This window comes from Tursiops truncatus, chromosome 9 (genome assembly GCF_011762595.2).
Source record: "Tursiops truncatus isolate mTurTru1 chromosome 9, mTurTru1.mat.Y, whole genome shotgun sequence".
Lineage (NCBI taxonomy): Eukaryota > Metazoa > Chordata > Mammalia > Artiodactyla > Delphinidae > Tursiops > Tursiops truncatus.
In genome coordinates, this window is record NC_047042.1 from 11,630,396 (window position 1) to 11,702,484 (window position 72,089).

General features: G+C 41.9%; 1 protein-coding gene and 1 long non-coding RNA gene across 2 annotated transcripts; both read left to right on the forward strand.

The window, feature by feature from the left end:
* The first annotated feature begins 17,255 nt into the window (after window positions 1–17,255).
* Window positions 17,256–37,237, forward strand: INHBA (inhibin subunit beta A). Its single transcript, XM_033862874.2, has 3 exons — window positions 17,256–17,413; window positions 22,121–22,651; window positions 31,779–37,237. Exons 2-3 carry the CDS (start codon window positions 22,264–22,266, stop codon window positions 32,666–32,668), a joined length of 1,278 nt encoding a protein of 425 aa, XP_033718765.1. The 5' UTR covers window positions 17,256–17,413; window positions 22,121–22,263; the 3' UTR covers window positions 32,669–37,237.
* Window positions 37,238–52,388: 15,151 nt separating this feature from the next.
* Window positions 52,389–61,836, forward strand: LOC141279454 (uncharacterized). The gene is made up of 3 exons (XR_012333706.1): window positions 52,389–52,445; window positions 61,154–61,190; window positions 61,780–61,836. It is a non-coding gene; the product is annotated as an uncharacterized lncRNA (long non-coding RNA).
* Window positions 61,837–72,089: the final 10,253 nt, after the last annotated feature.

Sequence of the window (72,089 nt, forward strand, 5' to 3'; positions counted from 1 at the left end):
AACTGCACTCATAAATTATTAGAGCGGAGGCCCCAAATTCTAGAAGGAGAATCAGGATGTTCTCAGCAGTTAGAGGAGCAGGGTAGAGGTGGATGTCTGTTGGGAAATGGATCCAAAAATTCATAGCCAGGATATTATGAGCAAAAGAAAGCCCACCAGGATCTAAGAGCACAGGTAGAGAGAAGGGGACCCAGCAACTGACGCTCATGCAGGTGAGTCAGCCTGGCTTAACCAGCAGCAGTTTGGACAAAAAGAGTCTTCCAGATCATTTACACCATCTATTTATTGGGGTTTTGAGAACGGCAGTGATGAAAATAAGAATGCATTTCAATAAAAAAAAATTTTAGAGTGGTTGCTTTGGGATCCAAAACTATTTACTCTCAGGGTAATCTGAGGTTCTGTCAACTCCTTTCTTTCTCATATTTTAACCTCATCTTACTCAAGATTCTTTCTAGATTTGGGGATAATTACTCCACAGGCAGTTACATTATGTCTTCAGGAAAAATGAGTTGATGTGGAACTTGTTGTGTGTGCCTACCTATTATTGCTATAGGTTTAGGTGTATATATCTTGTAGAACAACACAAAGAAACAGTCTGAAGACACTATACATATTTTGAGTGCAGATTACAAATGTAGTCTATAGATTCACATCATATAGAGTGATTAAGCTGTATTTGCTTATACAGTATTATACCAGTATACTGGTATTATACCAGTATACTTTTCAATACCAGTATTGAAAAGAGTCAGAAGAGTTTTCAAGGGAGATACACACACACACACACACACACACACACACACACACACACACACAGAGTTTAGGTTGGTTTGTGGCTTCAAGTAATAGAACACTTGCTTAATAGTGACTTAACCAAATAGAGACTTGTATTTTTTCAGTTAACACTTCTCGAGACAGACAGTCCGAGCTCTGTTTTTTTACCTTTTAGTCTGCCATTCTCCGCATGATGGCTCATTGCCTCAATGTCGAAAGATGGCTGCTGTGGCTCAAACCATCTCTTCTGTGTTTGAGGCATGAGGTAAAGGAAATTGCTGGTGCCATCTATCCTTTTATCAGGAAAGGACAGGTTTTATTGACCAGAACCAAATCACATGGACATTGCTAGCTGCAAAGAAAGCTGGGAAAGTGTGTATATTATTTTTCAGACTTAATGTAGGAGGTGGCGAAGGGAGAATGGGGTTAAGAAGGGACTTGGAATAAACCAGCCGACTATGACTGCCACACCTTGCTACAATAAAGGTCCCACACAGGGAAGCTATTGAGTTCCAAAGGCAAGTTCTTATTTAAACAAAACTTTGTCTGGCATGCCGTAACAGCCCTGAAAAAGAGGAGAAACTTAGAGTTTCACAGACTGAATTTAGAAACAGTCTGAGAGCTGATGACTATGAATGTGAAAACCAGCTTTTAAAGTCTAATTTGCTTACTTATTTGCCTTCTTATTTTCCTATACCTATACCTATCTCTTCATAAAAGAAGTTCATTTGCCCTAATTCTCTGCCCTGCAACCAACTTCTCTGAAGGCTGTTCTAGGAAGATTCCTGAACTTGGAATCGGAAGGCTTGCTTACTACTTCCTGATCTTTTACTTAATAGCTAGGGTAATTCACTGAAGCCTCCCAAAGCCTGGTTTATTTATTTGTGGAGTGAGGATGTTGCTAGGACCCCACTCACTTCCTGGCAGTGGTGGGGGGGAGGGGACGGATTGGTGTCAAACACGCCCTAGATCCTCTGTGTTGTGCACGCTTTGGAAAAATTCTAAGCTTTAATCACATTCAATGCATTATTTTTTATTTATTACTGTGATCTCAAGATTTTCAAGGATATATCATACAACATGGGGAATATAGCCAGTATTTTACAATAACTCTATATGGGGTATAACCTTTAAGACTGAATTACTATATTGTACACCTATGACTTATATAATATTACAGTAGATAGACTATACTTCAATAAAAAATAAAATAAAAATTCTTTTAACAAATTCTATTAAAAGATACTATCTCATTTTGTTGAATTTTGCCTTTCTTTGATGATTAATTGGATTAAACAGTTTTTCATAAGTAAAGAAAAAAAAAGATTTGTTATAGAGAAAATCTTACTTATCCTTTAGTTTTCCGGCTTCAGGTAACTTTTTAGGAAGGTCTGACCTTTCTGTCTAGGAAAACACTGACTTTGTGAACACACAGTAATCTGTTCCGGGTACTCACCTCAACTGTAATCAAATAATCAGCTCTTGTTGTGTGAGAAGGGAGTTTGCCTGCGTTATTTGAAGCTCCGTTCCCTGCACCCACTACACTGGTTAGTGGGTATCAATAGGGATTTGATGAATTTTAATGTCAAGGATACTGTCCTGTTGAGGAGTTACTTAGACAATTCCTAAAAGGTGAAAGAGTGAATTTCTCTTACCCTATATCACCTGCCAGTGGGGTCGTTCCTTTGGAAAGGGAAGGCTTTTCAGGTCATGCCCAAGGTAAATGGTCTTTGACTCAGACATCTCGCAAGGCTGACCCTATTCAGCTGTAAGAGGAAGAACTCCTGTTGGAGAAGTAAGCACAGGAACTGCTAGATAATAGATCCTAATTGACATTTTAGTGCCCCCTTAAAACATGAGTTGCCTGTGTGCTGCATTTATTCACACACAAGCACATGGGCACTCATGCCCCTCTACATGGGCTCACGTGCGTGAACATGTACCATTGCACCGGGCACCTCTGAAGAGCCTTCCCTGGGCAGAAGGGTGACTTGAGAAAACCAGCTCATTCTCCTGTAGACCCCTTTGTTACTAGCAGCGAAGTCAGCCACCATGTAACCACAGAGTCAGGAAGTCTCTGGATCCATCCCTCTGGATTCCCAGTCTTCTGTTTCAGCATAATGCCCACAATTTAGAAAAAATAATAAGTGGAAAAAAAATTTTTTTTTTCTCATAACAAATGGATGCAAACCAAACTCAGCTCATACCTAGAATCCAGGATCATGTTCTTCGACTTGGTTACCTGGAAACAAGACATTTGAAGCAGGGTCCTCCCAGCATGACTGCCTAACCACCAACACAGTTCGGGTACATGTACAAGACAAGAAACACAGAATATGGAAACATTCAAGGGAGACAGTAGGAAAAGTTTCTTTTGACTGTGCAGCCAGTCGAGCAATGGAATAAATTACTTGGGAAAACATTTGTGGCTCCCTAAACAGTGGCGTTCAGGAGAAAAGGGAGGTGGAACACACACCCCACTGTCACTATTAAGCAGCATTTATTGAGTGTGGACAGGGTACAAGGTAGCTTTTCAAACGTGGAGGCACCCCCAGTTCCTGTGGTAAGTCTGGAGAAGAGCTGCATTTCGGGCAGCTCTGGGCTGCGGTGGAGCTCATGACTCATGGAGACCCTGCTGGCCGAATGTGCAGCTCCGTGGCAAGCTGACAAACTCTGAGATGCCTCTTGCTCAGAAAACCGTGTCTCAGGCTGGCTATGAACGCAGAAACATCAATTACTGTCGTGATCACTAGTGGCAACTCTAACAATTAGTACGCTTAGAAGTCTATGTGTCATTGGACTTGTTACCATGTTTTAAAACATTACTAATCCGACAAATCTTTGTCTTTATTTGATAGAGAAAATTGTGATTGGGAATAGCACCCAAGTCGTGACATCTACTGCCTCATTTAGAATAGAAACAGGCTGGTTAACAGAAAATGGCATGAATACAGGGAACCTGCTTTTCCTTAGAACCACTTCACTGATGGAAAATAGAGACATAGTTGAATTGATTCATTGTTTCACTGAAAAAAAACATGCTCCTGATTCACTTTTTGGTTACCTTCAATACCAACAGACAACCAAACCGAGAATTTGGGGACCTGTTTCATTAACTCTGATTTCACTGGAACCTGATTGGCCAACCTGTGCATTGATCCATGAAATAAAGAAGCACTTTTCATTGTACAGAAGAAAGGAAAACATTTATTTCTCCCCAACATTTGATTCCTGGCTAGTCAACTTAGCATCCCCACTTTCACTGCATAGGTAGGGCTTTCCAACAGGGTTAAAACATTGCTCTTTTCCCTTCTTTCCTCTACTTTTCTGTCCCTTTCACCTTTTTGCATCAATCTTGGGACTGTCACTTCCAGAGAACAAAGGGACAGATACTGACACATTGAATTCTGGAAATATCACCCCCTTGGTAAAGCTCTCCTGCTTAGAAGTGGAAGTACCTCTTCAAGGGTGTCTTGGGAATCACAGGTTTTCATATATGCCATTGGTACAGAATATCACAGAATCAGTCCTCTTAAGAAGGACACTTGCCAGATTCTAGGAATCACTACAAACCTTCCTTCCAGGGTACTTCACCACATCATAGAAGTCAGAGAACAGAGCCGAGGAATCCACACACTCTGTCTAATTGCAAACATCAAATGTGATAGCTCTCTTTGCAATGGAAGAGGAAAAGGAAAAAAGAAAATACCAACATAAGAACTATGCAGTTGAAAAAAAGAAAAGTGCCCATGATATATAACATTCAATGGAAAAGTATTCTTCCTACAACTATTTATTAATAGAAGAACATTTTAGAAATCTGGCATTTTAAAGCAGTCTAAGAAAAAGTAACCTGGAAAGAGAAGGCGATGTGATAAAAGGCAATAGAATAACTTACAAAGAAATAAAGGATGAAAAAATAGCTATGAGAGATAAAAAAGACTTGTAAAGAAAATAAGATTGCAATAGCAGAATTAAAATCTGTACTAGAGACTATACAGAACACGATCCATATTAAATAACCTTTAACACAGATGTGAGTGACACACTACAGAAGCTCTTCCAGAAAGAAGAAACATACCAAGAGATGAACACTGAGGGAAGAAAGATATGTGGCTCATAAGATGAAAAGCCAAGCTAAGAATTAAAGATGTCTCTGGAGAGGAAACCAGACGAATTATAAGAAAACTTTCTTGAGCTAAAAGAAACACCAGAGTATGCAGGTTGAAAGCTCTAAACAGGCTTCAGGAAATATTAATAAAAGAATCATCTATCATTGCATCACGATGAGTTTTTGAGATACAAAGATAAAGAAAAACAAAATAAAACAGAGCTTATAAGCATCCATGAAAATAAAGAAGAGAGGAAAAATCTAACTTTGAGAACAGCAAAAAATCAAGTGGGCTTCGAACCTCTCCAGTAGCAAATAGAAAGCTATGAAGAGAGAACATCAGTAGAGTGTTAAGATTAAGAGATTAATGCCAGAGAATCTGATTCAATCAAGTTTTTATTCACACATGACAACCCAGAAAGACATTCTCTGATATGTGCTATGGTATGACTTATAGGTACAATTATACGTACATAATTATGGTGCATAGGTACAATTATGGTGCAATTATGAATGAAGGCTGGTGATGAGTATCTGTAAAACATATTGTTTTTAAAGTGATTGAAATAGCTTTTTAAGACATTTACTTAAATTCCCACAAAACCCTGGGAAACAAGCATTTGATGCGATTTACGGCCTCTATATTTAGAGAAACTAGGATCTAGCTAGATTAGGTAATGCCAATTAGAATCTCACTAATACCAGTGTCATCAGGATTCCTATTTTCTGCTTCTTGATGCAGAGGGTACTAGTAATCAGAGTTGCATTACCTCTTTCTATTTTTGATTTAATTTTAGGAAGTTTCTGTAATAAAAACAAGAGAAAAAAGAAAATTGGCTTGAAAGGTTGACCATGCTTAAAATATGTTCCTCTTCTCTTTCCCAGGTTTAGGTTAGTGCCTATGTTTCATTAGATGCTTTCTTTAGATTCCGCTAACAATCTTGTCAACTACAAGAAGGAAACTCCTTCAACAATGATGGGTTCTTATTTTTAGGTCCTAAGTATGTGCCAGGCACTGTTCTGGGCACTAGGGCTTAAGAAACAGAGAACTAAACCAAACAAAACCACATGTTCATGTCTCTGACCGTCAAGAGTTAGAGGAGAGGCTTTTTGGAGAAACAGACCTGCCTAGACTACAGCCAAGGCACCCTTTCCAGTCTGGTAATTAACATGCCAGCTGTGATCATTAACATAGTTCAACTATGTGAATTGATATAATTAGTGTTTGTCTGGTTATATACGCATGGATACAGTTTGGTTCAACATTGGTATGGGTTAGTTCTTCCTATCCTTCCCTTTTTCGCACGTGAAAGATAGAAAGCCAGGTCTTTTGTACATCTTTGCTCTGGGTATTTCTGCAGGGCAGACACTTCCTAAATTTGGAAAAGGCAGTGATGAGTATCCAGAATAGGAAGGGAAGAGAGGACATGCAGAGTAAGAGAGGTGGGTGGAGGCCGGTGTTCACATCGTAGGACCAGTGGAGACTCACAGGAGGCTGGGTGGTGCACTGAGAGCAGCAAAGTCTCAGTCCTTCTGGGACCTTGTGGCCCAGATACTGGTATCTCAGCACTAGCCAGTGGGGACCTAAGGGCTCTTTCCTTTGGCTAAGGAAATAGAGAAAGTCTATATGTAGTGGACTCCAGAGAATCAGGGCCTGAGGAGGGAGCAACTGGTCAAGGACTATGTCAGGGCCACTATAGGAGAAGGGACCAGCAAGGCGGGAGCAGCGGCCAGAAGAGGGCTGTGGCCCACACCGTGATGACTGCAGATGGAAGGACTCAAAGATGACCGGAAAGCTCCCACAAGGGAATGAGTCAGGGTTAAATATATGCCAAGCCCAGAGTGCATGAGGCCAGTTTAGTTTTCTCTCACTAAGTTTTATTAGTGGTGGTACAGGCTCATCTCTAGAGAGAGGAGGTGGAGGACTTGTCATAGGTGAGAAAAGAAAATAAGGAATAGTGTAATGGATGTGGGGGATGAAGAAGGGTAAAATACAGTAAAAAAGTAGTAAAAAAGATAAAGGCTGCACACTGTGTAGCATCTTTCTAACCCAGTTAATTCCAAAGCCAGGGAACAAACTGAAACCTAAGGGACATTCATCAAACAGAAAGGGATGTGCTGCCAGCTTAGCAGAATGGGCCCTGGCCTCAGGGTCACATTGACAGCTCCTGCCCGTAGCTCCAGAAACCATCAGCACCCAGCGCTCCAACTAAATGTCTAAGACTAAGATTGAAATAGTGTTCAGGGAAGTAGAGAGGAGGATAAGTGAAAATTCACCTACTGTTTTGTGTGGAACCATGAAAGCCACGAAAGAGCCAAAGCACTCTTTTTTTTTTTTTTAAGGTTTTCAAAATAACATTTATTTCTTAAAAGTTAACATGTGCATAATAGGAAACCAAAGAACACAAGAAGCAAAAAACAGTCATTTATCATCACAAGCAATTTACCATTTGATGTGTCCTTCTAGGTCTCGTTTGTGTATTTAAACACAACTAAGCATTCATTTTTATGTAATTAAGATCATACAGTTATGTATCATGCTTTTTCACACATCATGAATATTTACCATTTCAAAGTCCCAAAGCTATGAGTATTTTGATAACCAAAAATACACACACTCTTGAAAGAAGAACAAAGGTGGAGGCATCCCACTTCCTGATATCAAGCTATATTGCAAAGCTATAGTAATCATAACAGTATGGTATTGGCATAAAAACAAACACATAGATCAACGGAACAGAATAGAGAGCCCAGAAATAAACCCACACATATATGGTCAATTAATTTACAACAAAGGAGCCAAAAATATACAATAGGGCAAGGACAGTTTCTTCAATAAATCATGTTGGGAAAACTGGACAGTCACATGCAAAAGAATGAAAACTGGACAGTCACATGCAAAAGAATGAGACCCCTATCTTACACTATATACAAAAATAAATCCAAAATGGGTTAAAGACTTGAATATAAGACTTGAAACCATAAAACTCTGAGAAGAAAACATAGGTGGTAAACTCCTTGACATCATTCCTGGCAATGATTTCTTGGTATGACACCAAAAGTAAAAACAACATAAGTAAAAATAAACAAGTAGGACTACATCAAACTAAAAAGCTTCTGCATAGCAAAGGAAGCAGTCAACAAAATGAAAAAGCAACCTATAACATGGGAGAAAATATTTGCAAATTATATATCTGATAAAGGGTCAATATCCAAAATATTTAAAGAACCCATACAATTCAATGACAACAATAAAAATCTGATTTAACATAGGCAGAAGAACTGAATAGATATTTTTCCAAAGAAGACATACAAATGGCCAACAGGTTCATGAAAAGGTACTCAACATCACTAATCATCAGGGAAATGAAAATCAAAGCCACAATGAGATATTACCTCACACCTGTTAGAGTCTGTTATCAAAAACAAAAACGAAAAAACAAGACGTAACAAGCGTTGATGAGGACGTGGAGAAAAGGGAACCCTTGTGCACTGTTGGTGGGAATGTACAGCCACTACGGAATACAGTATGGAGGTTCCTCAAATAATTAAAAATAAAATTACCATACGATCCAGAAATTCCACTTCTGGAATTTATATATACAAAGGAAAGAAAATCACTATCTCAAAAAGATACATGCACCCTATGTTCAGTGAAGCATTATTCACAATAGCCAAGACAAGGAAACAACTTAAGTGTCTACTAACAGATGAATGGGTAAAGCAAATGTGGTATATATAAACAATGTAAAATTATTTTGCCGTAAAAAAAGGAAATTCTGCCATTTGCAACACATGGATGACCTTGAGGACAATATGCTAAATGAAATAAGTCAGCGCAAGATAAATATTGTATGCTCTCACTTATCTGTAAAATCTAAAAAAATCACCCAAACTCATAGATACAGAGAAGAGATTGGTGGTTGCCAGAGATGGGGTTGGGGATGGGTGAAATGAGTGAAGGGGGTCAAAAGGCACAAACTTCTAGTTATAGGATAAATAAGTTCTGGGGATGTAATATACAGCATGAAAATAAAAATAAAGTTAAAAGAACAACATTAAGTTGGATAAAGATATGAATGGATAGAAAGCTCAGCAACAGATCACTGGAATAAAGTATAATGTTCATATCTGTACACATTCAATACGTGATAAAAATGGCATCCCGGAAGGGCAAATGAATAAATGATACTGGTGAAAGCTTTGGAAAAAAATTTTAAGTTCTAGTTCTTCCTTCTATATATGCCAAAATATATTCCAGATATTCTGGATTAAAGAATAAAATGCAAAACAAAATTTAGAGAAAAGTATAGATAAATATCTATTTGATTTCCTGTTGGAGTAGGAGCATCACCAAAAAGTAGAAGATTCCTAGATTAGTCTATTTAAAAATGCGAATTCTTTTTTGGTCCGAACACTATAAAAAAAATTAAACAGCAAAGAACAAACAGGGAAAAATCAAAACAATGGGTTTAAGACAATGGGTTAGGGTCCTTAATATTGAGTTCTCATTAATAATAAAAATATTTTAAATACATACATATATATATAAATTTAATACAATTAATTTTATTTAAAATATAAAACTATTGATATATGAGTTCTTATAGATAAAAAATATAAACAATGAGCAAAGGACATGAACAGCTACTCAAAAGAAAACGGTGAGAATAGACAATAAAATGTTTTATTTTAACTAATAATTTTAAAAATTCAAGTTAAAACAAACCATACACCATATCTGGGCTGGGGGAAAGACTACAATAACCTCCAGGCTAGATCATGGGGCAAGAACTATGCCCTTACACTACTGGTTGTAAATAAGTAAAACCCTTCGCGGAGAAATTTGGCAATATATATGACGATCTGAAATACATCCGTACTCTTAGATCCAATAACTCAACTTCTAGGAATTTGTCTGAAGGAAATAATCAGAGATGCATTCAAAAATGTAAAAATATGTCTGTAATACTATTTATAATTGCAAAATTTGGTAAATGACTTCAATGAACAATAATAGTAGACTGGTTTAAAAATAAAGCCACATCTCTATGCTAGATTACTCCCCAGCCATTAATATTTTTCAAGGACTAATTGGACCATTGAAAATAACAAGTGAAAAACACCATCGTGCAAAATTATATTTACAGTCTGATATCAATTTTATCTTACACATACTCATGTGCATACTCTTGTGTTTATATATGTATATATATTATATATACATATATAAACATATACATGAGTATGTGTAATCATATAGCTATAGATATATAGGTATGTATGTATATATAGCAACATTTTAATAATGGTTATTTCTGGTAGGGATGATTATATGTGATTTACATCTCTTATATCCATCTATTTTTTCCACATTTTATGCAAAGAATCTGTGTTACTTTTAAAATCAGGACCGATGCTATTTAAAAAGCACCAATTTTGGTTATTAGGTTCCCCTTATTGGTACCTTCGTGAGCTTTCTTTCTGTCCTGATGCACCAGAAGAGGGCGCCTCAGCCTCTTCCCACTTGCATAACAGCTGCATCACCTGGTAGGATGCTCCAGGTTCTAACTTGAGGAGTCTCACTTTCCCTGGAGGTCACATCCCTTTTCTGGGTCTCCCAGAAATTTGAATAGAAGAAGGAGATGTTGATGTGAATGCCCCCATGAAAGTTTCTTCTGGTTTGTTACAAACAAACCCCAGTGTTGATGACTTGTGCTTGTCACCCCTTTGCCCTAGTTCCACCGCGGCAGCTGCTAGAAATCAGGAGCCCCTCCTCACTAGGAGAAGATGGAGGCAAAGCGTGACTCTATTCCCTGGCTTTGCCTTCCCGGCCACAAACAGATTCGTGGAAGTGGCCAAATTCACACCTACAACCTAATAGACTTAACTCAGTACCTGAACTTTGCTTCTTGAAAAGGACCTGCTATTCTTCATGGTATCAGTTAGGGGGCAGCAGATATCCTGGCATCCTTTGCTGTCGGAAGGAAGCTTCCAGTTTGGAGATCCTAAAGTTGCCGTGTAATGTATGACTATTTCACTTATGGAAAATGGTCTGGCAGTTCCTTCCTGCAACAGCTGATGATCTTTGGGAACCAAACCTCTCACCTATTAGAGTGCTTATAATTCAACACTGGGCAAAGCTGAACCCAAGTAATAAAGTGTACTTACTGCACTCTGCTTCATCGAGTCAGTTTCATCACTATCTAAATATTACAGAGCCCCAGCCTTCTCTTTTGGTCTATCATTCTGTCTGTCACACACACCTAAGTAAGCTTTATTTTGACTCCTTAAAATACCCTCAGGATGGGACTGCAAGTAAAGGGAGGAGTGAAGACATTTATAAAATGCTTCTGGGAGGGCCCAAGTTTAAGAGGATGAAGTATAACTCGGCCCTGATAAAAACGTCTTTTTTTCTGATGCATACACATCATGGAGATGTTCCTTTTTAACTTATGCAGAGAGAGAGGGTACCACTTCCCAGCTTGACAATTTTGTCTGTTCGAAACGTTTTAAAGGAACCACAGTATCTTGAGTCTGAGCTCTTGAACATCTTCAAACCAATGTCTCCTTTTGACTTTAGTCACATGTCTTTTTCAGTTGTCAGAAGTTCCTTATTGGACAAATAGGACGTGGGGAAACGAGGCGGACTGACTAGTAATGGTCAAGCCAGTGATATGGCCCAAACGTGCAGTCGGGGCTCACCAGGACCAGTCTGCCCAATACCTTCTTATAGCACATCTGCCCATCTTTCCAGTGGTCTAACGGCAGGATCCAGAAAGGTCAGTTCAGTCAGCAAAGCCTTTTAGAGAAAGGAGAAGTAACACTACTAAGTAGCACTTACTCTCTGCCAGGCACGTTCTCCATGCCTTGCAGGCATTAACTCATTGATTCCTCACAAGAATCCTATGAAGGAGATACTGGTATTATCAGCATTCATTGGGAACTGAGCTAGGGATAGGTAATTTGTCTAGCATCCCGTGGCTCAAAAGTGTCGAACGCTGAATTTGAACCCAGTCTGTCTAGCTGCGGGGCCCACACACTTGACCACCACCTTTGAGCACGGCTTCCAATGGTGCTTTTCACATTTCAGATCCTTGGGGCGCAGAGCCTATGCCCTTGGTTACCATGAGGCCATGGGGAGCTGCATCCACCCAGGTCCTCTGGTCCTCCTCAGGATGAGCTGTCCTCTGCCGTCAGAGGCTGGAGTAAGCCACGAGTTATTGGGATGCTGTGGTTCTAGGGACCACCTTCATCTGCATCTTAAGACCAGGAAGAGGTGTTCTGAGCAGGAACTTCCTCCCTGGGACAAGGACCCTTGGTGAGATCTGGCCTCTATGTGTCTCCATCTGAGAGCTTAGCTTTTCTATGGGAGTTTGGATTTGAAGGTTAGGGATGATGGCTCAGAGGAGGAAAGTGTGAAATGCTAATCGCTTTCATATGACACTTGAGAGATGTTATAATAAAGCTGAGTAAATTGGAACATGAGTTAGCCGGCCCTTTGCCTAATGATGTCACCCACTTTCTGCTTCCTCCAGCCTATGATTAATAAAAGGGGGATTATTACAGTAACTCACTCCTAGTGGGCAGTAGTGACTTCAGCACCAGCTGAGCAAACTGACTACATTTAGTCGTGCGTGTGCATGTGGGCATTTTTTTTTTCCCTGTGACTAACATGAAACTAACAGCATCTAATAAAACAAAAGCTCCTTGAAATTTGGGGAACTTACTGGGTGAACTCTTTTCTACAGGGAGCACTGTTTTATTTATTCTCATTTCATACTCAAATGATGCAAAAGTACAGGATTGTACTTTTAATAAATTCCCATTCATTAAGTGATCACAAAATCACCCCTGGCCTGTTGGGAGAGAGGTGTTCTGAAGCCTTTTTCCTTCACATACAATGGCTCTTCCTTCCTCTATCATTCCATATCGCCTTTAAAGAGGAACTCGATGAATATCAAAAAAAAAAAAGGGACAGTGGCCGTAAGTTAATTTTTGAAAGTTTAAGGCTAGTTGTAGACTCCAGAGATTTCAGTGAAACTCTCCAAACACTGTGCTTAATTATAGTTTGCTTTTCCAAGCTGATAAAGACTAACAGAAGTCCTGCCTGCCAAGGCACCTTTGCAAACTTGACCTTCCTAAAATTAGAGTGGGGCACCTGTAAATATTTACTAACCAAGCCAAGGCACTGCCAGAGCACACTGCCAGTGTCTATGAAAGAACACCGTGCCCAGAACAAGGGCACTCCCATCCTGCAGGCCTGGATGGGCCTTGGAGGTGCTCTGATAGAGGGGCAGAACCTTTGGACTCTTTCTATTAGCACACGAGGGAGGCAGCAATTCACTGATAAAAAGAAATACACACAGGACTGCCCCCAGCCTTTTCTGTGTCTTCCCTCCAAAGCTACCACTTGGGAGCAAGTTGTGGGGCATCTTTGTGGAGAGACGACACTGGATTAGGATCAAGATTTCTGCTTTCAACAGTCCGATGGCATCTATAGGCTAAGCCTATATGTCCTCAAGTCAGCAACATGGAACTTTTAACCCAAGGGCATCCAGGTGAGAAACACGATTAGGACAATCTGTTATCCGTTCTCTTGTAAGTACTTTTCGTAGTCTTCTGGGGCAATAGGATGATCAATCAGATGTTTCCTGATTGGATTAGAACTGAGTTTTGATAAACAATTTGGAAATATATGTTGGTCAGGAAGGCCTTTGAGGGCATGTTTATTCCATTTGCATTAGTGTTGGGTTTTGTTTTTTTTCTCCTCTTTTTCAATATCTATTTTTCTCTAGAGGTTTCTCTCTCTAGATTGAGTTTTTCACAAGTACTAAATGGTTACTTCTTGGGAAGAAATGCGGGCTTTTCTGAAGCATTTGGCCTTTGGTTCTAAAATAACCATTTACCTGAGGAGACAGTGATTCAGGTGTTGGAGTTGATGAGATGGCTTCCAAGTGTCTAAGACATTCCCCTCGTGCTTTGTTCATCTCAGCACAGTCTCTGACAGACCCTCTCCTCTCTAGATGATGCAGGTCACTCAGGGACTAAACGATAAGCCTGGGAAGTTGGCCTCATCGTACGGACAACAGCATTTCACATCTAAGCTGGTTAGATCCAGGCAAATCCCCTTTTGTGGGTTTCACCAACATTTGTTGATGATGATGATGATTTTCCTTGATGTGGGATCCTTCACAACACTTCCCCCAACTCTCACAAGAGAGTAACCCCTGAAGGCCTGTGGCCTTCCTAAGGAAGTCTGGAGAATATAGTCTTGCTTGGAACATGCATTAGGATTTAGCAAAGCATTCTGTTTTCTCTCTGTGGATACTGATTGTGTGTCATTCCCCTGAGGTATTAAACAAATAAAACCAGCCACATCATATTTGTTTGCTCTGGGGGCAAGGCACGGTAATCTCGCTTTCGTGAATTTAACTTCAGGGAATTCACTAGTGCGTGGATCTCTCTGATACCGAATTGCTCAAATGAATAACTCATTCCTCATTCACTTTTTGTTTTCCATGATCTGTCGCCTCCTAACGACTTGGGTGGGGGCCAGCTCATCTCATTTTGTTGCTGGCCACCAAGATTCTGCTTCTGACTAGAACACAAAGCCATCAGGGAAAACATGGAGGCCACACTGGGAAGTTGGTGAGGACGCCCGAGAGGTACCGTCACTGTGTCAGTATCTGCTGTGTGGTGTGGGCCTCCATTCATCAGGAAGCACCAGACATATGAGGAAGCAGAATCCCTTGAATTATTAGTCTCTTGCCTGGTTGCTAAGGCCCCTTGGGTCATGGATGGGAAGGAAAGTGGGTGAAACTTTTAAATGATAACTCTAAACAAGGGTGTCTCAACTGCAAAAGCAATTAACACTTGGGGCCGGTAATTTCTCTCTTGTGAGGGCTGTCTTGTGCCTTGTTAGGACGTTTAGCAGCATCCCTGGCTCCTACCCAGTAGAGGCCAGTAGCACCTCCCTTCACAGTTAGGCCAAGCAAAAATGTCTTCAGACATGGCCAGATGTCTCCTGGGGAGTAAAATCATCCCAGTTGAGAACCACTGCTGTAGATGGAGAGATAGCAGTTTGTTTACTGGGTTTTTTTGGTTTTGGTTTTTTTTTTTTTTTTTGCGGTACGTGGGCCTCTCACTGTTGTGGCCTCTCCCGTTGCAGAGCACAGGCTCCGCACGTGCAGGCTCAGCGGCCATGGCTCACGGGCCCAGCCGCTCCGCGGCATGTGGGATCTTCCCGGACTGGGGCACGAACCCCTACGTCAGCAGGCGGACTCTCAACCACTGCGCCACCAGGGAAGCCCTGGTTTTGGTTTCGGTTTTGGGTTTGCTTTTCTTTCCTTAGTCATTTTAGTTCTAGCCTCTGGGTTCCCTTGGTTCAGATAAGGCACTTCCAAATACGCTTAAAACAGAGCAGTTGCGCATAGCACAAAGCCTTGTGGGATATTCTGGTGGTTCTCAGAGAAGTGGGAGGCTTAGGAATAAGAGTTTTGGATTAACTATTTCTGACCCTGTTGTCTTCTAATGAATTTTGGAGGGTTTTTTAAAATTTTATTTTGCTGAGGTATAGTTGATTGACAGTTTCTGCCGTACAGCACAGTGATTCAGTTACACGTATATATACATTCTTTTTTCGTATTCTTTCCATTATAGTTTATCGTAGGATATTGAAGTATATGGTTCCCTGTGCTATACAGTAGGACCTTGTTGTTTATCCATCCTATATATAATAGTCTGCATCTGCTCATCTCAATCTCTCAGTCCATCCCTTGGAGGAATTTTAATGTTTCCCTCTCTCTCTCTGTTTAGCTGTATTCATTCATTGATTTGACATAAAAGCAAACAGCTTCCTAACTCAGTTTGGAATGTGAAATGCTCATCCTTCATTGTCCCAAATCTCTCTACCTAACCTAGATCCCAGGCAATGGGCAGACTCCAGCTGTCCAGGAAACAGGCAGGGGTTGCCAATCTTGCATTCAACCCAAACCATTTGATGAGACTCCAGAAATCTCGCTGCAGCAAATATCACTCTGGATCCCGCCCACGTTTTCTGGATCCCGAGCTGCCTCTCGAGGGAGTCCACTCCCCATTGGGGCAAGGTTTTCCTGCCTTGAGCCCAGAATAACACGTCAGCTGCTGAGAACACCTCGAGTCCTTTTGATTTCTCCCTCTAGTCACGTTTTATGTTCCGTTTCCCAGACGGGATGAACCAGAAATCATGCTTTTGGGGGAACAGATTTTTCACAGGAAGGAACTAAAACACCCTGAGTCGTCAGCAGCCTAGTCAGTGCTCTGAACCCCGCAGCCTCGTGCCATTTCAATTGAATCAGATGACAACTTCCCAGTCACCTGCTTGGGGCGTTCACGCCTCCTGGTGTTTTATTTATTTATTTTTTTGAAACAGAATAACAGCAAAGCTAAAACCACGGAGCCGTGAAAAATGGGCCCCTTTTCTAGGCTTGTCTCCTTGTTCCAGGAGTAGTGAGTAAAGAGACCAATTAATAGCATGGATGGAAGCCGAAGGACAGACGGTTTGCTTGAGAAGAAAAAATGAACATTCTCGCTCCTTGATCTATGCCAACTTTGTACGGGGACAGCTGTTGCCACGGGTAAACGCCACTATAGGTTAGCCGTGCCCCAAGGTGTGTGTCACCGCGGGCCCCAGGATGGTACCGGGACGCTGGTCTCTCCCCCGCTTACACCACTGAGCCCTTATCCTTAAAGGAACTTTGGTTTTTGACCAGCTCACTAATTGTGATTGAAAACACCAGCTTTCCCAGCAAGGCACAAGCCCTGGAGTTTCGCAGCAGCAAGACAGGCCCTAATTGCTCCATTTACATAAAAGTAGAAACATACAACTTCTAAATATACATCTCTGGCACATCGCGCCTTTTGCAATTACAGTAAAATAAGGTACCACAGTTTCCCTCCCGGCTCCTCGAAGCAAGCTGCTCTACCGGGTTCTCCAGGGGCCGCTCCTCCCGGCGAGAACAGAGCCCTGCAAAAGGCTCCAGCGAGGAGTCGGGGAGCTTTGTGAAGTCGCCAGTAAATCAGGCCGCCTGCACTAGGTGAAAAGCGCGGTGGCAGCGGGCCACCGCGCTCGCGCACTGGCAGGGAGGACCCGGCTCCGCGATCGGAAAGGGGACAGAGCCGGCGGGGCAGGAGCGCTCCCCGCGCGCGTCGGTCCGCCCCGGAGCCAGCCCGCAGGTCCCGGTCCCGGTCCCTGACATTGGCCGTGCTTTCAACCCTGAGCCCTGATGGCTGGGTTCAGAGATTCCCAGCCGCCCTCACTGATCAGTGATTTTTTCCCCCCTCCCTCTCTGAATTCTCTAGCTGCCAAAAGGGGGGAAAAAATCAAGAGCTGCTCTTAAAAGAAGTTGCCCTTGCTGGTGCTCGGGGTAAAAATAGAGGCGGCCGCTTGCGCACTGCTTGGCCCGGACTCCGGCCCCGCGAGCCGGGCCCGAGCAGCGGCCGCGATCCGGCGTGATCCCCGGGAGCTGCCAGCAGGTGTTGCTCAAGGTACGGTAGCAGGCCGAGCAGCGGGACCGCAGGGCCGGGGTCGGGGAGCCGCGGGGGGAGGGGGGCAGGAAGTGAAAGAGAAACCAAGCCGAGGAAGGAACGGGAGATGCGTATCAGGAGCTGGGCGAACCAGCTCCCCGCCCCTGGGCCCTGGAGTCCGGGACGGAAAAGATCATTCCGCCATCCAGAATAGTCGACAGAAGTTATTTTAACCTGCCAACTTCCCCTCCCACTCCCACCTCATTTCCACTGAGTGAGGAGGCATTTCCAGCGTGGCTCAGCTCTGAGGCTGGGGATTCAGGTGGAGAATGACATCACAGCTGGTGGGCTGACCTAGGCAGGTGGGCCCTTCGGTGGCATCCGTGGCCAACGCGATCTGAGTCACCCGAGAGAGGGTGTCTCCTCTGGTCGGGGTGCCGCAGATTCCTGTGACACAGATGTTCAGAGGGAGGCACCGGGGCATCTCTGAAATCGTATCACCTAGTATTTGCTGAGCACCGTGCTTGACCCTGCAGTGGAGTATTGTGGATCCCACTTTATAGATGAAGACACTGAGGCCCGATGTTATCTGGTTAGTAAGCAGTGGAATCAGGGTCTCATCCGGGTTGGTTTGTGCCCCCAAACTCATAAACATGGTGGTATTTCCAGGACACCAACGTTCATCGTGGGGGGAGGGGTGCGTTTAGATGCCCGGCCGGACACTGCTGTCCTGGACTGCTCATGCGAAAAGGCTGGGGAAGTTCCTTTCTTAGAGAGGGCTGGCTCCGTCCAGTTTGAAACTGATGGGCAGCTTTGGAGTTAACCAACACTGATCCAGTTTCTATCTTTCCTTCTCAGATTCCCTCTGTTCCTGTACAACCTAAAGATTTTATTTCCTAGTTCATTTCTGCATATGCAATTCTCAGAACACTCCCCCCACCCCAATACACAGCTCAGCACCCACACTTTCTCTGTGTTTAGCCAGGACAGACCCCCTGAGACAGACTTCTGGTGTCCTAAAGGAACCTGCTTAAACTACACATCAGGAGGCCAGAGCCTCTATATTTTGCTTGTGGGCACAGTGAAAAGTTTATTTTATGCATGTTAAATCCTGCATACAAAACAGCATATCTGGTCATATGGCTTTCATTAGCTCCCAATTTTGCACATTTTATTCAACTTGTCATGAGTGCCCAGCTTAGGCTTCAGCTATACTCCTTCAAACAACCCTTCCCCAGTGTTCTTGTCTGAGGAGTCCTTTCTCCTGTGTTATTTCCCTGGCTTGCTAACACTGCCTTCTCCCTCCCCCTAAACACCCTGACCAACTTAACTCCCGTTTCAAGAAACATTCACTTCTTTTCATTAATCTCATGTTATATTTGTAACAATTTAGAAATCATAGGACTTGACGTTCTGGTAAAGAAGAATGATGTAGTTTTTTCTTTTTCTTTTTCTTTTTTTTTTTTTTTGCTAGTTAGACTGGGATTCTAAAGACTGGGAAGGATACACTTAAAGTTCGCTAGCAGAGAATGACTATTTCCAAAGTTCTTGGTGATAAATGATTTATAAAGCAGGCATTCAATTTCAAGATGGAAAATAATAGTGTAAGTCAGCAGAGGGGAGATTATCAGCCTGTAAGTATACATATTTTCCTTTTCTTTTTCTCAATACAATATCTTATTTTTTAAAATTAAGTTATTCAAGATGGAAAATATTATTTCCTATGTTTTCCCCCCTTCCTGAACTATGTTATTTTAAAAAGTAAACTCAGAATCTCTCTGAAAAGCACTGTGAATTTTTCTTCCCTGTTAGGAACAATAAAATACTTTGTAAATAGAGGCAACTTCATGAAGTAACAGATGTTTTATGTGAAGATATAAAACCAAGCCTGAATATAATGAGAAGTGTGTGCATGTTTGGTCAAAGAAAAGTTGAAAGTTGGAACCTCAGTGAGCTAGAGCTGTTGGATTCCGGGATTTTTCTAAAAGGGAGTCCAGTCAGTCAGAGGTTTCTCACTGCCTCAGTGATCACCCAGTAGTGTCACAGCAGCCAAGAAAGGCTTTCCATTAGATAATGAGTTATGAAATATGTCTCACACTGGAAAAACCAGTCATCTGCTGATGTCATGTTGCTTCTAACCAATCCCAAACAAAGCCCCAGCCCTCTTCTGGTTGACTGGTACCCGTGTGTGACTGTACAAGTAAGTAGTACAGTATAAAACTGCTCAGTGCCAATAGCATGAAGAGGAACTTGGACAGCTCTTACCACATGAGACGAGAGTCTGCTGGTGAGAGGACCGGAAAGGTAATGCTTTTTCACTCTTACTTCTGAGCTCTTTCCACGTTCATAGTCAGAATGGTGAGCAGGAATTTACAACTTACTGGCCCTTCCATGCAGATTGTGATCTGTACCTTTTTACGTATTCAAGCAAGTTAGTAGAGCTTTTAATAGTAGAGCATGCAAATAGATTATGCGTTTCTACAACCCAGTTCAGCACCTCTCTACAAGGACCTGTGCCAAAGAGAAAGCTGATTTTTAAGTGACATTCACAAACAGTCAATTCAGGGAACACACACAAACTCACATACAGAGAGAGTTCAAAGGATGAGTTGCTCTTATCTAAATGCAGCTATTGGGACTCTCAAGTTGTTGGTAGTCGTGAAACTTTGAGTTCTAGTTCAGCCTCTCTTGTAAAACTTAACTGGGCTACAAAATGCTTTGGGTATTGCATATGTGACGCCAAGTAGGTAGATTATAAGTCTTCTATTTCCAGGGTATTTTATTAAGCGACGATTAACACAAATGCTCCCCCTCCTTCCCCATTCTCTTTCACCATCCCCCAATTAAAAAAAAATTAGACTCTTTAGGGAAGGTCAACAAAATCTTAACAATAATAGCAGAGTGTAATTGATGGTAACAGAGAAAGTCTCGCAGGCAGATGCTTCAGCAAAGGTGGGCAGGGTATCCAATTCAGAAAAGCATTGTTACCTGTGCAAACTGTAATTGTAACTTAGTATCACACTGGCCTCACCCTCCTCCCCTTACCCTCAGCTCTTATGCTTGCAAGTAATGCTGTTTATTAACTTTTCCCACCCAAAGTGCATTGCCTGACTCTAATGCTGTGAACACACTAGGTGTCAGATCTAAGCTGACTGTATCTACAGAAACTGAGAGGGCTTATGTGTGGGGAAAAAAAAAAAAAACCGAGAGGGAAGGGAAGCTTTAACAGATGGACCTCTTAAAGATACTTCTGCAAGATAAAAGCAATAAGACAGAAAATGAAAAAAAAGGGGGGGCAGGGGGGAAGAGAATTTAAAAAACTCAGAGAGGCATTGTTTAAAAATTCACATTTTTCTTTTTCCGTGAACACTGAAATCCATGATGATTTCATCTGTGCTGTTCCTTTGAGAGAAAAAGAAGCCATCGAGAGGCCAGTCCGTGAACAGACTGGTCCGGGATGGGGGTAGGGGGCAGGCTGAACAAACTACCACATGACAGAGAAAATAATTTGCCAATATATTTTAGAGACTCTTTCCCCCTAGGACCAGTTATTCAAGTCACAGGAGTGCACTACTTGTATAAAATAATGTGGGAAAGGCCAACGGAATTTTGCATTTTGTCTGTGAAGTCAGGGCCAGCGGTGGTGAGCTGTCATCCGGGAGTGTGTGTGTGCCGGGCAGGAGGGGCGGCGGCTAAAGAGAGGGGACAGAGCTTCACATGACAAGAGCGTGTACCATGCTGCCTGCCTGCCTGTGGATCTTTCAATGCCCGGCTGCATTTTGCAGTTGGGAAAAGTAGAGTGTATTATATGACCCCAAACAAAAGTTCTATTGCGCTCCCCTCTGATAGCCTGCCGGTGTTGATGGCCCTGAACGTTGAAATATGAATGAATGGGGGAAAAGGAGGGTCTGCAGGGATTCCCTCTGGTCAGCACGATCAGGCTGCCCCCAGTGACCCCTCCTTCCGAGCCCCACCTTCCAGGCTGTGGCCGGGCAGGATGGAGGGGTGCTGGGGGCAGGCTGTTTCCGTGTGGTCCTCCCTGTCGATGGAGACAGGCCATTGATTGGGGCTTTGCTTTCCCCTGCAAAAGAGGAAGAAGGTGAAGCCAGGGGACTCTGGGCAGAGAAAGAAAGGGGAAAGAAGCAACAGCAAGAGCAGCAAATCAGGAGAATTTCTTGCAGAAGGGAAAGTAGAACTCCAGAGGAGATCGGTGATATTTGAAGAGAGGTGTGTGTGAGGGAGCAGTGAGTAGAAGGCAGGCAGCCTGTCAGAAAGGGCTGTCCCTCCCCTTCCTAAGCACAGCCTTTACTCACAGACAAACTCCCTCCCTCTCTCATTCACTCACTCACTTAGGGCCAATCACTCCCTCTCTCTCCCTCTCCCTCTCTCTCTCTCCCTCTCTCTCTCTCTTTCCCTCCTTCCCTCCCTCCCTCCCTCCCTCTCTCCCTCTCCTTCTCCCCCTTCTCTCCCTCTCTCTTCTCTCCCCCTCTCTCCTCTTTCCCAGTCTCTCTTTCCCTCCCATCCATTCTCTGTCTCTGTCTGTCTCCCCCCCCAACCCTGTCTCTCCCTCCCTCCCTCCATCCCTCCCTCCCTCCCTCCCTCCTTCTCTTTTACTGGGAGACAGTCAGAACTCTCCTCCCTGACAGCTACAAACCTACAGCACTGACTGCATTCAGAGAGGGAACCTGCAAACAAAACTTCACAGAAAACTTTTTGTTCTTGTTCCAGAGAATTGACTGAAGAGGAGAAAGAAAAAAAAAAAACCCAAAAAGGAAAAAAAAAAAAAAAAAAATAAAAAAAATGTTGGTGAGTGGGGGGGAGGAAAAGCAGAGCCTTTAAAAAGGGCAATCACAACAACTTTTGCTGCCAGGATGCCCTTGCTTTGGCTACGAGGATTTTTGTTGGCGAGTTGCTGGATTATAGTGAGGAGTTCCCCCACCCCGGGATCCGAGGGGCACAGTGCAACCCCCGACTGCCCGTCCTGTGCGCTGGCCACCCTCCCAAAGGACGTACCCAACTCTCAGCCGGAGATGGTGGAGGCCGTCAAGAAGCACATTTTAAACATGCTGCACTTGAAGAAGAGACCCGATGTCACCCAGCCGGTACCCAAGGCGGCGCTTCTGAACGCGATCAGAAAGCTTCATGTGGGCAAAGTCGGGGAGAACGGGTACGTGGAGATAGAGGATGACATCGGCAGAAGGGCAGAAATGAATGAACTTATGGAGCAGACCTCGGAGATCATCACGTTCGCGGAGTCAGGTGGGTGCTGGCCCTGGGGGGATGGGGCGGGGGGGGGGTCACGTTGCTCTGACAGTCCTGGGAGGAACTTCTTGCCCTCCAGGGGTACCCTGCCGGGCAAGGTCAGGAGTTATTGGGGGACGGCATGGGAGGGGGAGAGGACCGCACAGAGCCGGGCTTCTGGGCTGAGCCCCGGCAGGAGGTGGCTAGGTCACACTTGCGTATCTCAGCCCGTCGCCCGGGAGGAAGCTCTCGGCCGGATCTGCAGCAGGAAGCCGCTCTGAGAGAGGCTCCCTCGGCCTGCCGGGGAAACCAGATCAGAGCAGCCCGGAGGAAAGCCGGGGCATTTTCGGGTGCTGGCCGCGGGGAGGGGGTGTCGGGGGAGCCTGGAGGCTTCCGGACCCCATCCCAAGTTTTTACTGGGGGGAGGGGAGGGGCGGCGAGCGCGGGATCGGGGCGGCATGGCACAGATGAAGTCATTGTCTTAAAAACAACCCCTTTTCTTTAAAAAAAAATCCAATCAGGGGCCACATCCGAGAAGCAGGGCATATTAGTGACAGTCATTTTGACCTTTAGAAATTCTGCCTGTAAGAGCACAGCATCACATTCTAGGCAGCGAAAAGCAACTTTGGGGGCTGGGGGGGGTTAGGGAACAGATGACATTGAACCAGCAGTCCCTTTCGGAGCACTGACTTTTGCTCTCTGAACCAAAAAAAAAAAGAAAAAAAGAGTTTTGTTCTCTGTAAAGTTACTAAGAGCTCTCGGCCAAGGAATGCAACCTTGACAAAGTGCTCTCAGATACTACGCTGAGCGCTCCCTCAATCCTTAAGAGGAAGAACTTTAATACATAGATTCTCATCGTTGGCTCAGGACCGAGCTAACCTGTTGCTGAAGAAAAAAATTACCTGTCAAAAGGGCAGGCTGGAGACCCTGGGGGCCAGGTTATTTTTACAGTTAGGTGACCCAGATCCTTTTGCCAGCCTACCAGCCCCTGCATGCAGCCCAGTCACACAGATGTGTTAATTTCATGTTACTTTCATGGTAATGCCAGGCTAAAGAACTGTCTTCCTTGCCAAATCCATTTGAAAGGAATGCCATTGTTTTGTTTGGTGGAGCATATGGCCAGTAAAGTATGTGCCGGGACTCCCAGCATTGCTGTTTAAAAGTTTGCCGCAGTAGTATAAACAATTAAGGCAACACTCAGAATTTCCAGTCCTGAAAACCTGTTGACTCAGATGTTATATTTCCAAGAAAACCATCAGAGACCTGGGCATCCTTCTGGGGGAGATAGCTTGCAGGCTTGCTGGCTTCCCGTAGGAAAAGCCCTGGTGTCCTGCAGGCAGCTTAGCTGTCTCACCAGAAGCTTCTTTCTTTTCAAGAACGTCTGACTTCCTTCGCTTAAAGCTTTTTTTTTTTTTTTTTTTTTTGGATGCAGCTGCAAAGGACATGATACTTTTGACTTTATCTTGTGAAGCTTATTGAGTGAAAAAAGGCAGGTTGGAGTTTTTGAGTTGCCACCCAGTTTTTCTCAACCATTCCTGGGGTCCTGAGCTGGGAATGGGGATTCCAGTGGTCTAGGGACTGCTTCTTCTGCCACAGAGGGACCCTATATATGTTTCTATATACCAGTTGCCACACAGAATGGCCTTAATTGCAGCTCTTCCTCAATTGGCTTTTCCCACATCATATGACTAGGTAGACCTCTGCCTTTGGCCACTTTTAACTCTACGCCTGATGCTAGCAATATGCCCACTTTCTGGCTTCTCTGACTTGTGTAGCAAATCACTCTCTTGGCATTGAGAGATTTTGCAGTAAAAGAATTTGACTTTTTACCTTCTTTCTTACTTATGGCCCTCGTCTCAGTGCCAATCTTTTTCTCAGTTATATGAAATCTCGTCATTTTTAAAAAGATCTTTTCCGGTAGGTGTTCAGTTTGAAAGAAATTGAGCTACTTTTTGAAAAGGTGGATCCATTTGACTCACATGTTGACTAAAGCTTAAGGTCTGTAATGCAAAAGTCCTCCTGGTTGAGTTTACGAGTTGACTTTGGGCGAGCCGCTGGATTCTTAGAAAAGGTTTATGACGCGCTTGCTTGTTCTCGTTTGAGAAGTTTCACGCCTCAACTTTAAGTCGATTTTGTATGATTTCACAAAAACGACTGCTCTGTGGACAATCTACTCTCCAAATAGAGTAAGTACCATGTGAGTATTTTGCTATTCTTTTGCTGACCCAGGAAAGAGATTTACCTTCAGGTTGATTGTAGTGAATATACGAAAATGTCGTGTTACTTTTGGAACAATTCAACCTTAGCAATGCTCAAACGACGTCAAACGTCAAGGTCCTGGGGGAGGGGGTAGCAAAGGGCATTCATTTTTCTTTTCTTTAGAAACTGTTCTGTACAGCATAGAATCCAGTCAGTAAGTCATCTGTCACCTGCATGCATGTCACAGATGTTCACCCCTAGGTGCAACCTTCAGGCTCAAGTTTCCTCATTTGGGGATTCCTGTTTAATTGTGGCCTCTGCCCATCAGGATGGTTGAATAAGGCCAAGACATGGCCACCGCAGTTGAGGAACTCCAAAAACTCGAGGGCCAGGGACTTGTTGAACTGAGTCTGTCCCCTTGTGCTTAGGTGGAAAGCACCCCATCTTGGTAAAGCTGATATGAGTCGTTATTGACTAAGCAGCGAAGCCTTGCCCTCAGGCTCTCTGACGTGTATTCCCACAAACAAAAATGATTTTCAAGTCTGTCACCCCAGACTGCTCACTGAGGTGACTGTATTCTTTGCAAGGTTGGCAACAGAATAATCCTCTGTTGTTTACTTTAACGCCTTAAAGGAAAGGAGGAAGAGATGGGTAGGGCCAAGCCAACTCTCACCATAATTGTCATTGAAGTCAAAACCACTGGTCTTCTTGACCGCTCTATCCTAATTTCTCTCTTTTTTTTTTCATTTGTGACAATCGCTGGTCAAAAGCACCCTTGAGCCCTCCACCCTTGTATCCTTGAGTCCTCCTATGAGGCCAAATTTATACTCTGATTCTGGTAATGAAGTTAGCAATTGATAGCACTTGTTGAAGAATGGATAGGCGAAGAAAGACCAATCAAGCACCACGAAATAGAAAATGCTTACATAGCCCAGCCATGTGGGTTTGAAAGCAACACATAAACCTCCTCCCTTGGAAGATACTAGGTACAGAAGCTTTGAGTTAGAAATGTACACAAATGTTCCCCAACAGGGGTCGAAGGCAGCTTGCTGGGAGGACTATTTTCCTCCACCCCAAGAAAGCCGTCTCAAGGTGGAGTTGACTCCCATCACCCCACGCCAGTCTTCTGAACTTGCCTGGGAGTTCGCCCTCACTGGAGGGTGTCTTTAGGGGTTACACGCTTTCTTCGCGGAATAATGGGAAATGATCGGCCACAAGAGGGCGCATTCCAAAGACTTTTGCTCCTTAACCAGTTAATCTTTTAGGGAAACACAATTTCACCTACTGGAAGCCCTAGCCTGAATCGCCCTAATCTTGGTGATTATCAGCTACCCCCTCCTGCTTATCATTCTGCAGGAAAAGTTAGGATTTTATGGGTTGGGAGGGACATGACTACTACCTGTAACATTTTAAATGAGACAGAAGGAAAGGAAATGGGAATTCTAGTGATACAAGTGAACATTCCGGAACTCTATGGAAGACAGAGGAATGATAAATTTCAGAAGCAAACAAAGCAGAGCGGGGAGAAATGTGACCATGAATCATCAGCAATACTGCTTTGCTCACACATCTCTCCCTAATACGGCCGCCTGGGCTTTTACAAAAAAACCTCTTCCATCTCCCCTGATGTGGTTGCCTAGTTGTCCTGTCTTATCAACGGCTTTCAACAGCGACAAATGACAAGTGACTTCGAACAGGGAGGAGAAAGTCTATTTATTTAACACCTTGTGGGAACAGAGCTTATGACTTTGGAGTATGTGTTTGTTTCCGAACCGGGAGTGTTAGAGAGAAATGGTTGGGAAAAGATGGGAAAAGAGATGTGTTAGTGGTTTGGGCCGGTGGAGGAGGTGCCTTGGAGTCGGGGTGTGGGTAGAGCGTCAGGGTAGAAATGCAGTTTTCATATTTGGTGAGCCAGGAATCGTACCTTCCCAGGACTTTTCCTGAAAACACGTATTCGTCTTGCCCCCTCTTCTGCTAAAATATACTCAGGCACGATCTCTTAGCTGTAGTTCAGAATGCTTCCTACCCAACTGATTCCTAGCTCCAAAATCCATAGTGTAAGAGTTCTCAGGAACTTTGAAAGAAGTCTCTGAAAGACTGTGGGTTGAACCTTCAGCATTTTTTCTACTTCTTTTAGGAAACTAAAATCCCTTTCTCTCTAAATATTTAAACTTTTGCATCGCCCTTTAAATGAAAGATGCAGGAATGTGGCTGAGCACTTACAATTCAATAGCACATCCTAAGAAAAGATATTCAGGCTAAAAAAAATCAAAAGCTAATTTATAACCAAACTTGTAGTTCTGCTACAGGCAAGACCCTCTCCTGTAGGTTAAAGGAGGCATAACCTTTAAGGCCTCACTGGCTGCTTTTTGCAGAAACCCCTGGAAACAGTCCAAATGCAAAATTAGTGCTTCAGGGAACACACATGCTAGCTCTGTATTCTCCCACCAATGACTATACCACGTCTAGGCACAGGGAAACCTTGGTGAAGGACGGAAAATTAAAGTCATAGCCGCGTTTTACGCCAAGGCTTCCCTCCACCCGCCATGGTGACTTTAACTTCTCCATAAACAACAAGGTTCTTTACATTAACATTAGGGATTGAATCATTACCCACATGGAGAAGGGCAGCATACTTTGAGCAGGACCCCGGTGAGGAAAAAACCATATCAAAAATGAAACACTGCTTGTTACTATTGCTTGTTTCACTGGAGTTGTTCAGGCGCCCGTGAACCTGAGATGCTGGAGGGGGGCTGTGGGAAGGATGTGCAGCATTTTGTATCCTGATGTGGGTGGAGGGGAACAGCCAGGAGCTTGGCCGCTTAACCCTTGGCATGCCGGTTCAGTGAGTGAGTTCTTAAAAACACTTGAAAAATTCTGAAAGCACAAAAGCAAAGGAAAACGTGCTTTCAGGTGTTTTCCCTTCCAGCCTTCCAAAGTCTTTCCTCCCGTCCGGCAACATTTCTGAGGTGTTCCCTATGAGGTGCAGTAGTCATCCCTCCTACCCATTTTTAGGCCCTTTTTTTCTCTCCCTTGGGTATGTGTCCACCGAGCTCAAGAGAGGTTTAAGTGATGAAATATTATCACCCACATGCGTTTGCGTGGGACTTTCTTAGTGAATTACTCAGGCGGAGCAGGCTGTGATACAAGCCTTGCTCACAAGCTCGGGAGAGAAAAAATAGCACAGAGGATGAAAAGAATATTATCAGAGAGCAGGTAATGAAAGGTTAGCAAAGCCTCCAGCGATACCTAGATAGGTAGGTAACAGTGTAGGAACCCAGTGCACACCTGTATACACTGATGCTGTACCACAAAGCACTATGGGAAGACTTCCATTCTGAGATTTTATAGCAGGAGATATTTAAGTCCAACCTGAAACTGACTAGCAATTGATCCTAAACACCTCAGCCTTAGGCAACCTCCTTCCATTTTTCGAGTTGCTGTGCGTAGAGATTTGAGGCTTGGAGCAGCCTGAAAACATCACTGCAGTATAGCCATCTGTCTCAGGTAAAACACAGATAAAGCAAATATAATCAAGTGACTACTTATATTTTTCATGCCTAAGAAATTTGAGGGTTGTAATATCTTTCGGAGACCTACAGCCCTGGTATATATGAATTCCATCCAGCGTCTAGCTGTCTCATTCTCCCAACCCCCTTCTGCAATGAAAGCTAGATGTAAAAGAAAAAAAATATGCACTGCTTAATAAGTCAGAATACAATAGAACTTTGAAAATGTACCTGCATTAAGGTAGACATTAGGAAGCCTTGAATCTCTCTCTTCCCCCCGTTCTCCTGAGCATTATGGCAACAGCATTTTCGTGAAATTGGATCTCAGTTTTATTTTTTTCCCTGATAAAACCTCATGCAATATACAAATAGCAGTTCCAGAAATGGACACCAGGAGAAGGAGGCGACAGGCATGTCAATTAGTAGGGGGAAAATCCAAATGTCAGAAATATGGGGGAGAGATCCGTACGCAGGCAGTGGAGGCAAGTACAGGGAACCGAGTCTCTCTGCTCAGATCATTAAACCGATGCATATTTCAGCACGGTGCCTCTTCCCAGTACGCAGGCGATGCCATGCAGTTAATTACCAGCCAGGACCAGGATGAAAGTCATTTTATGATGACTCTCTGATCCCAATATAACAGCACCTGACAGATTGAGCCCCCTCTAATGAGTACTCTCTTTGTACAATCCTCTCTCAGGAACACTAAATCATTTGCTTCCAAGTAAGGCTGCCTGCGAAGAAGGGGCGGAGGCATATCTTGCATTAGAAACCAGCTCTTGTGAAATGAGGGGCCGCCCTGTAGGCTGTTCCTGGAAGCAAGGGGCCTCGGCCTCGCTGACCCTCCAAAGGCAATTTGCAGGCGCTGTCGCTTGTACAGGTCGGCCACTGAGCATCTCACCACCTCCTCCCAGCATGTGTAGACTTCTCTGGATTTTATTCCAGGAAAGTCCAGTGTGGGTGGGTCCACCCTGCCGCCTGGACCCTCTCTTTACCCGGGGACCATCTCCCTTCACCCTCAGCGCCCCGCTGGCAAACATGGGTTACAGCAGAGCAGAGCCTGTGGGAATGAGTTACGTCAAACCCAGAGGGCTCTCCCAGCCTGGGGACGGACAGACTCTCCCGTTTCACACTCTTTCCTAGAAAAACAAAACAGAACCTCGTGGCCTCTGGCTTCTCTAATTTTGCAGCTACTACCTCTTTGTCTTTGGAGTGGCACCCTGTGCGGTTTAGGGTTTCAGAAGCCGGCCGGGGGCGGAAGCAGAAGGGAGAACAGCGGGGAGCTTGTTAACACCCTCCGTGGAGCAGGGCGGATGTGCAGGAGCTGGAGGGGACCACACTCTCCTCCGGGCCGGTTCGCAGAGCCTAGGGCAGCTTCCGGCATCTTTTTCCTCCGGTCTCGGCAGGACCCTACCACGTTAAGTCTACAGCCGACCCTCTTTTTAGATTGAAATGATGAAGCTCGGTCTCCTGGACTCTCCTCTTTTGCTCTCTTAGAAGACAAACAATAACGACCATCCCCCCCCCCCAACCCCCCACCACCCCGCCGTTTTTAAGCAAAGGGGAGTACTGGATTCCCATTTTGGAAAAAAAAGTCATCATGCTTCCTAAAAAAAGACAGTTTCCTCCCCTGACTGCTCCCCGCTCTGGTGATCTAATCATAAACCTAACTTCATGATTCATTTCAACTCCCGCCAGAGATGCGAGGTCTGCCCCTCACCACCACCGCCATCGGGGCCAGTGTTCCTCCCAAGTTTATACAGAGATGCAGGAGGAGCACCTTTCCTAGGCAAACGTTCTCAGCCCCGGCCTCCGTGAATTTACCACTAGCACAATCACACTGTGCAGAGTGTGTTAAATTAAGAACAGCATCTACAGCTCGCCATGCAGAGAAGAGCCTGCTTTCCGCCGCAGAGAACTTGAAACCGGGCCTAAGATTTATAGTACTGTAAACATCTCAGGGCTGCGAGTGATAAGTATGGCTGGATTTCCGTTAGCTATAGAAATCCAGGCAGGGAGCCTCCCACCCCACCCCACTCCCCAGGGAGTTGTGAGTTCTATGATGAACTTTCAGATGGTTGTCAGATTTGGACTCGGAAGAGTGGGAAGCAGGTACATGCCGGCAGTGGTCTGGGGGATGTCGGGGGTAGGAGATGGATCCCTTCATCTAACTCAATGCTAAGGGCGCCTCCATGTGTTAATGAGGAAGCAAGTAATTGCCTACTTTCTGCTAAATTCTGGGCTATGACAGTGAATGACACAGACAGGACCTCAGACCTGGGGCGTCCTAAGCTAGACGGGCAGGAGGGTGTGGGTGGAGATGGCAGAGGTGGCTTAGGAAGAGGGTCATCCCGTCTGAAAACTGAAACCTTATTAAGGGGCAGCCACTAAGGATGGCGTTTTGGGGGCAGGAGTCTTCTCGGCAGAAAGAACAGCAAGTGTCACTGCCTGGAGGTGTGAGATTGTATGAGATGCTCTTGCTGCGTGGCTGTACCATGAGGTTGGGGCAGTGGGAGACAGTGAACTGGAAGGCGGGAGTAGCTCAGGCAGAGCCCAGAGTTCTGTGCAGTTTCTGTTTTATACTGAGGGCAAAAAGAACTCAGTAAAGGATTGGAAGGAACAAGTGATGCAAACAGATACGCCTGTGGGAAAGATCCCTTTACCTGTTTAATGGAGAAATGATGGGAGAGGGGCCCTGACTCCATGCCGGCCTGGCTGCTTGCACATAAAAGAAAAGGCTGGGTTGTGGCCAAGGAGGAAGAGTAGGCTAGCTCTGTGGGTACACGCCATGCAGACTTACACAGCGGGGTGTGTGTGCATATTTGTGTTGGGGAAAATAGTATTTCCACAGCTTGCTAGAGTTTATAGTGTGTCTTCATCTATGTTATCCCATTGGGTCCTTCCAAACCTATGGGATAATGGGTCAAATGTCACTATGTCATTCCCATTTTATAAAAGATGAAACAGAGGTTAAGTTAGTTAGTTAACAGACCCAGTGTCCCAGACACACCCAGATCCAGACTCTTTTCTTTCTAGAGCAAGTGTTGACAAACTTTCTCTGGAAAGGGCCAGAGAGTAAATCACTTAAGCTTCGTGGGCCAGACGGACGCTGTCTGTCACGGCTCCTCAAATCCAAGTTCTAGTGCAAAAGCAGCTGTAGACAACCTATAAAGAAATGAGCCTAGCTGTGGGCCAGTAAAACTTTATGGGCACTGAAATTTAAATTTCATATAATTTTCACATGTCACAGCATCCTAGTTTTCTTCAACCATTTAAAAATGTCAAAACCGTCCTTAAGATCTGTGGGCCTTCATTTCAGGAGCCCGGTTGGAGAGGGTCTGTAACAGAGGCCCCCATGCTTGCCTGAAATTAGGGAGTGGCCGTGAACCCCAGAACTAACAGTATCCCTGCTCTCTCTTGGGCTGTTTCGTCCTCAGGCACAGCCAGGAAGACGCTGCACTTTGAGATTTCCAAAGAAGGCAGTGACCTGTCCGTGGTGGAGCGTGCAGAAATCTGGCTCTTCCTGAAAGTCCCCAAGGCCAACAGGACCCGGACCAAAGTCACCATCCATCTTTTTCAGCAGCAGAAGCACCCGCAGGGCGGCTGGGACGCAGGGGAGGAGGCCGAGGAAGTGGGCTTAATGGGGGAGAGGAATGAAGTGTTGATATCAGAGAAGGTGGTGGATGCTCGGAAGAGCACCTGGCACATCTTCCCCGTCTCCAGCTGCATCCAGCGGTTGCTGGACCAGGGCAAGAGCTCCCTGGACATTCGGATTGCCTGTGATCAATGCCACGAGACCGGCGCCAGCCTGGTGCTGCTGGGCAAGAAGAAGAAGAGAGAAGAGGAGGGGGAAGGGAAGAAAAGGGACGGAGAAGGAGGGGCGGGAGGGGACGAGGAGAAGGAACAGTCGCACAGACCTTTCCTCATGCTGCAGGCCCGCCAGTCTGAAGACCACCCTCACCGGCGCCGGCGGCGGGGCTTGGAGTGTGACGGCAAGGTCAACATCTGCTGTAAGAAACAGTTCTTTGTTAGTTTCAAGGACATTGGCTGGAATGACTGGATCATCGCTCCCTCTGGCTATCACGCCAACTACTGCGAGGGTGAGTGCCCCAGCCACATAGCAGGAACGTCGGGCTCATCCCTGTCCTTTCACTCGACGGTCATCAACCACTACCGCATGCGGGGTCACAGCCCCTTTGCCAACCTCAAGTCGTGCTGTGTGCCCACCAAGCTGAGACCCATGTCCATGTTGTACTATGATGATGGGCAGAACATCATCAAAAAGGACATCCAGAACATGATTGTGGAGGAGTGTGGGTGCTCATAGAGCACTCAGCCCAGGGGGGAATGGGAGCAAGACGGTCCAGAGAAGACAGTGGTGACATGAAGACATGTTTAAGGTTTCCGACTGAAACAACCAGAAGAATAGAAATTTTTTAAAAAATAAACTAAAAACAAAACCTGAAGCAGATGAAGGAAGATGTGGGGAAATTCCTTAGCCAGGGCTCAGAGATGAAACAGTGAAGGAGGTGGGAATTTGGGGGGAGAGGGAAAATGGGGTGCCCTTCACTTCTCCCTCCAGCATTCAAGGGGTGACAGCAGTTGCTCAAATGGGAATATTGTCCTCTCCTTTTCGGTTCCCTTTCGGTATGAGCCTCGAAGTCAACTTGTCCGGTCTGCAGTAATGTGGGCTGACACAACCCAAGTAGCATCTAGAAAGCCATGAGTTTGAAAGGGCCAGTTATAGGCACTTTCCCACCCAGTAACCCAGGTCGTAAGGTATGTCTGTGTGACCCTCTCTCTGTGTATATCAGCCCATGCACACACACAAAGACACAACCACACACAAACGCACACAGCCCACCACACACATGGACCAACACACAGACACATACAGCACACACACACGCTGCACAAAGACATGCACACAGCCCACCACACACACGGACACACACACGGACACACACACGGACACACACACCACACAGCACACACACACGCTGCACAAAGACATGCACACACACCCCACACACGGACACAGACACACACACCATACAGACACCACACACACAGAGGCATTTCCACACCACACGCACACACACACATTCTGGTAAAAGAACACTAGTGTGCAGGTGGTCACACCTTTTTCTGCACCACTTCCACAACAAAACAAAAACCAACATGAGAAAAACATTGAGAACAAGAATGGGAAGCATGAAAGATCAAGGAGAAAAGAAAACCAAGTTACATTTCGTTAAGGTGCTTATGATCTTAGAACTATGCAACCTAATAGGTTTGAAACTGTTTACCTGAGAGAGAACAAAAAAGAGAGACTTTTTTGTATTGGAAGTAACCTGATTAATTTTTATTTTCTTCAAGGAGAGATACTTGAAAGGAATATGTTTGTCCATCTGTTGGATCCAAACATTTCTATATTTTGTAAATGTTGTGTTTTTTTTTTAATCGTTTACTATTTGCACTACAATGGTGTTCGACCTGTCTAATCCTTATTTAACAAGTATTTTCTTTGGGTGGGGCGGGGCGGGTTCTGAGCTGCACTTAATGTGAGCTATAAAAGAACTGCTACAGCACACAAAATAGCTATTTTTATTATTATAATTCTAATTATTATTATTATTTTGTACCTTAAAAAATAGACACATACACCAAAGACATTTGTGTGAGCCTTTAAACAGTCTGTCTGTGGTTGGTATCATTCACCGTCGATGAGTCAGGGGTTGGGATCCAAGGTTGAGTAAGGTGGATTGTGTTCAGGCTTGAAAGACCTGAGAAGTTTGGTTTTTTGACTCCTTTTACATCCATGAAGCAGGACATTTCATACTGGATGTACAGTAGTTGTACACTGTTGGCTATCAAGTTCAATCAGATTCATGGGACGCTCCATGCTTGTATGTGTATATATACAGTGCTCGGGCACATGCATGTCTGTGTGTATGTATACATGTGGCGCATCGTGTCCATACACATTTTAAGCACTTCAGGCTGTCATTTTTTAATGTTCTTAAAGCAATGAATGTTTGTGTGCAAAACACAGTATTTTTAAGAAGGATAGGCTATCGTTTTTGCTTTTACTCTGAACTAGGCGGGCACATTTCAGAAATTTGGATGGGAAAAAGCCTCGGAATTCCAGCGAATAGTCAACAAGACCCTCTTTCAATGTACAGGGATCCAGTTCCCTCCTCTCTCTTGTCCTTCACCCCCATTCTACAAGTTATTTACTCCCTGCTGGGAAAACAAAACAGGAAACTCATGTTCAATCTAGGCTGATTATTTTTGGATAACATATGTATTATCTGTTGGAATCAATCTTAAATCAGAAGCTTTTCGGACAGAAATTAACCTTTAGGCCAGGATAAAAGGGGTGGCTGTGTTTGGGGTTTTTTAAAATTTTTTTTTATGATTAAGGCCTGGTTGTGAGAAATACTACCTGCACAGCTGGGCTCAATAATCATGTTGTCACTAGTAAAATGATAAATAATTTGGGGGAAAGTGTTTAAGACAGTAGGAGTAAGGAAAAGAATGGAGAGCAGGGATGGGGGGGGGGCAGTAGTAAAAATTGTGAAGATTTTAATTTACAGCCCAAACTCTTGATGTATAGATGGGTATGCGTTGATTCGGATGCAAGAAGGAAAAAACCCAAAAAACAAAAACCACTGTGTTTTATAAATATCAAAGTACATGCTTAAAGCTAAATTGTTACTAATTTATTCTACAGTATTTAGCTTGCCTAGATCAGAAGTTATTCATTTATGTGCTTTTTAAAATACAGAACCTTATTTGTACTGACTTGTTTGAAGTTTGCAAAAATTGGAAAAACAAAGTCTAATTCAGAAAATTACATTATTAGCATTTTGCAAAATATTGAAGCTTTCAGCCCTATGTCAGTTCATAGATTTTTAAAAAATATTAATAGTAGGAAAATAAAATAGCAGTGAGAAACCAAATATTACTCAAGGTGGTTTAGCTCTTCTTGAGAAATAGACCAGATCAGTCTATCACACTAGGCTGCATGGAGGCAGATTTAATGTCGTTACCTGGCTGTATTTACTAAAGTCTAGAGTTTGGAGGGCTTTTTGAACTGCCTCTTTTTTTGGCACTGGAACTAATGGAAACCTGTAAATAGCCTGGGAAACCCAGTCGTAGTTCACTGTGTGATAACAGAGCTGGCCCAGGCAATGGCCAAAGCAAAAAGAGGTTAAAAAAACAGCTGATCCCCCTTTGTGGCTTCCATTCATCTCAAATACGTATGCCATCTACTAAAGCCTTTAAGTCCTGGACGTATTGAATGTACGATGGGGTTTGATGAGTGGCCACAGTAATTAGAAGCAGAGCTAAATGATATTCCATACGACAATATTTTAATGGGAAGATTTCATTTACATTAAATTACACATCTTTGAACTTTAACCAAAACATTTTATTAAGTGTATACGGCCTTGAAATAAAATGATAAATTGCTACTATCTTTAATAATCTTGGAAGTTATGCAGCTCTGCGAACAGCCACACTTCTCATGGAATAGCATGAGGTCAAAAGAAAAAGCTTTTAAATTCTACCAGATTGGGTCTTCCTTGTCTGTTTTCCTAAAACAAGTGTGGCTTCCTCTGATATTTGCATCTCTCTGCTGTTTCTGTAGGGCCATCTCTAGGCTTCTAAAAATCTACCCACACCAATCTTCAAAGCTCTGAAAAGCCTTTATTACCAAATATTTTTTTTTCAAATATTTTTTTAAGAATGATAAATATGTTGTAGATTGGATTAACATTTCCTTTTCTTTTCTTTTCCAAAAAGTAAGGTGAATTCTGGCACACTGAGTTGGGATTTTCTTGTCCCTGAAGGTCAACCAATTTCATACTTATTTAAGATTGATTCCACACTCTGATTTTAAGGAGAGTACCTGCCTTCTCCTCTTAGATAGAGCAAGTGAATTTTTGGTCACCCTCGTGGGATTGGACATCAAGATGACTCTAAAAATCAGAGAAGGTATTAAGCTTAGATTCAAATTATCATGTTCACTTGATAAAATGATTTCCTGTGGGCCTTTTGGCGACTTCCCTTTTCAAGGTAGAGAAAACTTAGTCACCCTGAAAACCTACACAATAAATGGAACTTGTAGAAGTGGGCGGAAGTCTTGGGGGTGGACACTGTGTGTGTTTAAATTAAACCCTTTATCACTGAGAAGCTGTTGTATGGGTCAGAGAAAAATGAATGCTTAGAAGCTGTTCACGTCTTCAAGAGCAGAAGCAAACCACATGTCTCAGCTACATTATTATTTATTTTTTATGCATAAAGTGAATCATTTCTTCTATATTAATTTCCGATGGGGTTTACCCTCTATTTAAATGCTTTGAAAAACAGTGCATTGACAATGGGTTGATATTTTTCTTTAAAAGAAAAATATAATTATGAAAGCCAAGATAATCTGAAGCCTGTTTCGTTTTAAAACCTTTTATGTTCTGTGGTTTATGTTGTCTGTTTGTTTGTTTGTTTTATTTTGATTTTTATTTTGGTTTTTTTTTCTTTGGTTTTTTTTTTTTTTTGGCATACCACATGCAGTTCTTTAACCAATGTCTGTTTGGCTAATGTAATTAAAGTTGTTAATTTATATGAGTGCATTTCAACTATGTCAATGGTTTCTTAATATTTATTGTGTAGAAGTACTGGTAATTTTTTTATTTACAATATGTTTAAAGAGATAACAGTTTGATATGTTTTCATGTGTTTATAGCAGAAGTTATTTATTTCTATGGCATTCCAGCGGATATTTTGGTGTTTGCGAGGCATGCAGTTAATATTTTGTACAGTTAGTGGACAGTATTCAGCAACGCCTGATAGCTTCTTTGGCCTTATGTTAAATAAAAAGACCTGTTTGGGATTTATTATTTTTATTTTTTTGTCTTATTGGTTTCCCAAGATCAACCTCGCACACATATTGCTACGTCGTTTGCTGGGTGATGATTTCATTTCTACTGTAATTATCTGGAAGAGTATGAGAAAAATAGATCGAATGGGAGAGAGAGAACAAAAGCTAAATTGGGAGAGCGCATATAGAAAAAGAATATATATTGCTGTGGCAGAGGTTTGTAATGGGCTGCAGGTACTTGGACCAGCAATATTTATATTCGATTCATTTTTTTAAATTTCCCATTTCTCAATGGGAAAATTCTTGTAGTGGCAAGTAACATGAAATAAAGAGACATTCTCTCTTTCCCTCCCTCCCTCCCACTTTCCTCCTTCCCTTCATCCTTCCTTCTTCCTTCCCTCTCTTTTTTCTTCCTTCTTTTCTTTCTGGATAAAAAACTGGAATTGCACGGAACAACCAGGGCTCAAGAACTACATACATAGGAAAGAAAAGTACTGGGACCAACCAAACCAATTTGGAATCACACAAGTACAGTCCAGAATGAATTGCTTGTACACCCTTTTCTTCTACAGGATTTTCTTTATTATCTGTGCCCATCCCAGGGGTTATATGGAGAAACTAATTTCCATAAATGCCCGTATGAACAAGCATGTCTCCATTCATCATCTTATTTGCTGTTCCCACATTGTCGTTTCAGCCAACCAGAACAGTAGATATTGACAGCCCTGCTTTTACAGATGAATCTGAGGCATGGTTAGGTAACATTAATTGGAACTAGGATTCCAAGCCAGGTCTGTATTCAAGTCTCAAGTTAATTTCTTTTTTTTTTTTTTTTTTGCCGTTCCATACTTCCATTTTCTTTGTTAGTTCCAAGGAAAAGAAGGTGGTGGTGGAGGTGAGGGTTGAGTGTGGAACACACTTCTAACTTTTTAACACAGGTACTTTATTTATACTCACCAGACAGTTTACTTATCTCCAAGTGAAATGCCCAGTTTATGTAAATTCATACCAAACCCTTCTTATCTGTTTTAGGTAGGAAAGTTACAATTTTTTAAAATTAGAAAAAGAGAATTGTTATAGCTTTGCTTTATATTTATTAATTTGTCTTTTCTCTGCTTATATTTTGCTAGAGGAAACCTTTCGTCTGAAGTATTTTACTTTACGGGCTCAGTGATCTGTGTGTGTGTGTAATTGTGTGTATGTGCACACATTAACACATGCATTAGCCTTCATTTCCTGTCAAGTTTAATGATGAATGTAAATTAGGGACTAAGTAAAAATCCCACTGAATTACAAAGGAGTAACATTATTATGAAATTTATACAGATGTTATCATAAGTAAGAAAAAATAACTAAAAGAAAACAAAAGTCAGTTATAGAAAAATACATAAATACGTGTATGTGTAAAAACACATATATGTACATGTAATACACACATTACACATCTAACATATGTGATGTATATATACATATCTATGGGGCAGAGAGAGAGAGAGAGAGAGAGAGAATTTGTCATCATTTAAAGGAAACATCTAAATCCATTTCATTTAGAGGTTTGATCCTTTCTCAGAAAACAGTTGTCTGAGGATGTGTTCAAACAAAAGGGAAGAGAGCAGTGCAGTAATTCCTTCCTGCATCAAATCAAGTGTCTGCTCCCTTAAAAGAATTTTGGTGTTTCTTCTATGATCCGATGTTTTCTTCTCTTTGGTCCATGAAAAGGCAGGATCTATAGAAATTCTCCATAACTCCCTTTCAGGGTTTCTTTAATTGTCATGTCACCAGTGCCTACAGTAAGAAAAAATAAGGAAGACAAATTGTTTATCCACAAGCGAGTCTCACAGAGCTGTTTCAAGACTTCTTAGATATAGACGATTGCCCCACTTGACAGTGTCCACTTTTGAGAAGAGCCTGTCATCCTATGAATCCTACCACGCCTTCAATTCACTAGAGGGATACCAGAGAAGTACTTTTCTTGCAGAAGACTTGGCAGATAAAATCTGAAAACAGTTTTGCGAAATATTAGGCCAACTGATTGAATAAAAACGACGAAGGATCATCTTTTTAAGAAACTGATTTCTGCTCAGGAAGCAGTTAGAGGAAGTGTTGAGAGAAGGTCTAATCACTGTTAGAAAAGAGCATCGAAAGAGCCACCCAGGGCAAGAGTTAATTTGCTACTGTCATTCTGACTGTCATGGTGGTGGTGGTACCCGCATCATTGTCATGTGGAGGACACAGTGTTTTAAGACAAATACAATAATGTGGCAACAAAGATCCCAGGGAGTACGCCTTTCATCAATGAAGTTGTCCACACAGTTCAGGACCATAGCTTAAGCTGTTTGAAAAGCTTGGTACTCACATGGGAGAAAAACATTCATTATGGGGAAACTCTTCCATTGTGAAAGAGAGAAAGAAAGAAATAGCAAACCCTGCTAATCTATGCCAGAAAGGGCAGGCCTGAGGCAGGGGAATGACAAAGCATTGGGCTTCAAAGTGTTTATTGTCCTAGAGTTGCCAAGCACTTTGAAGACAATCATCAAACCCTTCTAAATGGAACCAGGGAGGCTTCTCACCATTGATCTCAATAACAAATGTTTGTGTTTCATGGTCAATTTTTTTTTTAATCCTTCAAAGACTCTAAGTAAAATTGTCATTAAGTAGGCTATTTTAGAAGATAAAACTAATTTTCCATCGGAGTAATCATATCCCAAACACGATCAAATTGCCAACTCGATGAAATGGCTTGAAATGGTATCGCAATAATACACGTAGTAGCTATTTTTATGCCAGATTATTATGGGGGTTCACAATCCTGAAACCAACTAACCCTTATGAAATCAACTAACTAAATCGCCAGTCTCCATAAGATCATGGACAGGCCCATGTTGCCAGGAAGTTACTACTAATGGCCTCAGATTAAAAACATGGAGCAAGGAAACACAGCCTCTTCCTTTTGGACTTGGGATAAGATTTGAATTACATGGAAGATTCTAGCTAATTTGGTTGATTTAATCATTCATTTAGCTGCTTTACAAAAGCAGTCTGGGCAGAGGACTCAAAAGAGTTTTCTCCAAGTTAAATGTTGCCCAGTAGGTAGGATGGCCCTGTGACTCCTCGAAAGCAAATGCTCGATGGCCCCACCAATGTCCCAGCAAGCCAAGTGTCAACAGGGTACAGAGAATCAGGATAAGCATGGCTTCCTTCTCCCAAGAGAGCTTGCTCTAACGCCTGTATCTGGGGCCCCTCCAGATCACTCCTGCAACCAGGCATCATAGGGTGAAGGTGAGCAGCTTTTATCTTTGGGCTTTAACCACTTCACAAGACAGGAAATGTAATGTGAACCCATTTTATAAGGAACAAGTACCCAATTATGCTCCTGATTCGATCTATCCATCATTTGGAAAATTGACGTTCAAAGTAGTCATCCCAGAACTGAGAGAACATGGATTAAGCCCTGGAAGTACATTCTATGGAAATCCCTTTAAAAAACACCTTTCAGATGATCGAAAAATGGTGGGTGGTGGGTGCGGAAAGGAGATGAAACCCAGGGCTGGTAAGGATGAGGTCAACTGTGACTTAGCTTCATCAGGAAGGGATCTGATCAGTACATGTGCTGACCCCTAGGAATCAGAGTGCTTGAGGGTTTTTTTGTGTTTTCCTGAAGGAGGAGTAGGTGCCCAGGGGAAAGTAAGGTGGGGAAAAGCTGCACCCTCCACCTGTCAGACTTCCAGGACTTGGGTCTATACCAGTGGAGAGAAGAGGCTGCAGGCAGAAAAGGAAGAAGCCTTTACATCAATGACTCCATGTAAAGGGGCTATTCCTTTGGTACCCAAGAAACAAACTGTGATACTCTATGGAAAAGAGGACCATATTCCCAAATTATGCATTGAAAATAGCACGATGGGTGATGCATAGAAAATAGTCCAACAGCTTTGGGAGCCGTGAGAGATAGGACCTTCACCAGATTTTGGCATTGTCAAGGTGGCCTCTGGAAGCAGTGGCATTATGATGGCTCCTCACTGGAGGTATGGAAGAACCTGAGAGAGACCTTGTAGGAACTGAAGCTGACTGGGTGGTTTATGGGCACATGTGAAACACCTGAAGTTTCCTAGGCAGAACTGGATAACATTTAGGGATGGGCTATGGACTTGACTCAGTTCCATCTTTGAAAAGGTGGGGCAAGAGCTGATGAAATTCAGCCTGTTTTATTCAATGCTACCATCTCTGCTTCTACAGATTTGTAAGGGTGGACGCAACTGGGTTTACATTGGCCTTATATATGGTGACACAGAAAAGTGTGGTAGGTCCTCAGGAAATATGTTTGAACACAAATTCAAACAAATCACAAAGGTATTTGTCTTATTAATGAAAGTCTTTAAAAGCAACTCCTTATAAGAACTCTAGGAGGTGGGACTTCCTTTTCAAAGATGGACCATAGCCACCATTTGGCAGGTGAGAAAACTGTGGCACAGAATAGTCAAATAACCCATTCAAGGTGAAACACCTAGCATGTGACAAGAAGTAGGGTTTCAACCCCAGGAAGCCTCGAACCCACCATTGCACCCTCAGCCATATGCTCTATTGCCTTTCCACCAAGAGCGTGGTTGCTCTTACCCTATGATTCTGCTGATTACACACAACTGCCTTATTCTACTTCTGCCTGTGGATTGTGTATTTAGAGCTGATACAACCAACTACTTCAGTTGGTAACCTGCGGAGCAGAGACATTTTAGTGAGGAGAAATAAAATGCTGGAGCATGAGTCAGGAAATCCAAGCTTTAGACAGCCTTTGTCATGAAATAACTCTGTCTTGTTCAGTCCCATTCACATCTTTGGGTTTCAAATTGTCCCTGTCTATAAAAAGAACTGAGTTAGAATCTCCCCAAGTGCATTTCAGCCTCAAGATTCTAACATCCAAACTGTCCAGATCTGGGTTAGACACATATCTTTTGGCCAAAGGCCCTGCTTCCCCCTTTGTAACAGATATTACCCCCAAGGACATACCTAATTATGAGATATACTTTTAAATTGATTGTCATTCTGTTTTTGATGTCCCATTCAGTGCTTTTGTTGTAACAGGAACAACAGTGAAACATTTGGCTTAATTACTTCTTGTGGAAAAAATAATTGTCAAAAACACTCAACCAAATTGGCTAGAAGAGTTGCTTCAGAATTACTCATGTTGCTTTGAAAGAAGAGGTCAAAGCAAAGAGATGAAGTTTGGCTACACGGCAGATGTATTTATGTACAACTTAATGTTCTTTTTAGCCTATCTGGCTGTTTCTTGAATGCATTTATATATTTCTGGACTGTGTTTCACTCTGCACATCACTGGATTTCTACCTCTTTTCTCTTTCACTATAAAGAGAGTGTAAGTTTTTGCTTCTGTGTTATTTTTAATCATTCTTTATTTCTTTCGAGTATTCTTCTGGCTTTTTCTGAAAGCCAAGGTAAGGTCATTAAGAGTAAAACATTTAGGCAGACAAAGTTTCAAATGGGACTTCATCCCCAAGGCCAGAAATTCTACAAATTTAATGTACACAATCTCCTGGAAACCTTCTTAAAAATACATATTTCCATGTTCCACTCACTGAGATTTTTGAGACCGTGGGTCTGGAATAGGACCAGGAATCTATTTTATAAAAGTTCTGGAGTAGTAGCTTGTTGCTTTCCACTTTTTAAATTATTCAACAAGTCAATAAAGGGGAAGGGCTCAGTGAGGATGAAGTTTTATTGGTTTGGTTTTGGTTTTGGTGTTTTTCCAAGTGAATGGAGGTAGCCAATTTAGAAAAGTTGGGACCTGCCATACTGTATTGGTAACCCTGAATTCCTCTCTGGGAGCAAGTAGTAGGTGGTGTGGCTAAAAATTATACCTGCCCAGTCTGGGTTTTTTTCTCTGTTCCAACAGTCTTTTCCAGAAATGTGGGTAGGAAATGTGAGCCCATGGTGTAATGACTGAGGAAGTAGACACTTTCTTCAATAGATTATTAGTAGTTGTTATCTAATTAGAGATGGATAAGGTTTTAAACTCTATATATAGGGCTTAGTGATATATTCCTACCTCCTTGTTTTCCCTTCAGATTTAATACGAAGGCAATTTTAATAATCATATAAATTCATATCTGAAAAAAATCAACCTAGTTGCACACTGCATTCACCTTGCTAGAAATTGTGTACGCATGGAGAAATGGAAGATCAGTGGATCAGGAAGTGAACACTAAATGTATTTGGTCCAGGCGGTCCTTGGACTTGGTGATGTGACCAGATGTTCGCATTCTAGATTTATTCTTCTGTATGTGGGAGCTGATGATACCTATTCTGCTTATGTTCCTGAGGTGCTATAAGAGTGAGCTTATGTCAAAGTGCTCTTTCCATTTTCTTTGGTCAATAAATACAATCTCCCAAGGCATCCATTTTTTTTCTTTACATCTTTATTGGAGTATAATTGCTTTACAATGGTGTGTTAGTTTCTGCTTTATAACAAAGTGAATCAGTTATACATATACATATGTCCCCATATCGCTTCCCTCTTGCATCTCCCTCCCTCCCACCCTCCCTATCCCAGCCCTCCAGGCAGTCACAAAGCACCGAGCTGATCTCCCTGTGCTATGCGGCTGCTTCCCACTAGCAATCTACCTTACGTTTGGTAGTGTATATATGTCCATGTCTCTCTCTTGCTTTGTCACAGCTTACCCTTCCCCCTCCCAATATCCTGAAGTCCATTCTCTAGTAGGTCTGTGTCTTTTTTTTTTTTTTTTTTTTTTTTGCAGTACGCGGGCCTCTCACTGTTGTGGCCTCTTCCATTGCGGAGCACAGGCTCCGGACACGCAGGCTCAGAGGCCATCGCTCACAGGCCCAGCCGCTCCGCGGCATGTGGGATCCTCCCGGACCGGGGCACGAACCCGTGTCCCCTGCATCGGCAGGCGGACTCTCAACCACTGCGCCACCAGGGAAGCCCCGGTCTGTGTCTTTATTCCTGTCTTACCCCTAGGTTTTTCATGACATTTTTTTCCCCTTAAATTCCATATATATGTGTTAGCATACGGTATTTGTCTTTCTCTTTCTGACTTACTTCACTCTGTATGACAGACTCTAGGTCTATCCACCTCATTACAAATAGCTCAATTTCGTTTCTTTTTATGGCTGAGTAATATTCCATTGTATATATGTGCCACATCTTCTTATCCATTCATCCGATGATGGACACTTAGGTTGTTTCCATCTCCGGGCTACTGTAAATAGAGCTGCAATGAACATTTTGGTACAGGACTCTTTTTGAATTATGGTTTTCTCAGGGTATATGCCCAGTAGTGGGATTGCTGGGTCATATGGTAGTTCTATTTGTAGTTTTTTAAGGAACCTCCATACTGTTCTCCACAGTGGCTGTATCAATTTACATTCCCACCAACAGTGCAAAAGGGTTTCCTTTTCTCCACACCCTCTCCAGCATTTATTGTTTGTGGAATTTTTGATGATGGCCATTCTGACTGGTGTGAGATGAAATCTCGTTGTAGTTTTGATTTGCATTTCTCTAATGACTAATGATGTTGAGCATTCTTTCATGTGTTTGTTGGAAGACTGTATATCTTCTTTGGAGAAATGTCTATTTAGGTCTTCTGCCCTAAGGATTGGGTTGTTTGGATTGGGTTGTTTGTTTTTTGTTATTGAGCTGCATGAGCTGCTTGTAAATTTTAGAGATTAATCCTTTGTCAGTTGCTTCATTTGCAAATATTTTCTCCCATTCTGAGGGTTGTCTTTTGGTCTTGTTTATGGTTTCCTTTGCTGTGCAAAAGCTTTGAAGTTTTATTAGGTCCCATTTGTTTATTTTTGTTTTTATTTCCATTTCCCTAGGAGGTGGGTCAAAAAGGATCTTGCTGTGATTTATGTCATAGAGTGTTCTGCCTGTTTTCCTCCAAGAGATTGATAGTTTCTGGCCTTACATTTAGGTCTTTAATCCATTTTGAGCTTATTTTTATGTATGGTGTTAGGGAGTGATCTAATCTCATACTTTTACATGTACCTGTCCAGTTTTCCCAGCACCACTTATTGATACTTATTGTATCCACTATACTTTCCTGCCTCCTTTATCAAAGATAAGGTGACCATATGTGCGTGGGTTTACCTCTGGGCTTTCTATCCTGTTCCATTGATTTATCTTTCTGTTTTTTTGCCAGTACCATACTGTCTTGATTACTGTAGCTTTGTAGTATAGGCCGAAGCCAGGGAGCCTGATTCCTCCAGCTCCGTTTTTCATTCTCAAGATTGCTTTAGCTATTCGGGGCCTTTTGTGTTTCCATACAAATTATGAAATTTTTTGTTCCAATTCTGTAAAAAATGCCAGTGGTAGTTTGATAGGGATTGCATTGAATCTGTAGATTGCTTTGGGTAGTAGAGTCATTGTCACAATGTTGATTCTTTCAATCCAAAAACATGGTATATCTCTCCATCTATTTGTATCATCGTTAATTTCTTTCATCAGTGTCTTATAATTTTCTGCATACAGGTCTTTTGTCTCCTTAGGTAGGTTTATTCCTAGATATTTTATTCTTTTTGTTGCAATGGTAAATGGGAGTGTTTTCTTGATTTCACTTTCAGATTTTTCATCATTAGTGTATAGAAATACAAGAGATTTCTGTGCATTAATTTTGTATCCTGCTACTTTACCAAATTCATTGATTAGCTCTAGTAGTTTTCTGGTAGCATCTTTAGGATTCTCTATGTATCATGTCATCTGCAAACAGTGACAGCTTTACTTCTTCTTTTCCGATTTGGATTCCTTTTATTTCCTTTTCTTCTCTGACTGCTGTGGCTAAAACTTCCAAAACTATGTTGAATAACAGTGGTGAGAGTGGGCAACCTTGTCTTGTTCCTGATCTTAGTGGAAATGCTTTCAGTTTTTCACCATTGAGGATGATGTCGGCTGTGGGTTTGTCATATATGGCCTTTATTATGTTGAGGAAAGTTCCCTCTATGCCTACTTTCTGCAGGGTTTTTATCATAAACGGTGTTGAATTTTGTTGAAAGCTTTCTCTGCATCTATTGAGATGATCATATGGTTTTTCTCCTTCAATTTGTTAATATGGTGTATCATGTTGATTGATTTGCATATATTGAAGAATCCTTGCATTTCTGGAATAAACCCCACTTGATCATGATGTATGATCCGTTTAATGTGCTGTTGGATTCTGTTTGCTAGTATTTTGTTGAGGATATTTGCATCTATGTTCATCAGTGATATTGGCCTGTAGCTTTCTTTCTTTGTGACATCCTTGTCTGGTTTTGGTATCAGGGTGATGGTGGACTTGTAGAATGAGTTTGGGAGTGTTCCTCCCTCTGCTATATTCTGGAAGAGTTTGAGAAGGATAGGTGTTAGCTCTTCTCTAAATGTTTTATAGAATTCGCCTGTGAAGCCATCTGGTCCTGGGCTTTTGTTTGTTGGAAGATTTTTAATCACGGTTTCAATTTCAGTGCTTGTGATTGGTCTGATCATATTTTCTATTTCTTCCTGATTCAGTCTTGGCAGGTTGTACATTTCTAAGAATTTGTCCATTTCTTCCAGGTTGTCCATTTTATTGGCATAGAGTTGCTTGTAGTAATCTCTCATGATCTTTTGTATTTCTGCAGTGTCAGTTGTTACTTCTCCTTTCTCATTTCTAATTTTATTGATGTGAGTCTTCTCCCTTTTTTCTTGATGAGTCTGGCTAATGGTTTATCAATTTTGTTTATCTTCTCAAAGAACCAGCTTTTACTTTTATTGATCTTTGCTATCGTTTCCTTCATTTCTTTTTCATTTATTTCTGATCTGATGTTTATGATTTCTTTCCTTCTGCTAAATTTGGGGTTTTTTTTGTTCTTCTTTCTCTAATTGCTTTAGGTGCAAGGTTAGGTTGTTTATTCGAGATGTTTCCTTTTTCTTAAGGTAGGATTGTATTGCTATAAACTTCCCTCTTAGAACTGCATTTGCTGCATCCCATAGCTTTTGGGTCGTCTTGTCTCATTGTCATTTGTTTCTAGGTATTTTTAAATTTCCTCTTTGATTTCTTCAGTGATCGCTTCGTTATTAAGTAGTGTATTGTTTAGCCTCCATGTGTTTGTATTTTTTACAGATCTTTTCCTGAAATTGATATCTAGTCTCATAGCGTTGTGGTCGGAAAAGATACTTGATACAATTTCAATTTTCTTAAATTTACCAAGGCTTGATTTGTGACCCAAGATATGATCGATCCTGGAGAATGTTCCATGAGCACTTGAGAAGAATGTGTATTCTGTTGTTTTTGAATGGAATGTCCTAAAAATATCAATTAAGTCCATCTTGTTTAATGTATCATTTAGAGCTTGTGTTTCCTTATTTATTTTCATTTTGGATGATCTGTCCATTGGTGAAAGTGGGGTGTTAAAGTCCCCTACTATGAATGTGTTACTGTCGATTTCCCCTTTTATGGCTGTTAGTATTTGCCTTATGTATTGAGGTGCTCCTATGTTGGGTGCATAAATATTTACAATTGCTATATCTTCTTCTTGGATCGATCCCTTGATCATTATGTAGTGTCCTTCTTTGTTTTAAAGTCTTTATTTGAAAGTCTATTTTGTCTGATATGAGAATTGCTACCCCAGCTTTCTTTTGGTTTCCATTTGCATGAAATATCTTTTTCCATCCCCTTACTTTCAGTCTGTATGTGTCTCTAGGTCTGAAGTGGGTCTCTTGTAGACAGCAAATATATGGGTCTTGTTTTTGTATCCATTCAGCCAATCTGTGTCTTTTGGTGGGAGCATTTAGTCCATTTACATGTAAGGTAATTATCGATATGTATGTCCCTATTCCCATTTTCTTAATTGTTTTGGGTTCGTTATTGTAGGTCTTTTCCTTCTCTTGTGTTTCTTGTCTAGAGAAGTTCCTTTAGTAGTTGTTGTAAAGCTGGTTTGGTGGTGCTGAACTCTCTCAGCTTTTGCTTGTCTGTAAAGGTTTTAATTTCTCCATCAAATCTGAATGAGATCCTTGCTGGGTAGAGTAATCTTGGTTGCAGGTTTTTCTCCTTCATCACTTTAAATATGTCCTGCCAGTCCCTTCTGGCTTGCAGAGTTTCTACTGAAAGATCAGCTGTTAACCTTATGGGGAATCCCTTGTGTGTTATTTTTCCCTTGCTGCTTTTAATATGTTTTCTTTGTATGTAATTCTTGACAGTTTGATTAATATGTGTCTTGGCGTATTTCTCCTTGGATTTATCCTGTATGGGACTCTCTGTGCTTCCTGGACTTGATTAACTATTTCCTTTCCCATATTAGGGAAGTTTTCAACTATAATCTCTTCAAATATTTTCTCAGTCCCTTTCTTTTTCTCTTCTTCTTCTGGAACCCCTATAATTCGAATGTTGGTGCGTTTAATGTTGTCCCAGAGGTCTCTGAGACTGTCCTCAGTTCTTTTCATTCTTTTTTCTTTATTCTGCTCTGCAGTAGTTATTTCCACTATTTTGTCTTCGAGGTCACTTATCCGTTCTTCTGCCTCAGTTATTCTGCTATTGATCCTATCTAGAGTATTTTTAATATCATTTATTGTGTTGTTCATCGTTGTTTGTTTCATCTTTAGTTCTTCTAGGTCCTTGTTAAATGTTTCTTGCATTTTTTCTATTCTATTTCCAAGATTCTGGATCATCTTTACTATCATAATTCTGAATTCTTTTTCAGGTAGACTTTCCTCTTCATTTGTTAGTTCTGGTGGGTTTTTATCTTGCTCCTTCATCTGCTGTGTGTTTTTCTGTCTTCTCATTTTGCTTATCTTACTGTGTTTGGGGTCTCCTCTTTGCAGGCTGCAGGTTCGTAGTTCCCGTTGATTTTGGTGTCTGTCCCCAGTGGCTAAGGTTTGTTCAGTGGGTTGTGTAGGCTTCCTGGTGGAGGGGACCAGTGCCTGTGTTCTGGTGGATGAGGCTGGATCTTGTCTGTCTGGTGGGCAGGTCCACGTCTGGTGGTGTGTTTTGAGGTGTCTGTGGACTTATTATGATTTTAGGCAGCCTCTCTGCTAATGGGTGGGGTTGTGTTCCTGTCTTGCTAGTTGTTTGGCATAGGGTGTCCAGCACTGTAGCTTGCTGGTCATTGAGTGAAGCTGGGTGCTGGTGTTGAGATGGAGATCTCTGGGAGATTTTCGCCGTTTGATATTATGTGGAGCTGGGAGGTCTCTTGTGGACCAGTGTCCTGAAGTTGGCTCTCCCACCTCAGAGGCACAGCACTGACTCCTGGCTGCAGCACCAAGAGCCTTTCATCCACACGGCTCAGAATAAAAGGGAGAAAAAGTAGAATGAATTAAAAGAAGGAAGGAAGGAAGGAAGGAAGGAAGGAAAAAAAGAAAGAACGAAGATAAGTAAAATAAAATAATTAAAATTAATTATTAAGAAAAAATAATTTTTAAAAAAACAAAAACGGACGGATAGAACCCTAGGACAAATGGTGGAAGCAAAGCTATACAGACAAAATCTCACACAGAAGCATACACATACACACTCACAAAAAGAGGAAAAGGGGAAAAAAATCATAAATCTTGCTCTCAAAGTCCACCTCCTCAATTTGGGATGATTCGTAGTCTATTCAGGTATTCCACACATGCAGGTACATCAAGTTGATTGTGGAGCTTTAATCCGCTGCTTCTGAGGCAGCTGGGAGAGATTTCCCTTTCTCTTCTTTGTTCTCACAGCTGCCGGGGCTCAGCTTTGGATTTGGCCCCGCCTCTGCGTGTAGGTCGCCAGACGGCGTCTGTTGTTCGCTCAGACAGGGCGGGGTTAAAGGAGCTGCTGATTAGGGGCTCTGGCTCACTCAGGCCGTGGGGAGGGAGGGGCACGGCGTGCGGGGCGGGCCTGCGGCGGCAGAGACGTTGCGTGACGTTGCGTGACGTGCGTGACGTTGCACGAGCCTGAGGCGCGCCGTGTGTTTTTCCGGGGAAGTTGTCCCTGGATCCCGTGACCCTGGCAGTGGCGGGCTGCACAGGCTCCCCGGAAGCGGGGTGTGGATAGTGACCTGTGCTCGCACACAGGCTTCTTGGTGGCGGCAGCAGCAGCCTTAGCGTCTCATGCCCGTCTCCGGGGTCCGCGCTGTTAGCCGCGGCTCGCGCCTGTCTCTGGAGCTCCTTTAAGCAGCGCTCTTAATCCGCTGTCCTCGCGCACCAGGAAACAAAGAGGTAAGAAAAAGTCTCTTGCCTCTTCGGCAGGTCCAGACTTTTCCCCGGACTCCCTCCCGGCCAGCCGTGGTGCACTAACCCCCTGCAGGCTGTGCTCACACCGCCAACCCCAGTCCTCTCCCTGCGCTCCGACTGAAGCCCAAGCCTCAGCTCCCAGCCCCGCCCGCCCCAGCGGTGAGCAGACAAGCCTCTCGGGCTGGTGAGTGCCGGTCGGCACCGATCCTCTGTGTGGAAATCTCTCCGCTTTGCCCTCCGCACCCCTGTTGCTGTGCTCTCCCCCGCGGCTCTGAAGCTCCCCCCTCCGCCACCCGCAGTCTCCGCCCGCGAAGGGGCTTCCTAGTGTGTGGAAACTTTTCCTCCTTCATAGCTCCCTCCCACTGGTGCAGGTCCCGTCCCTATCCTTTTGTCTCTGTTTATTCTTTTTTCTTTTGCTCTACCCAGGTATGTGGGGGGTTTCTTGCCTTTTCGGAGGTCTGAGGTCTTCTGCCAGCGTCCAGTGGGTGTTCTGTAGGAGTTGTTCCACGTGTAGATGTATTTCTGGTGTATCTGTGGGGAGGAAGGTGATCTCCGCGTCTTACGCTTCCGCCATCTTCCCCAGCAATTCCAGCCTGCTTTCCAAGGCATCCATTTTTTTTTAACCTTTATTTTTTTTCATTCAATAACTTGATGTCATAACTAAACCACTCAGCACACCACTGTGAGATGAGTGGATGAAAAAGCACAATCTATTTGAATATAGTTTTTAAAGAATGATAGTGACCTTCATCAAGCTGGATTTTTGATAGTAGTTTTTTTCTAAACTTGAAAAGCTGTTTCTCCATAAAATAGTGGAATCAGCCTCAGAAGCTCTTTGGACTGATGTGCTATACATTTACCATCTCACTCCAAGGTAAAGTGACTGCAAACGCATTTATTGTACCACTTTCCAGAAACCCACAACAGAAAGCTCTTTTATTTGAAAAGGCAGAAGGACCCCTTTGGCCCATTGAGAGGGTACAAAGGAAGCTGAGTTAACTGTCAGTAAAGGAAAGTGTTGGAAGATATTTCTAATCATTATAGTTATGCATGGCCTGTAATACTTGGCTTCCAAGTTTTTTTTTTCTTTCTTTTTTTAGCTTTTGAGTTAAAGAAATGAATTCAATTAAACATATAACATAGTGGTGAATAGAATAACTTCTAGGTTAGGTAACAGAAATTTTAGGTCAGCTATTTAGTGGTACTGTGACGCTGGGCAAATTATTTAACTTCAATAACCATGTTCCTTTCTCCCCTTTACTTTAGGATAAAAGTAATATTAGGTAGATATTTTTCCACTGGAAAGACATCTGGTTGGTAGAGCTCAGTGTCTGGCGTGGTGAGTTTACCATTGACCCCAGCTAGAAATATCTAATTATGTTTTTATGGTTCCACCCTCCAAGAGTGAGCAGAAACATGTCCTTCAGTTAGACCCTTGGCCCATGCGTTCTAGAACTTGAGTTCTGACAGTTTCCCCACAGGATATTTTGAGAGTTGATGTTGTTGCCTGCTATGATGTCAAACATAGAGGGTTATTGTTTTTGACCCAAAGGGCTTTCTTTAATAACCCTGTTATAACTATCTTTTTCAGCTTAGTCTACCTCTTGAGGTAACAAATTCTATTAGTTTAATATGTGAATTAAAGTAATACCTAGTTTTGTTGAATTGATAGAAACTGAAGTGCCTCTTATAGAGAATTCTTTTTCATAATTGAAGAAGAGTCTTTTAAATACTGAAAAAGAAAATAGGGCAGGTTTGGATATAAGGAGTAGACATGTGACCAAACAAGTTTAAATAATAAGGACATTTGTTGCTCATGTAACTTGGAACCAAGTTTTCTGGCATAGGGTGATCATGGCTCGATTTCTTTATAATTCTCTAATCACTTCCCTCATCGGTATTTTGACTTTGTCATCAGGTTCATGGTCTCAACAAAGCCCTTAGGAAAAACCTGGGCATTATTTATTCATCTTCATTTGCGTTCAGCATAGAATGCTTCCCATGGCTTTGTTTTAAAAGCAATGAAGAAATTTCAGAGAAGTTAGGGTGAGTAAATCTTTCTTGGTGACTTTCTGGCCCAAGTGGGCACAGGCCAATCACAAGGACAGGAGACTATGATTGACTAAGACAAATCAGAACCAACTTTCCGAGAATGGATCAGTTCCCTAAATTGCATTGCTGCTGCCTATGTGGGGTTCCTAAGGTGAATGGTAGAGACTCACACGTCACAGGTACCAAACTTTTATTTCCATGTTCTGGATGGAAATCTTTATACCGTGTCCCCGCTCTCCATATCCTGAAATAGACTACACTGATCATAATTTAGCCTTTTTTTTTTTTTAGATGAAGAGGCAGAGATTATTATTCAGTGATAATCTCATCAACTACTATTTAGGTGGGCAGAGCTGGTTTGCTCTTTAACTGGTTCACGGTTCTTTTGGAATTTTATGGCTGCTCTTCTGAATATTTTGTCTCTTCAGTTGCTGTGATGTTAACGACTTAAGTTCTTGGGGCAGATGGCCTTCCTTTCCCAACTTTACTCTTTTTTAAAAATATTTATTTATTTATTTATTTATGGCTGCATTGGGTCTTTGTTGCTGCACGCGGGCTTTCTCTAGTTACAGCGAGCGGGGGCTACTCTTCATTGAGGTGCGTGGGCTTCTAATTGCGGTGGCTTCTCTTGTTGCAGAGCAAGAGCTGTAGGTGTTTGGGCTCAGTAGTTGTGGTGCATGGGCTTAGTTGCTCCACGGCATGTAGCATCTTCCCAGACCAGGGATCGGACTCCTGTCCGCGTTGGCAGGCAAATTCTTAACCACTGCACCACCAGGGAAGTCCCTACTTTACTCTTTCTACGAGAAGAAATAACACAGAAAATCTTCTAATGGATTCCACTTAACTGACTCTGGGATTGAAAGATGATCCCAATTTCTTGCATAAAATACATTGTCTGATATCCTCAGAATATTGAGTACTTACAGCTCGTGGGTCACTCTGTACATTACCTGTGCAATATTTGCTCTCACTGGTTGAGTTGTATGCTTACAAACTTGTGTTTGTTCCCAAATCTGTTTATGCCAGTTGTAGTTGTGATTGTATTACATAAAAACTTGAAATCTTCTATACAGTTAAAGGAAAATCACTAAAAACATGTTGTGGCTAAATTAGCCAGGGGAGAGACAGCTGCAGAAGAATGAAGAAAAATGACAAACTATGAAAAGATTCTACAGTCATAAAATTGTGCAGGGACCTTTAAGTTAAGTTCTTATTCTACTTTAAAGACTCCCAAACTGGAAATGGTAAAAGATGCATTATAAATGCAATTCATACAAGAAAATGGTGGCAACCTCCAATCAGTAGATCCACTCGCAAAAAAGAAGACCTTGGCTGTGTGTCAAAAGCTTGGGGAATTCAGGTACAATGACGTACTTTAAGTTAAAACCAAATGTTAAAGGTACATATCCTTTTGTGTAATTACTCTCTTTAACCAGCTTCTTCTGTTAACCAACCAACTCCACATCAGGCAAGAAGGCTTTTACGGTCTATTGGAGAGATGAAATTGTGGAGGTATGCGTATGTGCACGGTGGGGCAGGAGGGCGGCTGTTGGGTTACGGGGGTAAGAACGCTGCGTCCTCACCCAAAGTACCAAGACAATCTCTAGAGGTGATCACAAATCATATAAATGTATGTTGTGTATCACCTTAGAATAACTACTCAAAAAAAGCTCACAATGTTGAAAAGCACGTATCTTTGGACAGCAGAATTGTAACAGTTGGAGAGGAGGAGGCTACCTACAGGGAAGTGATGTTTGCGTTATACACTTATTCTGATTTTTTAATGGCATGCAAAGTTTACTCTTATGAATATAAAAATATTAACCAGGAACATCTACCCATCCTGATATTGTTGATGTGGCAGCCAACTTCCAACATCACCCCCAGTGAACCTTGCGTCTTGGTATTCTCACGCTTGTGTAATCCCCTCCCACATGCCACACTGTACCAGGGTTGATCTGTGTGATCAGTAGGATACTGCAGAGGTGATGGTGTGTCACTTTGGGGATCAGTTATAAAAGGGCCTTTGGCTTCTATCTCTCTGTCTCCGTCTCCCTCTTCCTTTCTGTCTGTCTCAGATCACACACTTTGGGGGAAGCCAGCTGCCATGTCAAGAGAAGCCCCATGGAGAGGCACGGGTGGTGAGGAACCAAAGCCTGCTGCCAACCTCTTTAAGTCTCATTCCTTTTTTATACGTTTAGATAATCATACCTTCCTCTTGAGTCATTGTGGAGTTTAGATATAAAATATACAAAGTTCAAAACAAGAAATAGACCCTCAATCATAGCTGACTTTATCATTAATATTACTGATATATTTATTAAACTTATCCAAGTCATTCAGCTTTTATGTGGCAGAAATAGGATTTCAGAACAGTTCTATCTGCATCCTCAACCCGTTGCCTGTCCGCTGTACACTAGTGTCAACTAATGCCCATGAGAAATTTGGGTACATTTTTCTTTTTTTTTTGGTTATACATTTGTGTGGATTACAGGTATCCCTATAATTCTCCTCCAGTGACTCCTGCAAAGAAGGGACCTCCAGTTGGGTCAAGGGGATGCATGAGAACATAGGAGCAGAGTACTAAAGGACAGGGAAAATTCTGTGGTTACATACTCATAAGAAGAAAGAGAGAAAAGAAAAGAAATATGGTGCATGTCAACTCAGAGTGAAGAGAATGGAGGAAACGCCATGTTAGAAAGCTTTCGAATAAAGAAGCAGGGGGTGGAATGATGGGGGGTAGGTGAACAGTTGCAAGGAGAGAGAAGCTAGATGTGCTGTTCTGGGGGAGTGGTTCTGATTAGCAACATGGATAAAGATCTTCTTTAAAAAAATTTATTGGAGTAGAGTTGATTTACAATGTTGTGTTAGTTTCAGGTGTACAGCAAAGTGATTCAATTATACATATACATATATTCATTCTTTTTCAGATTTTTTTCTCATATAGTTTATCACAGAATATTGAGTAGTGTTCCCTGTGCTATACAGTAGGTCCTTGTTGGTTGTCTGTCTTATATATTGTAGTGTCTGTATGTTAATCCCAAGCTCCTGATTGATCCCTCCCTTCCACGTTTCCTCTTTGGTAACCGTAAGTTTGTTTCTGATATCTGTAAATCTGTTTCTGGTTTGTAAATAAGTTCATTTTTTAAGATAGATTCCACATATGAGTGATATCATATGATATTTGTCTTTCTCTGTTTGACTTGCTTCACTTAGTATGATCATCTCTAGGTCCATCCATGTTGCTGTAAATGGCATTATTTGGTTCTTTTTTATGGCTGAGTAATATTCCATTGTGTATATGTACCACATCTTCTTTATCTATTCCTCAGTCGATGGACAAGTTCTTGATGTACATCACTAGGAGAAAGATCAACCAGAGTGGATTCCTTCCTGTGGATTTGAACCCAGAGTGTGGGTGGTGGCCAGGTTTGCAGTGAGGTAGTTAGGGCTAGGAAAGTTGTCAAAATTGAGCCAGAAATACATGACCAGTGTTGATAGGAAGACTGAAGAGCTCATCTTAGCTGGGAGGTGGAAATGGGGTGAGTGGAGCAAATGAGCAGTGCTCCCAACAGGGAGAGATCAGAGGAAAGGCTGAAAGAATCAGAAGGATGAGGCAACGTGAAAAGCCCACGAGGAGCTGCTGAATAATTATACTTGGTGTTGTGAGCTGAGTCTCAGGAGACTGGCTGTTTTATTTTGGTTTTAAGGAACATATACCTAAATATGGTAAAAAAAAAATAAGTTGTGTGCTTAAACTATTGGATGAGCTGAATGGGATAAGACTTGAGGTAGAGGCGTCTGATGTCAGTGGTACAGAATCTGGGAGAGGTCCATTTTTTCCTCCCCTGTACTTGGTCAGCAACCACAGTTCACTCTGGTGTCCTAAGGATTAGAACACAGCCCACAGGGGAAGACAGCTGTACCTGGTGGGGATGGTCCTCTCTGGGAGGACCTGGCAGGATAGGTAACAGAGAGACACTTCGATGAGATATTGAAGAAGAAGAGAGAGTGCAAAGATTTTCATAAGCCCAACTGAGAAGCAGAAATGACATGCAATAAATGCTGTATCCACTCCAGAGTATGAGCTTCCTGATGACAGGAGCTCTGTCCACCTGGCCCTAACATCGAAGAGTGTCTGACACAAAAAGCCCAATAAACGCTTGAATGAATGAATGAATGAACGAATAGCACATTTTATGAATCTGTCCAATATGGTTGGGTACGTATGTCTGATCACAAGAGAAAGAGATCTTGGTTCAGTGTAGATGTGGGAGTAATTAAATCAAGGCTTTGAACACAATTCCAAGGACAGACTGAGAGACAGGAACCTACAGGGCATCAAAATTCAAGGAGTGAGCAGAAAAGGAGAGGACATGAAGGGTCTAAAGATGTGGCTGTAGCAGCAGGAATAGTGCTAGGAAAGAATGGTGGAGAAATCATGCGTAGAAGAAAGGAGTGCTCAAAAGGGACAAATGCCCCAATAATAAAAAGACCCAGGAAGATACTGACTGAAAAATACCTGTTGGATTTAGCAACAGGGAGGTCATCTGTAACTTTGGGGAGAGCCATTTCATTGGAGTAATGGAAGCAGAAATCAGATTATTCTGACTTAAGAAGGCAATGGAAAATGAAGACATGAATACAGTGAAAGTATTGTTTTAATGAGCTTAGCTGTAAAGGGGAGGAAAGCCACCAGACAGCCCTAAGAGAGGAGCAGAAAATGAGAGATAGCTTTTTAAATGAAAGATTTCAGCCTGTTTGAAATTTTAACCCAAATTTCAAATTGGACTTCCCAGACTCTTTTTTTCCCCCCGTGACTCTTGTGATCAAAACAAGATTGACTTGAAGTCCATCCTCAAGTAGTTGTGGTTACTGCTTGGGGTGGGGATTATTGATGGCTTATTTTCTTATGGTCTGACCTCATTTTTAGCTTCCTCAGTCATCACTGAATTGACCAGACTGGAAACTTAGCCCCTCCTCAAGTTTGTTAAAATCTATACAAGTTGGCAATTTGGGGGCATTTAAGGGGTATTGTTGAATGTAAGCTATTATCCATTTTCTACTGCCAAAATAAGCTTAAGTTCTACTTTCTAAGAGTCTCTTTCTTTCTTTAGCTATTTCTTGGTTCTACGCACTAAAGAAAAATCCTTGCTCAGTCATCTTTGGGTTTGATCATACATGACCTTATTATTATAATAATAATTAATATTATGAACATAAGATCCTCCTCTTCCAATAGCCCCTTGAATAATGGTTCTTCTCAATTGGCCATGTTTGCCTTCTGTTTTATGCTCCTTACCGGAGACTTGTAAACCATCACCATGTAGATCATGTCCAGGTAATACAACATTTTTCTTGACCTGCACAGTATTTTTTAAATTAAAGTTTTAAATTTGAGATATTCATAGATTCACATGCTGTTTTAAGAAATCGTACAGAGATCTCATGTACCTTTTACCCATGTTCTCCCAAGGGTATGCACAACTCTGGACAATAGCACAATCAGGATATGGACATGGATACAGTCAAGATACAGAACAACTGTCTCACAAAAAGATCCCTTCTGTTGCTCTTTTATAGTGCCACCCACTTCCCTTCCATTCCTGTCCCTTAACCTCTGGCAACCATTAGCCCATTCTCCATTTCTGTAGTTTTGTCATTTCAAGAATGTTATAAGAATGGAATCACACAGGATGCAACCCTTTGAGGTTGGCTTTTGTTCACTCAGTATTATTCTCTCAAGTTTCATTCAGGTTCTCCTGGGTATCAGTAGTTCATCCTTTTTTTATTGCTGAGGACTATTTCATTGCATAAATGTACCACAATTTGTTTAGTCATTCACCCAGTGAAGCACATCTGAATTGTTGCTAGATTTTGGCTATTAGGAATAAAGTTGCAATAAATGTTCATTTTGTAGTTAGATAAACCTTCATTTCCCTGAAATAAATGCCCAAGAGAGCAATTGTGGGTCATATGGTATTTGCTTGTTTAAGTTTATAAGAAATTGCCAAACTGTACCATTTTGCATTTCTACCAGAAGTATATGGGTGATCCAGGTTCCCTGCATCCGCGCTAGCATTTGGTGTTGTCATTTTTTTATTTTAGCCATTCTGATAGATTGGTAGTGGTATCTCATTGTAGTTTTAATTTGCTTTTTCTTGATAGCTAATGATGTTGAGTACCTTTCAGTGTGCTTATTTGCTATGGATATACCTGCTTTGATGAAATGTCTCTTCATGTCTTTTGATTGTATTAGCTTTTTCACTTTTGAGTTTTGAGGGCCCTTTGCCAGACACATGGTTTGCAGATATTTTCTCCCACTTTGTAGCTTGTCTTTTCATCCTCTTAATGGGTTCTTTCACAAAACAAAAGCTTTTAATTTTGATAAAGCCCAAGATATCAAATTTTCCTTTTATGGATCATGGTTTTAGTGTCAAGTCTAAGAATTTTTTAGCCCTAGATCCTGAAGACTTCCTCTTATATTTTTTTCTAAAAATTTTCTAATTTTGCATTGTACACTTAAGTTCACTATCCATTTGAAATTAATTATTGTATAACACACAATACTTAGGTTGAGTAGTGCCTGTGTTCGTGTCCCAGCACCATTTGTTGAAAAGGTTAACTATCCTCCATTGAATTACTTTTGCATCTTTGTCAAAAATCAGTTGGGCATATTTTTGTGGGTCTGTTCTGGGTTCTTTGTTAAGTTCCATTGGTCTATGTGTCTTTCCTTCTGCAAATACCTCCCAGTCTTCTTTACTGTAGTTACACAGTATATCTTAAAATTGAATTGACTGAGTCCTCCCACTTTATTCTTTTTAAAAACTGATTTAGCAATTCTAGTTTCTTTGCCTCTCATATAAGTTTTAGAATAATCTTATTTATATCCACAAAAAATTTTATTTGGATTTTTTAAGTATAGCATTAAGCTTGTATATCAATTTGTGGACAATTGGCATCTTTACTCTGTTGAGTCTTCCAGTCCATGAACACAATATGTTTCTCCATTCATTAGATCTTCTTTGATTTCTTTCAGTATACAAGTCCTGTGCAGGTTTTGTTAGATTTTATCTAAGATTTTATTTTTTGAGTGACTGTAAATGGTTTTGTATTTTTAATTTCATTGTCCACACATTTATTGCTACTACATAGAAACACAATTGATTTTTGAATATTTATCTTGTATCCTGTGATGTTGATGAGCATACATTTTAGTTCTAAGAATATTTTGGTAGATTCCTTGGGATTTTCTACATATACAGGCATGTAATGTGTAAGTAAAGACAGTTTTTCCCCCCTTCCTTTATGATATGTATGCTTTTATTTCCTTTTTTTTCCTTATTGCACTGGCAAGAGTAAGCTAGTTGAGTTAGAGTCAAATAGAAGCAAACATTTGTATCTTGTTACTGATCTTAGGGGAAAGCATTCACTCACCATTAAAATTATAATGTTAACTATAGGGTTTTTTTTTTCATATGCTTCATCAAGTTAAGAAAGTTCCCCCCTGCTTCTATTTTTTCAGAGAGTTTTTATCCTGAATGAGTATCGAATTTTGTCAGATGCTTACCTGACATAGCTTCTTTAAAATCTTTGTTAGATAATTCTAACATGTCTGCCATCCTGATGTTGGCATATATTGATTGCCTTTTTTTCATTGAGTTTGAGCTTTTCCTGGTTCTTGGTTTGATGAGTGGCTTTCAGTTGAAATGTGGACATTTTTATATTGTCTTATAAGACTCTGGTTATTAAACCTTCTGCTTTTGCTGGCCTCCACTGACACTCATTCTGCAGGAGAGGAAGGGGAGCTACCTTGTTACTGCCAGGTGGATGTGTGAGTCCAGGTTCTCCAGTCAGCCTGATACCCAAGGTGGAAAATCCTTGTTATTCCTGGGTGGGGTGACAGCTCCATCTCTGCATGTAGTCTCCACTAAGACTCCACTGCATGGTGGCCTTATTACTGTTGGGTGACAGTGACAGTCCTCACTCTCTACTAGGCTTCCTATGACACCACCCTATATCAGGGAAGAGGAGGGGTGCCTCATTACTGCCCAGTGGGGTTGGATGTCCAGGATACCCATGTGGTGTCCACTGATACAATAGGACTGGATGGAGCTCGCTGTTGGTTGGTGGGGATGAAAGCCCTAGCTCCCTACTTGGCCTTCTCTGATCCCACCCTGTCAAAGGTATTGAGGCACCTTGTTACAACTTCATGAAAGTAAAAGTCTAGGCTCTCCACTTGGCTTTAGCTAGCGTGAGTTGGGGAGGGGCTACAGTTTTTTCTGTGGTACTTTACTAGATGCAGTAGGCCAGTCATTGTCTAAAATTTTCTGACTTGATAGGCTTCCCCTTTCCTGCTCCTTTGATTGGAAAGAGCAGGCTTTGTTGCGCTCTTTTGTCTGTGTCTGTTGTTGTTTCCAGGTGGCCAACTTCTTCAGCCCCAAGTCTGAGATGTATGAGAACAAAGAAAACCCTGGAAACTTCCCAACATACTGCTCCTCTCATTCTAAGGTCCTGATAGATCTGCCTTCTTCTTTCTACCTCTAAGAATTTTCCTAAGTTTGTTTTATAAATAATGTACAGGGTCTTTAGCTCTACTTAGTGTAGGAATAAGGAAAGGTATGTCTACTTCATCTTCCCAGAAGAGGAACTCTGCTCCCCTTAACAGTGTTTTAAATTCTTGTTGCTATTCCCAAATCTAGATTGCTCAACTAGACCCATCCACTGAGCTCCAGGCAGGTGAGTTCACCTTTCTGAATGTTTTCACCTGTATATCCCGTGAGAAACCTAAATTCAACATGAATATATGGGCTCCCCCGTGGTTGCTCAACGCTTCTTCTCAATAACTCATCCTGGTTATTATCACCATGTGGCCATCCAAGCCAGAAACCAGAAATCACTCCTACATGCCTTTCTTTTCCTCATCTGCCATGTCTTATCCAACCAGATATTTAGCTCACGCCTGCCTCTCTCACCCATTACTTCTGTGGATGTCTCTTTTTTCAGGCTCCAGTAAAACTTAAAATTTATAATGTCCAAAAATGATCAATTCACATCATCTTCTGTTCTAATCATGCTTCTCTTCCTTGTTCAGTTTTAATTAATGCCTCCCTCATTTTCCTATTCCCTATAGTTAAAAATTTTACTGCATTTTCTACTCAAGTTTGCCCTGTATCCAATATTTCCAAATTTTGTCAATTCTATGGTGCCGATACCTCTCCCATCGGCACCTTCCTATATGTTTCCACTGTCATCATCTAACGCCTCAATTTTAGTGGAACTATGTTTATGTCCAGTTCTACATCCCATCTCATCTATATTATTGCAGTTGCCTCCTAACTGGTCTCTCCTCCAGTCTATGGCAATCCTTCACGTACAATGCAGGTAGGTTAATTTTCCTGAAGCTCTGTTTCTTAACTTGATTCTCTTGCTTCAAGACCTCCAATGACTCTCTATTGAATCATGTCCAGCGGTTTTGGTTTGATGTTCAGGATCCGCCACGCTCGCTTCTTTTATTCTGAGTTTCTTCTCCGGGTTTTGTTTATTTCTCTCCCCTGGACCTGGTAGGTCCCCTGCAGCAACTCCAGGCAGGTTATGAATGATCAGCTTAGCCTGTACCACTGCTTTAATTCAACAGCAGCACAGATCATGTTGTTTGGTTTATTACTTCTGGCCTTTGCTACATGAAATGTGAGGTGAAAGGGGGAAGAAAATATAACAAAGCAAAGATGAGTGATGTGAGAAGATGTGGATAAAAAAAATCAACTCTGTGTTGAAGCGATCCTCATGTAAACAAGAGTGCTGTGTAGTTATTCTTCACAAGAAGAGGAGGAAAGTATAGGCTTACAGTGAGCCATGCAAAAGACTTCAAAGATAGGAACACATCAGTTGGCAATAAATATTTATAAAATGAGACTTAGGTATTTAGACCATTAGCCTGCCACATACTTCTTTCACACAATGAAATATGAAGCTTGAATCATGATAAAGACAGGCAGAACAAATAATAGAGGACCTAAATTTAGGCTTGGGTAAATATTCAGGTTTATTTTAAAATATGGATCTATGCACACAGGCATTATAGACAAAACCAGATTTTCAAATGGCCGCGCTGTTTTTCATTCATTTCCCTTTGTTTTTACTATATTTTTATGAACGGAAAACATTTTCTCTCAATTCATTGTATCTTTTCTTTTGTCTTATCACACTTCATCATATCCATTATGACTAGGACATTCTTGCCTTGTAAGGTCATGAGATTCATTTGTTAAAATAAAGGAAAGAAGAACTTGAGGCTGATTTCATCCAAACCAAATTTTCAGACTTTCGTCAAAGTCTGTGCTAAGTGATTCCCAGCTAAGTGTCTAATGTAGAGTCTTCTTTCTCCACTGAACTTCCTGTAAATTCATCTATCGCAACCATGAAATAATAAGCTTTAGGAGCGAACGTAGGCTCTTGTTTAACAAAAGGGGTTGGGTGAAGTTCAGAACTTATTTAAAATTCTGGCCTTTCTGAACTTCGTACTGATTAAAAACTAAATGTCTCATTTTCTTTCCTTTGAGACAGTAGGAAGCAACCAACTAATTAGACAAACCATTTAAACGAAGCAGCTAAAGAATAGCTAAAGTAGCTGAGAGGTTTAATGATGTGCTGTCTGTTCCAAAAGAAAGGAATTCTTTTTCTGAGACCTTCAAGGTCTCCAGCGCCGAGGCCCGGCCGTGGTGGAGGGTGATCTCCCAGTCTGAGGCACTGCCTAAACCCTATCACTTAAATGAGGATTTCTGCTCATAGCTGTGTGGAATAAACCACTATCATCTCCAATGTTATGGTGTGGAAAACAAGCATATAGTTTAGAGCTAGGTGATACAAGATTGAGTCTCACCTACGTGATCTTGAACCATTTATGTGAGATTTCTGGCCTTTAGTTCTCTCACCTAGAACGTGGGAATGATGTCAGGTTCCCTGGTTTTGTGAGGATTAGTTGAGGAGGCTCTCTGCACACTTATGATGACTGTTGTTATTGCAGGTGGGAACAGCAAGAGAGATAGGGGACTAACTGACCAAGCTCGTCCACTGAAGAGAAGGACAAGTTCAAAACACTGATTTTTGTGTTCTATCACTTCCTACTATGATGTTACTCAGTAAATTTATTACCAGGTTTTTGAAAACATTTTCTCATCTCCCATCTCACTGTATCCTTTCAACTGCCCGGTGAGGCCAGGTAAAAGTATTACGATCAGTCCCCTGTGACTGAAGCAAAATATTATATATACAGAAAAGAGATGCCCAAATCCATACTGCTATTTTGTTTATAGCCAAGTCAAGAACCTTCCTTATACTGTATATATAGTGGTTAAGTTCTATAGAATCGCAAATTCTATTAGCAAAGCCCTTTTCAATTGAACAAGAGGAATTAAGCAATTCCCAGGAAAGAAACTTTTGACTGTGGCACCCATGAACCCTTCATAGCCCTCATCTGGAAGTTCACTGGGTACCATTTCTGGGCATCTACAGTGGATCACCGTAAAATCCTTGAAAACGTAGATATGAAGTATGAATATGATTAAAAGCTGTTTTTTCTGCCATTCTCCTTCCTGCTGTACTTTAAGCATCATTACCAATTTACAAATGCACAGATTAAAGCAGGAGTTACATAACTGGGGCTGTAGCTTTCCTGCCATAGTGAGGAAAAAAAAAGGGACTTGGGAGCACATGACATGTAGTTCTGAATTCTGCCTTTGTCACTCCCCAGCTCTGTGACCTTGGTCTGGTCATCGACCTCATGAGCCTCAATTTCCTAGTATATAAAGATGGTGGTAGATTGAGGAGATGATAACTACTTCCCAGGAATATCGAGAAAATTAAAGGAAATAGTGTTTGAAAATTGCTAGCTCACTGTCAGGGGCATAATAAACACTCAATAAACATTGTTTGTTTATTTCCTTTCCTCCCACACATTGTCTTCAGTACATCCTTCTTGGGCTAAAATCAATATACAGAATCTCAGTTTTGGTGGAATCTTAGGAAGCATGGGTTTCCTCCTTATGAAGTAGGATTTTATCTAGACTCACCTGTTTGCGTCTAGCATTCAATGAATGCACAAGCCACCTAGCTGAGTGAAAAATTTGCTGTGACCATTCCTTATAAGAATGTCTTTAACATTTTTGAGGTTTTTAGAGCATTGACGAGCTTTTGGAAGAGGGCTTAGTTAGTTTGTTGCTTTCTTTTTAAAACAATCTTATTAATGAGATCTGTAAAGACGGCTAGGCTGTCCTAGAGACAACCCAAGAATGGGAAAAACAGATCCACTGAAAGTCTGACCTGAAATCCAAGGAGCTGAACTAAAGAGGCCTTCTGGTAAGAAATCAAATGTGTTGAGAACTACAATGGTTATTTTTTCATACTCTATTAGAGGGGAAAAAATGTGTCCTATCTCTGGAATAGCCAACAATTTAGTAAGATGGGGATAGCTGAAAATCAAAATAAAAAGTACTTTCATGGAAAATATTTCATGTTCCTAAATATCCACTGAAGTTTATAAAAAAACCACATATGTAGAAGGCACCCTAGACTTCTAGATCCCAAGAATTTTGAAGATGGGAAAGAAAACAAGCCAGCAGTTCTTGCTTCCAATGAGTAAAAATTTAAATTTACCTTTTGGGTGTATAGTTTGTTTTTTAAACAGCACTAGGGTATATTTATTTGGGGGATTGACTGTGGCCTTGAAGAAGGTTGAAGATCGGCAGTTAAGCATTCTACTTAACAATTTAAACTGAGAGCAGGAGTCATGTGAATGATATCCTCATAAATAATACTACTTTTATGGGATAACCATTATTTTTCTCTATGTAGGTTTAGACTCCTCTATGCCTATATAGTTATTACATATACTGGTGGAGTTGTGTATTCACTCACTCAAAAAAATTCATTAAATGCTTACTATATATTCACTGCTATTCTAGACACAAGAGATACAGCCATGAAAGAAAGTCTAAAAATCTTTGCCCTCAAGGAAATTATACTCTACCATGGGAAATAGTCATATATGAAGACATAGTATTTACTAGTCAGTATATTAAGCTAGAATATGAGTATATAGTTATTGGCAGGATTGAATATCTTCAAGAGTTGAAAATGGGCAAAAGAGATCACTGAGTGTCCTTTCAGTGGAAAATCGTGTCTAGGAGATCCTCAGGGGATGATATGAACCTATAAGGTGTGCACCTTGATTGTCTTTGATAGACTAGACTATGTTACAACTCTGTAGGGATAGAATTTAAGTTGTAGAAACTGATACAATTATAAGTTGCCTACCTGTAGCAATGAAAATGCTTCCTGTGCATGGCAATGCAAATGAATTTTGGTAAGTAAAGGATATAAATCTGCAAGATGAATTCTCAGTGAACCAGTTTTAAAATCTTACTGATTCATTCACTAGAACCAAATAAAATCTTTGATTTGTTTTCATTTTATATTTGTACGAGAATTATGATTTTACCTTTTAAAAAATTATACATTAGCATAATCTGTATATACAGTTATATAAAATATTATGGTAGTATATAATGTGGAATATGATAAGGTGATCTGTGCTATGAAGAAAAGTAATCCAGGAAAAGAGATGGAGGGAGGAGAATTCCAGGCACAGGGAATCACCAGTGCAAAGGCCCAGAAAGACAAACCCCTCTAAGTGTCCCAGGAACCACTCAAGGGCGTGGACCAGATGAAGTTGGAGAGGTAGCAGGGGAGGCAGGTGTTGTATAACCTTGGAGGACTACAAAAGATTTTGGCTTTTCTCTGAGTGACATGAGAAGAGCAGGCCAGCCTCTCACAGTTCTGGGGCTAGGGAAAGAGGACAAATGAAAGTCCACAGTCACACCCTCGACCCCACCTCTTGGCCATCCCTCAAGCTTAGAGGTGTGCCTGGGTCCTGCATACTTTATCCTAGAGATGATAGACAGAGTAGTAGTCTGGGGCTATTTGGTCAGAGGATTCCTGTTCAGGGTACTCAGATTACAGTGATTATGGGGGTGGGGGAGGGGAGGGGAGAGGAGAGGCTCTGTGTGGTTACCTTTTTTGGGCCCCTGAAAATAGCTGTCAACCAGAACTTGCGGGTGGAGGGGAGCTTGAACATGTGGGGACCAGGGCACAAGCTCTAAGACTGGTTACTGGAAAAGGCTTGGAGGGTTCTGAGCAGACCTAAATGGTAACAGAGTCCCTTTAAACTATTGAGTGGAGAATATGCTGTTAGGGATGGAAGAAGCAAGGTATAAAAATGGTGGTGAGGTAGGAGCCTCCTTCATTAACCCAGGAAAAAGATAATGGGTATTTGGAGCAAGTGAGAATGGTGGAGCTTGTGAGAAGAGTCCAGATTCTGGATAGATACTGAAAGTAGAACTAACAAGATTTATGGATGCATTGGACATGGGTTCTGAGAGAAAGGGATAGTTGAGAGAAGACTCCAGACTTCTGGCCTGATAACCTGGAAAGAGGGAGGAGTTGCCACAGAATTAACTTGAACTAAATTTTGTTTTTCTTTCAATGTATTTTTTGCTATCTTTCTCAAGAGGCTGGGGCAGAGAAGACTAGGAGGACTTGATTGAGGTATTCCTAATTCTTTTTTTTTTTTTTTAGACGATGTTGGGGGTAGGAGTTTTTAAATTTATTTATTTTTGTTGTGTTAGGTCTTCGTTTCTATGCGAGGGCTTTCTCTAGCTGTGGCAAAAGGGGGCCACTCTTCATCGCGGTGCGCGGGCCTCTCACTATCACGGCCTCTCTTTTTGTGGAGCACAGGCTCAGTAGTTGTGGCTCACGGGCCTAGTTGCTCCGCGGCATGTGGGATCCTCCCAGACCAGGGCTCGAACCCGTGTCCCCTGCATTAGCAGGCAGATTCTCAACCACTGCGCCACCAGGGAAGTCCCTTCCTAATTCTTTGGAGCCTGGTTTTTGAGACCAGAGTTCAAGAGAAATTCTTGGGGGGGGAGGCAACTAGCCTCTTCAAGATGATGGAAACCTGCAAGTGAGGCAGTGATGTCTCCCTTATTGTTCCAGGAGCCCCTGGTCATAGTCATAAGTTGTTTGCTGAGTCTTTCTTCCTTTCAGTTATTCCCCAAATTCCAGCAGTCTCTGAGAGGCTGGAGCCCAGTCTTCATATTACTCTGGGAAATTGAGGCAGAGCCTGTGCTCAAACTTTAGACAAAACCACACAGAAAATAATAACACCGTCTTGAAGGAATCCAGGCTCCAGGCAACAAGAGGTACCCTGCCATGACCTTCTCATGAGAAGACTAGACCATTGATTTGAAGCAAGATGTCTCCTCAAGATGAAAATGGCAGCAGGATGGAACCACAGCTCATTCTTGGAGAGGGAAGCCCCAGGTAGAGCCTGGAAATCCCACAGTCCTTTTGAAGGGAAGCTGGTGCTTTTATACCTCGAGTGGTGAATTCTCACAGACTAGTACAGTCAAGGAGACACCTGACCTATTTCACAACTAGTGAGAAATAACAGTACGCAACCCCAAATAAAACGACTTGAATTAAAGATCCCAGTATTTCTAAAAATTAACGGGAACAATACAAACAATAAAATACATGGTGAGCTTTGGAGTATTGTGCCAACTTTGGTAGACGACACAAAGTGCAGTCTGTGAGGAGAGGCAAAAGGGATCAAGTGACAGGGAAAGTGTATGTCCATCTAAGGAAACCCTGTCTGGGGACAAAATCAAGACACACTGGGAGACCCTCAGCTCCTTCTCATACTTTCTTGGAGGTGTGCTATTTATTCAGTCTTATATCTGGAGATTTTTATAAGATTTTTCTCTTTGCAGTGCTTTTTTTCTTTTTTAAATTGCAACCCAAAATCTATTAAAAATTATTCTGACCTGATGATTGAATATGTCTAACTTATTATGTTAAACTTCCTTCCACGTCAGTTATCTTTCCTCTCCAGGTGTCAATATGTCATTTTGATTTTGAAATGGGACAGCTTATCATACCATCAATTCTATATCATTCAACAAAATTCTCCTCTTTCCAGCCTCACACCTCTACCCAGGCTTTGCTTTTTCCCTCCTAAAATGAAAGGTAACATTTATGGACACTTAAATGATCCTATATTTTTATCTGCTGTTTCAGAGGGATAGCAAATCACAGGATATTCGTTTCCTAGGGCTGCTGTAACAATTTATCACAAACTTGGTGACTTAAGAGAAATGTATTCTGTCACAGTTCTGGAGACCAGATGTCCCAAATCAAGGTGTCAACAGGGCTTCGCTCCCTCTGAACACTCAAGAGTAGAATGCTTCCAGTCTCTGGCAGCTTCTGGTGGCTTCAGGCATTTCTTAGTTTGTGGTGCATGATTCCAGTCTTTGACCCCATCTTCCCATGGCCTTTTGCTCTGTGTCTGTGTCATCTATCTTAGCTCTCCCTCTGCCTTTCTCTTAAAAGAGCACTTGTCACTGGACTTAGGACCCACCCTGATAATCCAGGATGAACTCATCTCAAGGTCATTAATTAGATTTACAAAGATCCTTTTTCCAAATAAGGTCACGTTCATACATTTCAGGGATTAGGACATGGACATATCTCTTCAAAGGCCACAATTCAACTCACTACACTTGGTCATGGGGGACTGTTCTCTACTCAGAGGTTTTTGTTACCACAGTGGTTGTTGGTTATCAAAAGTGATGTTGCCAATGTGAATTTCATCAAGAAACAGACTTCATTGGGTTCCAGGACGAGCAGTTGTGGTATGAGTCTGTTCTTCACTAAGTATTTAAACCATCTTAGGCCAAACACAGATATCCTTTCATTGTAAAATTATAGACCAACGGCATGTAGTGTGCTAAATAGTTCACTTAAGAGTGATACCAACTCCTGAGTAGACTCCCCTTTTTACATTTCCTATTTTATAAGAGCAGAAAACACTTGAAATTTCAACATTGTACAACAGGTGGTCAGATTTAGCAGGTGTCCAAGGGCATGTGAAACTGCTTTGAAAGTAAATATTTTCTGGTTGGATGCCTTCAGTACTTCAAAGAAGGATTGTAACTGGGCACATGATGGCTATAGAATACAAAGGCATGGTGACCATAAACTGAAATTGATTCAGACTGAAAACTTCCAAGGAACAGAAAGCCACAGCTTGAAATGAGGAACAGCAAATGAATCTATTAGTTAAGATAGAGATACTGTAAGTAAATATAACAATATGAGATTGCCATTTTGAATAAGCTTTATTAATTATGTGAATTAGTACAGGCAGCCCTCAAATGCAAATCTGTAACTTTCATTGGCCAGATGGGTTATGGTCCCCATAACAGACATTGACTCGAAGTATGTTCATGTGTGTGTCTGTGTGCTAACATACGCTCATCATTTAGCCATGTGCAATGCACTCCTTCTTCTGTAAGAAATAACTTTTGAGTGGCCAAAATTTGAAGCACATGTTGTTGCCATAATAAGATAGGGTACCAAGGAAGAATTCACTAATGTGATTAGCAAAGATCTAGGAGTTTCTAAGCAATTCTGTTATAGGTAGACATTCTGGTACAAGGACAGGAAAATTGATGCCTGTTTTTGATTTAGAAGTATAATACTCTAATTATAGTGCAGAAACAACTTATAAATCTATTAAGAATTAGAAATGGCAGAACGGGTAGGATTTTGAGATGTCTCAATGACACTTAAACATAGTGGATTAGGGATGTTCTACAAGGGACTAGAAACCTATCTAGTTCAAGAAATGAGATTTGGAGTACCCCCCTCCCATCCATGTGAATTAATTCTGACCAATATTTTTGACTGTGTTCAGTTGCACTGATTTAGGTCTGAGTTACAATGAAAAATGTTTTCATTTAAATCTCACTTAGTAACTAAGCCCTTGTGGCATTGCCTGCAATTTCCCATGTAAGTGCAACAGAAAGCTGCCGACCATTTTTCCGTTTGTTTAGAATTTAGACAACAAGTGGTTGCTTTATGGGGCTGGGCACAGCTTCCAAAGAGAACGCAAAGACGGGAATTTGGTGATGGTGGCGGGGTTCTTTCAGGAACCAGACATATAAAAACAACCCACAGACCATCTCTTAATAAAGCAAGTTGAAGACTGAGGCAGGGGTAGAACTCCAGTGGTTTGGATTCATTGGTTCTTATACTTTTCCCTGCAAAGTTACTAAAATAACTAAACTTATTTCCACTGACAGTTATGCCACTCCAAGAGAGGCAAGGAAATTGACACCATGCTGGTTGCCTGGGTTAATACACTCTTGTAACTGGGTGTTATGGGGGATGAGAGAGAAATTGATAGGTGAATTAAGCCTTCCAATTTTTTTTTTTCACTTGACCTGAAGGAATGCCAAGGAAGCCCCATCATGGCTGTTATCTCAAGGATAAGGTTAAATGGCCACCATAAGTTATGACCATTTAGAAGGTTGTTTTCAAACTATTTCATGCCCCAGAAGCCAAATATTTTATGGGAACCATTTATATTTCCAGTGGGAACTGTTTTTTGAGAGGTAGTGGAGCCCTGGACCTGGAAACTCATTCCTCTTATCCTCTACCCCAGCTCCACCTCCCTTGGGGTCCCCTGAGGAAGAATTTTAAGACTACGGAAACAATTGTTTGAAACATTGTTTAAAAAAATCACTCATCTACCATGACGATCAGGGAAACGCTGCTTTAGGCCCAGGAAATGATTTCATATCATATTTTTCTTCTGTTCTGCTGTCACTCTTTCTTTCCCTTCTTTCCTTCCTTTTTTTTTTTTTTTCTTCACTGTATTTTACAGGTTTAGTGTGTCATTTTTCCCTAAATTACGTAATCTTAATGAGTCTACTATTAAGGTTAGCTCAGTCTCACCCTTGGGAGAAATAGTTACATGTTTCTGTTGTCTACCCACCCACAATTTACGTCATCAGAGAGCTTGCTCCATAACCTATTATCACCTCTTCATCTCATTTTTTTCCCACTGTAAAACCAATTTTCCGTTGTCTTGACCATGAAGATATCCTAGCTCATTCATGAAAGATCGTCTTCCGTCTCTGTCTTACTGGAATTAAAACCCTTTGTTTCCCTGCTTGGACTCTTGGGTTCAACCTCCTCTTGGCCGCCTGGACCCCTTTTCTAAGGAGGGGGCCTCTCTCTCTCAAGCAGGGTAGTCCCCATGCACTCCTCCATTCTGAAATGGCAAGTCCACCTGCCTGGCCCACCAGACTGGCTAAATGAAAGCTGACCTTTGATAAAGTGGACATCAAGATTGTCCACGTAGGGGGTGAGCCCAAAAAAGAATTGTCCACACATCTGTGTGCCCCGACTTGTCCATAACATCATGGTGGGGAGGACATTCATTGTGGGAATAGAATTTTTTTTAACATCTTTATTGGGGTATAATTGCTTTACAATGGTATGTTAGTTTCTGCTTTATAACAAAGTGAATCAGTTATACATATACATATGTTCCCATATCTCTTCCCTCTTGCGTCTCCCTCCCTCCCACCCTCCCTATCCCACCCCTCCAGGCAGTCACAAAGCACCGAGCTGATCTCCCTGTGCTATGCGGCTGCTTCCCACTAGCTATCTACCTTACGTTTGTTAGTGTATATATGTCCATGCCTCTCTCTCGCTTTGTCACAGTTCACCCTT

Bases quoted from the DNA above. Each gene is read 5' to 3' on its own strand.
- INHBA (XM_033862874.2), top strand. From the start codon at position 22,264: ATGCCCTTGCTTTGGCTACGAGGATTTTTGTTGGCGAGTTGCTGGATT. The intron at 22,652-31,778 runs GTGGGTGCTGGC...TTTCGTCCTCAG, and splicing joins CATCACGTTCGCGGAGTCAG to GCACAGCCAGGAAGACGCTG.